The sequence below is a fragment of the Pelmatolapia mariae genome, linkage group LG7 (assembly GCF_036321145.2).
Source record: "Pelmatolapia mariae isolate MD_Pm_ZW linkage group LG7, Pm_UMD_F_2, whole genome shotgun sequence".
Classification (NCBI taxonomy): Eukaryota; Metazoa; Chordata; class Actinopteri; order Cichliformes; family Cichlidae; genus Pelmatolapia; species Pelmatolapia mariae.
The window spans coordinates 35600130-35672218 of record NC_086233.1 but is presented as its reverse complement, the minus strand read 5'-3'; the positions used below and the strand labels follow the sequence as shown (position 1 = coordinate 35672218).

General features: G+C 38.6%; 2 protein-coding genes and 1 long non-coding RNA gene across 3 annotated transcripts; 1 reads left to right on the top strand and 2 right to left on the bottom strand.

Annotated features, from left to right (window-relative positions):
* The first annotated feature begins 11547 nt into the window (after positions 1-11547).
* On the top strand, positions 11548-18642 carry spp1 (secreted phosphoprotein 1). The gene is made up of 8 exons (XM_063480873.1): positions 11548-11648; positions 15108-15179; positions 15304-15342; positions 15420-15494; positions 16367-16429; positions 16528-16650; positions 16903-17250; positions 17410-18642. The coding sequence occupies exons 2-8, from the start codon at positions 15126-15128 to the stop codon at positions 17824-17826; spliced, it is 1119 nt and encodes a 372-aa protein (XP_063336943.1). The 5' UTR covers positions 11548-11648; positions 15108-15125; the 3' UTR covers positions 17827-18642.
* A 5994-nt stretch (positions 18643-24636) lies between these two features.
* Positions 24637-27355, bottom strand: LOC135933465 (uncharacterized). Its single transcript, XR_010573761.1, has 3 exons — positions 27268-27355; positions 26963-27039; positions 24637-25640 (listed from the first exon to the last, which is right to left on the bottom strand). It is a non-coding gene; the product is annotated as an uncharacterized LOC135933465 (long non-coding RNA).
* Positions 27356-47162: 19807 nt separating this feature from the next.
* Positions 47163-60789, bottom strand: parm1 (prostate androgen-regulated mucin-like protein 1). Its single transcript, XM_063480871.1, has 4 exons — positions 60685-60789; positions 54487-55254; positions 48096-48174; positions 47163-47691 (listed from the first exon to the last, which is right to left on the bottom strand). The coding sequence occupies exons 1-4, from the start codon at positions 60716-60718 to the stop codon at positions 47601-47603; spliced, it is 972 nt and encodes a 323-aa protein (XP_063336941.1). The 5' UTR covers positions 60719-60789; the 3' UTR covers positions 47163-47600.
* Between the last annotated feature and the right edge of the window lie 11300 nt (positions 60790-72089).

Genomic DNA, 72089 nt, shown 5'->3' with positions numbered 1-72089 from the left:
GGTTTGAATTTTTGGCAACAGCAGAGTCACAACAAGGCTTCTGCACCTTTATTTCAGCATGCTGGATTTGAAGAAGACTCATTTAAATAGTAGCTCTCATTCAACCCCATTAACCTTATTACTTATATTTTTGCTTCTCCTTGATTTTGTTTTTATTGTCTAAGAGCTCTGCTGGTGCACCATTTTCTAATTGCATCAGATCCTCTAATATGACCGTGGTCACAGCTAAATTTATCCCATGATTGAAAGCATAATTTGAAAGGAAAACAAACAACGACAACAAACGGCGTCCTGTATTTTTGTTAGTGCCACTATCTTCAAAATATACATCAGAGTATGTCTCACTACCACGTTGTAAACCCATCCCTCACACTCATCTCAATCCAATCCACCCTGTCTGCACACTCTTTTTCACCTCGTGTGTGCACACCATTCATTGCTTTGCTTAAATACCTCCCTCTACTCCTGGTAGTCACTCCTGTAGTAACTACAGCTCTGCACCCCACCCTTGTTCTTGAAATCAGTACCAGCGCATTTTATCTCCACTGCTCTGGTATCCTTTCACTCTCGAGGACTTTGCTAAACAATCTGGTATTTATATTAGAAATCTAAGAAGCTTAAAGCGTGTAAATATCATTGATGGTAAGCTGAGGGTATACTATGAAGTAGATTTGACTTAGCCAGGATTTCTTTATGTAAGCTGGCAGGACAAAAACTAAAAACCTCAGTCAGAGACAATGGGCGTGATATTGGTGGCTATGAACTTTCCCTGTTAACTCAAGATCTGTGAATGCTCATATAAAATGGGGCATTTCACACATCATTTCACTCTTATTTTGCACAAAATTTACCAATTGAGTTCTGCGTGCTTCAGCTACAGACATTATCAAAGTAAAAGATGATAAACATCTCTAAAGTATCAAGAATAGACTTTATAACCGCAAAACTGAATTTCCTTGAACTTAGCCAGAGCCAAACAAGAAAACTAGGGCTAATCTTTAATTTTAATTTTAGAGCTTATGTGGGCTCTGCCGCTAAATTTGCCCTCTTGACTGGACCTCTTGATCACTTGAACCATAATGCTAAATTGCAGACATTTATCTTTCTGAGTGACTGACAATTTGATGCATGCTTTTATATACACTGTGCAAGTTCAACTTCTGGAATCTGCTAGCTGGTCTACCTGGAAATGCTTTAAATGAACTACAACTGGTTCAGAACTCTCCTGTCAGACTTCTTACAGGACCAGAAGTAGAGATTACATTGCACCTGTTTAAAAGTTCTTCAACTAGCTGCCTATAAGTTTCTGTACTGATTTTTAAAATATTTGCACTTACTTTTAAAGCACTTCATGGTCTTGCTTCAATATACATGTCTCAGAAGCTGACAGTGAATGAACCAATGCCCACAGGGACATCAGACACATGCAGTATATAACCAAAAGTACTCATTCAGCTGTTCCAGTCACTTAAAGGCCACAGGTTTATAAATCAAGCACCTAGGTAAGCAAACTGCTTCAACTTAATGTGGCCTTCAGATTAGCTCAAGAATAGTACATAGAGAGCTTAATGGGTTTCCATTGCCAAGGAGCTGCATCCAGGCCTTAGATCACCAAAGGCAATGCAAAGCGTCGGATGCAGTGGTGTAAAGCACACCACCACTGAACTCTAGAGCAGTGGAGATGGGTTATCTGTAGTGATGAATCATGCCCTTACTATCTAACTATCCAGTGGACGAGTCTGGGTTTGGTAGTGTCGGGGTCCTGGCTCTCTAGACCCAGTGTTTTGAGTTTCTTGTGCCTCAGTGTTTTTGTATTATAAATTTATGTTCTAAAGTTTTCTTTGTTGCCCTAGTTTATTCAGAGCCTAGTGTGCTAGTTTGAGTTTATTGTATTCTGTTTAGCTCCCTGTGTATTTAATAGGGTTCCCTCGTGTAGTTGCCCTCTGTCTCCTTTTGTGTAATTGTGTTTATATTGTGATGCTAGTTCTGGTGCCTTGTGTTCTGTGTTTTCCTCACCCCGTCATGTGCTGCTCCTTGTTCTCTCTCTCCCTACAGGCTGCCTCTGTGTACGTCCTGTGTTGCGTTGAAGGTTCGTGTCTGGTGTCAGCATTTTCAGTTTCCGTGCCTTTCCTGTCCTGTCACGTGTAATTACCCTCAGCTGTGTTCCCCGTGTGCTTCCACTTTCTTCATTGCCTTCTGTGTACTTATGTCAGAGTCCCCATCTGTTCCGTGTCGCGTCGTCCCTCATACTGTGTGTTTCCCAGTGTCTCCTTGTGTGCATTAGTTCTATTAGAGTTTCCCAGTTTAGTTTAGTTTTGTATGCTTTTTCCCCTGCCAGCCAATAAAGCTGTGGTTTTTTGAGTTTATTCCTTGTGTCAGTGAGTTTGTGTTTGGGTCCAATCCATGCCTGCACACAGCCGTAACATGACAGGTAGTTGCCAGGAGAATGGTACTCGTCTGACTGCACTGCACCAAGTGTACAGTTTGGTGGACAGTGTTAGTTTCAACGACAGGAATTCATAATGCTTCAGCATACTAAGACATTTTGGACAATTTCATACTTCCAACTTTGTGGGAAGAATTTGGGGATGCCCCCTTCCTACTCCAACAACTCCGACTGCAATACTAGGTCCATAAAGGCATAGATTATCGAGTTTGGTGTGAAATAACTTGACTGGCCTGCACAGAGTCCTGACCTTAACCAGACAGAACACCTTTGGGATGAATTAGAGCAGAGACTGCAAGCCAGGCCTTCTCATCCAACATCAGTGTCTGACCTCACAAATGCACTTATGGACCAATGGTCAAAAATTCCCATAAACACTCTTAAACATTATGGAAAACCTTCACAGAAGAGTTGAAGCTGTTAGACCTGCAAAGGGTGGGCCAATAATTATATTAAACACTATGGAATAAAAATGGGATCTGACTCAAGTTCATATTAATGTGAAGGCAGATGAGCGAATACTAATGTAGTGTACATCTGTTAACTGTGAAACTGTTAAAGGATGCCATTAGTAAAAAAATAAATAAATAAAAATCAGTGAAATTGTGTCACTTTAAGGTGATTTTAAACTTAAACTCCAAACATAACACTATGCAGTCCAGAATGTAGCCACAAGAAATGGGAGTCACCTCTTTAAACAACATACCTTGCTAAGTCATTAGTCTAGCTTTGTAGTGGACTGCTCTGGAAACATATTATATAATACACACACACACACATACTCACAAAACCCACAAACACACACAAAGAAATTTCATGAAAGCATGTCACTGCGCCCAGGAAGTGAGACGCTACAGCCAAACCAGATACAGGAAGTGAAAAGCCACCCAGTCACTGTGGAAACTGGAGGTGGAAGCTAAGAATACTCCAGACTGGTGTGTGTGTGTGTGTGTGTGTGTGTGTGTGTGTGTGTGTGTGTGTGTGTGTGTGTGTGTGTGTGAGAAACTCAACTGTGGTCAGCGTGACAAAATAAAACCAGGAAGTGATAAAAGCTCTGAAATGAACAATTTTATATTTTGTTTTCAGAAACATGTTTTAATCCAAGCTGTTTGTTCCAGTGTTCCTCTTATTGGTTATTTTCTATTTTATTTGGAACATTAAACCAATTTTTGCACAAAAATCAATAAAAATGTCCCAGGTGAGGAGTTCCTTGGCTTCTGTTCTTATCCTGCTCAGTTCTGTAGACTGCGAGAAGTGACTGTTTTCACTTAGGAGCTTTCCACTAGATTAACTGTATTATTCCTACTGAGCTTTGTGTTTGTGTTGCATAGACACAACAGTTATTTGTTATAGGTGGTGGATAAGCAGCTCCAGCCACATAAAGCCAGAGCCCGGTCTCTTTCACAATGTATTTTCTTCCTGCCACAACAACTGCGGCTTCTCCAGACTTTGTTTATGGAAGATGCAAATTTCAGACAGAAAAATGTCCAAACTGTGGCCGCTTTCACTATCATTTAAGCTGAGTCAATAACAGCAATGAATTAGGTTTAACGTGATTGTTGTTTCACTAAATTGTGTGAATGAAACGATCTGGCTTGATTCTGACTGCCAGCTGCTGTACTTTAAACAGCTCCTTTAGTTTTATGTGAAAACTGACGGAGCTGGTTCAGGTCTCGATGCTTTTGGCTGTTTTGGGTTTTTTTTTTTAACTTTCATGGCACTAAAATTGGGAGGCCATTTTAACTAAAACAAATTACAGTAAATGTAATTTTACCCTATAGAATCATGCAATATCATCCAAAATTGAGAGCATATCCCTCTTAAACCAAAGACCTGTTTTGAGCACTTACACTGGAAGATGTCTGAAAAGCTGGGTTTCAAGGCTGCAACAGAAGAACATCTGTCTCATAGACACGTCTGGTTGCCACCCTGCTATGCCTACCCCTAGTCGAAAAGGTTATCATCCATTCTACACAGATGATGATCAAAGAAAAAGTAGCCCAGAATGTCACACCTCAAGTGGTTGTGTGAATAAGTGCATGAAGAACAAAATAAAAACCCAGTGGAGTCTTCACCCCAGTAACCTTTTACCTTATTTTACCTTTCTAACATGTGGTTAACTTTGTGGAAGGGTGTATTTTAAAGGTCTGGGAAAACCATTAACCTTTTCTAAACCTAACCATTAGGTTTTTGGTGCCTAGACATTACCAAATTTATAAAAAAATAAATAAACAGGGAGTCAAAACAAAATGTAAGCCAAGAAGGTGAAATGTGAGAAAACATTGGGCGAAAGCAATGATCAGGAAGAACTCTAGAGGTCAAAAAGCAACCAACAGGCTCTTGCTAGATGAGAGCTGTAACTGTCCAGTTGGCAAGCATATTGGCCATCTGTCATGGTCCCTGTGTCAGCTACATGTGCTTTTGTTCACTCTTTCTCTTTCTCTCACCTCTCTGCCTGGGCGGAGCTCACTGCGGGTTCCCGCCCTTGGCCCACACACCTGTTGCCCATTATGTGCTTGCCATTTAAGGCCGGGATGCAGACAGTCTCATCGCTGGATGATTGTGCGAGACACATTAGTGAGCCTCTAGCCTCAGTAAAGTTTTCATGTGTAAATCTGTGATTCAGCTTGACCAATCTTTCTTGTGAATAGTTTTCCTGGACCCGTAACCTACCCACTGTGTGGACGTGTGTGGAGAAGAGAGCGTGTGTGAGAGAGCTTCCCCTTCCCGGATTTTCCCCCCTGGACCCTAGGAACTCCGAATTTCCCCCACTGTATATATTCTGCACCTGGTGATTGTGTAAACAAAACTCTGTTTTTTGGAACTGAATTCTGCTCTGCGCTTGAGTCCCCGCCATCGCTTGTGACACCATCTCTTTGCAGAGGGAAGAGTGAGTTCTCCAAAACTAGGTCTAAAAAATGAACCCAATGTGGGTACCTTATTTTTATCAAAGGGGGGTCTGTCAGTTCTCTAGACCTAGCAATGTTTAAACACCATAGCATACCTGAGTATTGTTGGTAACCACATCCATCCTTTATGACCTCAGTGTGCCCACCTTCTAGTGACTGCTTCCGGCATGATAATGCACCTTGCCACAAAGCTTGAATCATCTCAAACCTATTTCTTGAATGTGACAATGACTTAATTGCACTCAAATGACCTCCACAGTCACCAGATGTCAATTTAACAGAATACCTTTGGAATTTGGTGGTACCGGACATCCATTCAACACAATTGACAAATTTGCAGCCATTGTATGACTTTATCCTGTCAGTATAAAAAAATAAAACTGGTGATAATTTGCTATCATATGAGTGTGTTATGTCCTCATCAATCTACTAGGTGACATCAGTGGCTTTATCTTTTATACACATCTAATTATTCATAATCTATTCCATGATAACTGTCTTGCCACATCTTACATGTTTAGTATAGCAGTCTTACCCAGTGAGGAATAATATTCTTTTCTGAAATGGTGCAATAAGAGAGTTTCTTAGATTTAAGATTAGATTAGAAGTAGGCTTAATGGTTTGTGAGAAAATATCAAAAATATCCGACCAAAGGGATTTAATTTTAGCACACTTGGGGAAAACCATGGCATTTTCAGTAAGAAATCTGCATAGGTTTTGTGCAATTTTGTGTACTTTGTGTGTTTTCTTAATGTGACTTGTGCTGATACATTTAGAGCAGCTGTTGCAAACTGAACTCGCAGAATAGATGAGCTGCAGCAAAAAAATGTCAGTATGAAGTTTGTCTTCAAATTCCTCCTGTGCCTGCACCACTTGTGAGGACATCTGTCATATACAGACATATATGCCTTCACAACATCGACACACACACACACACGCGCGCGCGCACGCACGCACGCACGCACGCACGCACACACAGAGTCTGGGAAAGTCCTTATGATAGCGGGTTTCACACTCTTCTCATTTATGCTTTGTTCCACAGTCTGACAGAGTGTTCCAACACATTTATAGCCTGGGGAGTGTGTGTGTACAATTGTTTCTGTGTGTGTGTGTTTGAATGACTTTGAGTGTATGTGAAAATGCAAATGGAAATAAAACTCCAGATGAAGTGGTTGCTGTTCTAACAGCAGCCAGACCACATCGGCTCTCTCCCAGGACTCATTAACACTCTTAAATATATATTTTTAATGATAAGACAATTTGATAGACTGGTGTTCTGTTAAAGCTTTAGCAGCAATTTGTATTACCACACAAATATTCTGAGGTTGCTATTAAAAGGAATATTTCCACACAGAGGCCCCTCACATGCATTTTACAACTAGCCATGAGGTGAAAATCACCAATGACCTCAGCTTTGCATACAACTGTGACTGTCTACATGAGAATATTTGGGAAGGTGTCAAAATGAACCAATGCACATGATATACACTATATTGCCAAAAGTATTTGCTTGTCTTCCTTCACACATGTGAACTTGAGGGACATCCCATTCTTAATCCATATTAAAATTATTATGGCATTTATTTATTTATTGGACACCACTCAGGCAGTCAGAAATTTAAGGAGAACATGCGGCTAAACCTGTCACTCCTGCTCTGATTTAGGAGGGGCCCAGAAAGTCCATCTTTGTTACACACCGACTCAATATTACATTTAGTGAACTCTGATTGACGTATGCGAATTATAATTTACCCTTAGCCAGCAGTTTAAAATTTCCTTCAATAGAACCCAAAAGTGCAAAGCAGGACACTGGCTTTGAAGAGAGGATGCACTAGTTTCTCGCTTCATTTTGTTTCTTGCCAACCTTCTTATCTTAGTTCTTGCTATTATTTTATATGCTTGCTGTGTTTTATATTTTCTGAGAAACAGCAATAAATGCTGTAACAGTGAACAAGCTGTGTTATTTGTGGTCATGTTGGGGGCCAGCTGAATCAGTTTTTATTGGTGGAGCACAGAAGACTGTCAGTATAAATCATTTAGTTAAGTATACACACATACATTTGAGGAATGCAACAATGCAATATGAGTGCCGACAGATATGAATAGTCAGACAGAACAAAACAGAGGTTGAATGCGTGCAAATGGTACACTGAGACAGATGATTAAGACATGCTCATGCACAATCAGAGCACAAACGATACAAACACATATAAACAGGTTATAAAATCTTTGGTCCTTTCTTTGGGACAATTTTATTGAACCATGAAACAACACTTTTGTGTTTTTCCAAATAAACATTTCACACCACCAAAATTTGTTTTTGTTCCCAGTGTTGGAAACTGTAGGAGGCCTTATGGGGGGACTCAGCGTCCCAGACCAGTCCATCCTCCACTCTTCATCTTTGATGTTTTTTACTGCTTTATTTTCTGCTCATAAGTGGTATAATCTGCACTCCCAACACCTACTTAATGATCTCTATTGACATTTAGCATTATTTTTCATTCACATAATTAATAACCAATATATATGCTGTATATATTGGTTACAGTATTGAAGATACGTAGAAATAACGGACTGGAAGATAAAGTGATGAAGAGATTTAAAAAGCTTTGCATTAAAAATTAGCAATAAAACATAAAGAAAAGACAGTAAATTATCTCAGACACATAAACATCTCTGCTCCAGGATAAAAACGTGTGCTAACACATTTCTCCCAGGCACGTCTGAAGCTGTTTTATTCCCCTCCTTTCCAAATATGTATCTTTCTCTCACACACAAGCACACAGTTACATGTCTTGATTTTGTAAATCTATGCCTTATATTTGGTTATCAATCAATATGTCAAAGCTAAAAGTAACACTGACCTTTGTTTCTTGTATGTAAACAAGCAGATGAAAAGAAAACATAAAATATGGAGAATGATCTGTTATTTTCAGAGGTAAAAATTAATAGAAAATGCTCTTGATGGACTTGTGACCTGACTGGGGAATAACCTGCCTCTAAACCTGTGACAGCCCTCCTGCGACCTGTGAGCAGTTAAGAAAAGTGCAAATGACTGGGCATCATGTGAGATGTCTGCTGCATACTCCTCCCAGCTAGTTTCCTTGCCTAAACCATTAATTTATCAATTTTCTTAACCTGGTGTCTCATTCAGGCTCATGGAGGCAGGAACTGGGACTGAGATAGACTGTGGGAGGAAGCCAAAGTGTCCAGAACCAAAAAGCTTTATTGATAACCACTGAAGTTTCTAAAATTGTGCCTACATTTTTAAAGATTATTTGAAAATTGCTTAAGGTTAACCAGTGAGATTGTAGGTTAACAAGAAGGACAAATCTGATGAGCTGTATCTAAAAACAAACAAACCCCTTAACCCCTCAGTAGAGGGTAAAAAAACCTTTAATTTGAGCGGTAATTTAATTGTAAAATTGTGACTCTGAGGACTCATAACTCATCAGACTCTGAGAATGTGTCTGTACCTTCAGTCTGATGAGACATTGTGTTTTTGTAATCAGTGTCAGAGTGTATGTGCTTCAATGGAGGGACGATTGATGTGAACAGATAAACTGAAACAACCATGTACCTACATAATTGCACATTTTTTAAAAATAAATGTGTCTAGGTCATCAATCAGAAAATATCTCGTTTGTGTGTACCCCCTTGATGTGCCACTCTTGTGTTTATGTGTTCTGTGCATGTACCCTATGTACTCTAACGGTAATGCCATATTGTCAAATATCAACACATACAGACTCAGACATCTTCCTGTAATTGCAGGGGGAGCCTTAGAGAAACTTTACCACACAGTCAAATCAGGGTTGATGATTCTGTCATCTCAGTGAGACTAAAATATAAATTATAACAGTATTCAAAGAATGTCTGTCTGGATACAACCAGTTAATTTATACTGTATACATTGTGCAGTCTTTACCTTACAAATATATAAAGTGCTCTGAGATAACTGTTGCCATGAATGAGCCCTAAACGTAAATAGAGCATACAAAACCCAGGTTTTACTTATATACAACATAGAGAACATAAGTCTTTGTATTGTAACCCCCGTAACGTCACCCTTTGGTCTGTGTTTTGCTTTCTAACTTTCAGTTTTAGAGCCAGAAGTAACAAAACTGAGATGATGAGGTGGTGTGCTAAGTTTTCAGCTAATGCTAGCCAGCTACCTTAGCAAGCTGCATTTAAATGCAATATGATTGCATTGCACAGACAGAGTTATACCTGTAATGAGTTCCAATAAAAATACACACAAAATACTGTAATTCCACTGCACCAGTGCCAACAACACAGGTTAAGAAGTTTAAATCAGTAACCTGAATAAGCTGAAGTGAAGGCTTTCACAAAGCTACCAGCTACAACTCACTATATCAGCACCAATCTGACTGCCAGTTCAGCATATAATATTCAATTCATTTGAATTTTGTTTGTTTAACCCAGTATATATAAAAAATTTTTTTTACTTAAAAGTATAAACTTATACTCTGTTATACACAAACAGAAAGCACCGAAAAAGAAAATAGACTTGGAACTAATAGAAGCAAAAGGCCGATATGATATTGATTTTTGCAGCGGATGATCTAATTGGGAAATTTGGGATGTAAAAACACAATTATTCAGAAATCTAAAATGCTACAAAGCTATTTAGGAATTTATATAGAAGTAACACAATTGGAATACAAAGTAGATCTGCTAAAACTGGCATGGTCTCCTCTCTGTTATTTACATTAGTCTCCAAGCACACAGGCCTAGAGACCATTCAGTGGACCATTCAAATACTCCCCAGTTAATCACTAAGCAGCAGTAAAACTGTGAAGATGTAAAACATATCAGAAAACAAGACCGTTTGGCTTGAAAGGAAAAGTTGCATCTTTTGAAACCTTTATTTTAAAGGTAACCTACTCTCTGGTTTGTGTTTGTAGACATTAATGTCTTCTAAGCAACAACGGCAATCACAAGATTTGGTGACCGCTTTGTGGCATATTTAATCTGGTGCCTACCAGCAACCTACAGGAAGCACTTGCCAATTGGTTATTCATTAATAATATTATGTCCTAATGAGCAGAGTTCACCAAAGGGTTGCTGACCAGTCTTTAGGCCTGTGTGACTGAATAGGTTGCACTCTACTAGGATAGTCTTTTGTAGGAAATCCAATAAAAAGAGCATTGCATTAACCTAGTCTACTTGAAATAAAAGCAAACATTATTTAAGCTCTGTGCGTACTGACCACCTTTTGGATTCAGAATCAAGTGGCTACTAGAGAAGCTTTGTGAATTCAAGTTTTGTACTTCCTAAAAAGTTTCATCCTCATATTGTAAATTCAGACACAAGTTTTGCAAAGCCTACAAGCTACTAAGACCTTAGAACTCCTAAGATGGTAAACATGAGATACTGTATATTTTGTCATAGATTGTTCTGACACTGTAAATTGTGCACAAAAGTGGAGCTTATGAAACATCACAAACATATGAAAATCCCATGGTTCCAGCTTTTAAAATATTTTAAATACAACTTTGTTGTTGTTACTGTTATTGGAAATATAAATTATTTATATTTAATGATAACAATGTTAAAAATTTTCCTTTATGCATTATGCCACTAAATGTTCTCCCTTTTGCTCTAGGCAGTTATCAGTCAGGTCTAGTTCTAACACAGAAATGTCTGCATACACAAAGAAGGAAAAAACTAGCACCTTTTGTTTGACAGTTTAAGACAAATCAGTCTGGTGTCACAGACAAATTGTTAATTATTCACAGAGACCTCAGTCAGATGATTTTGTTCCGTCTGTAAGGAAGCTGAATCACTGTCATGCCACCTACCACTATATGCTGCTGTTTTTAACCCAGAGCTTGTTACTACATGTCCTTAAATTAACTACACACATAGTGAGCTTGTGTGTGTGTGTGAAAGAGAGAGGCAAAAAATTCATATGCTTCTGTCTGGGTTTCAAATGTCTGCATGCCTTTATCCACGTATTTGTCTTGTGTTCTGTGTGTGTGTCTGTGTGTATTTGCCCCCGACACCACCACAGCACACCACCAACCACAGGAAGAGTGGGAGAGAGAGGAGAGGTGGACACCATGGAGCGGTTAACCTCATGACATCACAAGCACCAAGATGATTGGCTGCTGCCAGAGGCTGGAAGGTTTATAAGCCAGCCGGTAGCCCTACTTTCAGCAGCATCATCACGGTGAAGCAAACCCAGGAGATAAACTAAAGACAAATCACGTCTCTGTGTTTCTGCTGCAGCCGCTGAACCCCTGAAGCTTCCCTCAACTACAGACAAGGTCAGAATGAATTCATGACAAATTAACATTATATTTAATATATGAAGTTCTTGTCTGGTGTCTGCATTCCTAATGTCATGGTTAGAGGTGGGAAACTAGCTTAATGTTTATACAAGCTCCTGAAAATGTGCTTTTTTTAGCTTGAAGAATCTATCATTACAATGTGGAAATCTGATTATCAGGTCCTTGACTATATCTGCTGCATTCTCTAGTGCATGTCCAAAAGAATGTACACAGTCCTTTCCTGACTTTAGTGTCCCCACATTCTTAATGATACAGCACTTAGCTATACTTTTGAAAACAGTGTGCTACCTGCTGCATTTTGCAGAAGACTTTCCTAGCTTTAAAATGTCAAAAAGACTCATAAAGAAACATTTTTCCTAGTCTGATATTTAAAAACTGACCGACTGGTACAGAACCCAGTCCTTTATGAGAAAGTTCTCTACACGTCATCATCTAACACCAGTGTTGTACATAACAAATAAATGTTACAATGAGAGCAAATCGTCGTAGCAAAGCCAGAAATCATGTGGAAAGTTTTAAGCAAAAAGCATAGAGCAGTTAGAGCAGCAAATTAAAGCTTGTTTTTGTTTTTAAACTATCACACTTGATGAACCGTGTAGGTGTCCACATACTTTTGCATATGTATAGGATCTCTTTTAAAGAAATTTGTTTGTAAATGACATTTTTTTTTTAAATTTTACGATTTTTAATTTCACTATTTTCCCCATAATTAAGCACTAAATGTTAAAGTTTTTGAATAGTTTTAAATGGTAAATGTCTTTTGTTTAGCAAATAAAAAACAAAAATAATAAATTTGTAATGTAATGGTGTAAATAGCCCTTTCTTTGGAAGAAACAGAGATTTCTAACAATATCCATTTTAGCTTAGCTTTTTTTATTCATATTGAAATGACCTTGTCAGGAATTTAAATCAGTGCAGAGCAAACTGATAATAAACCCACAAGAGAGTTTGGTTATCCACTGTGCAGTTTATTGCAGTAACTTATGAGAGTTTGAATTACTGTCTGTGATTGGTTCGAGTCTGTGCAGCTGTTTGATTGGTTTGTCACCAGGGATAGGAAGAGGAAGCTGTGGGCACCAGGAAACTAACCCAGTGTTGACTAGCGACATTGACAACACGCATACCCACAACAATGCACTGCCAGCTTAAACTTTTGCTGTTAAATATATTTTTGTCAGATATAAATTTAAAAACAAAATCCAAATAATTGCACATTTGTCTCTGTTTCCTCTCAATCTTCTGTTTTTCTTAAACATAAATTGATTAATCACTAAACATATTTTAGTCTGGTTCGATCTTCAAAGAATAACCTGTGTAACTAGATTCAAGATCTTTTACTTCGAACAATGAAAACTGTTTACCACAGGCAGTTTTGAATGATGGATGGACAAATTGAGACCTGAAAAAAGTCCTTAGCAATACAGACTGGGGCAATTAAGAGAATCCTTTCAGCCCTCTTGCACTGATAATCTTCTTCACTCTGAATATTTCTTCATTCCAACTTCCTTGCTGCTATGAATCCTAGGTAAACATTTTCAAGTAAAAAGAGGATAGCTTATCTAAAATTCACAGCTGCTTCCTGGTATACTTTCACATGGTTTTTAGGGTGCTTAAGAAAATTACAAGCATTGTAAGTTAATGCAATATTAGACGGACAAGTGTTTTATTAAACCCAGTTTGTCTCTGAGATGCTAAAAGTTCAACAAAAGAGTGACTTGTTTGAAAAAAGTACCGGTCACCGGTAACCTGCACCAATCCAAAGAAAAATGGTACGGTTTCAGAGCTCACACAGCATGTAACTCCCTATAAAACCAGAGTGTGTGTTGTTTTTTTAAATTGTTGGTTTTAATTTAATAAATAAGATAGATGAAACATGTAAGTTGCCTTTAAAATTGCTGGCTGATTGGTTACCATTAACTCTGCTTCGACTCTTTAAGCTAAACTAACTCTTAGCATCACTTGAGTGTACAGTTCTAAGAGCAGTATCAAACCTAACCACAACAGCAATAAAGCTAAACCCAACACCTAACCTAACCTTAACCCGAAAACCAATTCTGAAATCCTAAAAAAAGCTATTTGTAAAAGTGAAGTAAAAATCAAACTGTCCTCACTTTAAAGGTCTAAAGCAGTGGTCCTCACCAAGAAAAACAAGAACAATACACACACTTAAAGTTACTTCCATTGCACATGTGCATATGTGGTTGCTTTTCATGCAAAATCAGCACTTATTTCCCAAGCAGCCCAAGTTAGACCCAGAAAGGACAGAACAAAAATGCCCATGCTTTCAAGGTCTGAAACATAATCCTCACACAGTGCGATATACAAAAATACACGAATACACAGCTACAATTACTGCCACCATACATATGAGGTTGTTTTAACTTAGTCCTGAAATCAGTCCAGACAGTAAAGAACAAAAATGTCTTTATTATACTTTATTCTCTAGGTTTAAGGCTAAAACTTGTTCTCATAAAGAATGAAAAAATACATGCTCGCATACAGCGACAGAGGCATCTGACATTATGCAGTTGCGCTGTGGCTTTCCATTTATAACTTAGTGAATTACACACTATAGGAAAAGTCCATCATTAAAGATAAGCACTTAGACTGTTCCTCCCACAGCAAGCACCAACATTAAAGCTTGTTAAAGAACATGACGAGAAAAGAGAAGAAGGAACTAAAAGACATGAATTGAAAGTCAAATCTACTTTGTTTAATGACAACAAAGACAAACCAACAATGAAATAAACCCACTAACAAAATGATTCACATTGTTGCATTGGCTGTGCTTTATTTTTTGGCTCAGCCCCATGTACACCAACCACCCTGCTACTGAAAAGTGTTTATTGGGCCTTGACTAAAAATAGTCCTCTACAAAAACACAAAAAGCATCACAGAATAATTCATAGTATTGCAAACTAGACTCAGGCAGTAGAAAATCAAACAAAGTCATTTTTCTCAAACATTCTCAAACAAAATGAATCTCCTTCTCAATGGTACCTGTTATTTTTCTCCTGTCTTTTTTTGGGGGCCCCAAATTAGTTATGAACCGCCTGCTCATAGTTTGAAAAACCATGCTTCATAGTGATGCGATTTTCCTGCTGTGATGACAGAGAAAATGTTTTACTGTATTGAACTGAGTCGTCAAAGGCACATAGCTCTCTTTAGCTCTGTAATTAAGGCGTTAATGACTCCCTGGGACATACCAAGGACGGTTAACAGTCATGTGACTGTACAGCCTCCGCTTTTAGGAAGGAATCTGGGTGAGAGGCTGACATGTCATTGTGTTTTCTGTGAAGTTATGGCTTTCAGACGAGTATTTTGGTGCCGAGCGCTGTGTATCATGATTATGTTTTATTGTTTTATTGTGCTGTGCAATGATGTTTTATTGTGTGACTTCAAGCTGCGTTTTTTCTGGCTTTCTCCTCCAACCAGGCATCAAACTGTGACACAATGAAAGTGGCTGTTGTGTTTGTTCTGCTCTTTGCCACAGTTCTCTGCCGGCCGGTGAGACACTTTTGTCAAATCAAAACTACACCCAGATTAAAAATAGATAAATAAACTGAGAACATAACATGTTTTATCATGCCATTTTGTCATAAATTTCACTCTGGTGCCTTTGTTTTTCTAGGCGAGAAAACTTTCCAGTTCAGAGAGCTCTGAGGAAGTGGTAAGTATTCCAAAAGAGGCCGGTGGGAGGTGGTGAGAGAAAGAGTGAGACATCCATGGTGTTTTTCTCCTCCACAGGTGAGACGACCAAAACCTCCAGCACTCAGAAAACAGGCGCCTGTGGTTCTTAAGGCTCGTCCCCCACCTGTGCAGGTAAAATATTCATTTTTTGTGTCCATTTATCATTTTGTCAGTTTGCTCTCCTCTCATTCTTTCTTCTCTCTTATCTTCCCTCCAGTATCTTCTCCTTATTTTGTCCTTGCAGTAATGGTTCTCCTCTAATTCTCTGCTGTCTGCGCTGTCAGCCACTTTCACCTACTCACTTAAATCTCATAAGGCACATATGTGATATCTGATAACAAAGCCTATTCAAAGTACTGTTTTATAGGAATTCAACAATATTTTACTACATGTTTTATTGTTACATCGTAAAAGTATAGTAAAAGTGTGCAAGTATAATCAGGCAAATGTCAGAGTAATGCAGAAAAGAGATCAGCTAATTATTAAAGTTTAATAACTGCACAAACACAATTACCAGAAGGCCAAATAGGTAGATTTAAAATGCTTTTTTTTGATTGGCTAAAAGTCAAATCCTCAAAAATTGTTCAAAGTAATATGAACAATGTAAATTATAAAAGGGAAGGTACAATATCTTGGACACACCAGTATGTTAACAGGGGCAAAGCATCATATTTTTAGATGCACTTCATCTGTGGCTATATGCTACTGGTAGCTGGAGTTTAGTGAGCAGAGAAAAGCAGGAGAACTAGGATTTTTAACCTTGTAGTTCAACAGCTCATAAAAACAAAAACATCCTTCTTCAATCATTTTATTCTGATTTTAGCTGTGAAGTAGAGATGCAACCTTTAAATAATCTCCTCTAGCTGGGTTCAGCTTAAAGTACGAATTTTATAAAAGCAATGAAAGAAAACTAAAGGACGATTTAAAAGATTGTTTCTCCCAAAGAAAGGACTCTTTACTCTTTGATGATTAATCACATTCATTGCATCTCTCCCATCTTGCAGAATGTTGTAGCAGCCGCGGCTGCTGGTTCAGATGAGAGCGCAGAGACTTCAGAAGAGGAGGAGGTGAGAGATGAGCAGCAGAGGTCAAAACAGTGATCATTTATGTTACAATGCATTTATTGTTAAACTCTTATAACATTGTTTTTTAATGGTTGTTGCAGCATCAGCAGCAGGTGGCAGCCGAGGCTCTACCTGAAGTCAAATCTGTCGTCACAGACACAACTTCAGATTCGCCCTCTGTTAACAGTGAAGACGACGATGATGATGATGAAGCAGAGGAGAGTGTGAGTAAAAACGTCCTGTGAAAACCTTTTCATTACTTCTTTAAATAACAAGAATTTATTATTTCAAACAATTAGTCTCATGTGTGTCACATTTCTCAAGCTTAAGTTTAGATATTTCTGTCAATAAAAATTTTAAATATAAAACCGATGAAGATATGAGTCATGGACAATTTAAACTAAACTACTGGAAAATCAGTAGGAATTTTTGCCATTGCTATCTCTGACAGCTCAACTCCTATATCTTGTCTACAGGAAACAGAGGAGGAAGAGGAGGAGGAGGATGAATCCAGCGACAGCTCAGAGTCTGGTGAGTCCTCCACGCCTGCTCCTTCTACAGTAGCCCCCGTGGTTGTCACAGAGACACCGGCCCCTGAGCCGACTGATGAGCCCATTGTGGCCACCGTCGTCACCGATACAGCCCGCGGTGACAACCTGGGAGGCTACCCCAGCGAGTACAAGTCCATCGTTTATGTGGAGGAAAAATCCTACCACAAGGCTCCCGGGCCCTACAAGTCCTATGAGTTTGTGGACACAGGAAAGAAGACAGCCTATTCAATGACCGACGGCAATGAGGTGGAGAAGCTGCCAAAGGTGTATAAGGTACAGTTAGCTTTATCAATTTCTGAAAGACTGAACCAGAAATGGTCCTTAAAGTTAGCAGAATCCCTAACCCTCATTTTAGATCACTGCATTAAAAATTTAAAATATAATGTTGATAAATATGCAAACTAACCCTCACATCTCTCCTTTGACCTCTAGACTATTTATGTCAACCCTGAACTCCTGGAGGAAGACACCAGCACCCCTGAGGTGGAAAGCCAGGGTCTGGATGCTTCCTCTGGCACATCTCAGGACCCGGACCCCCGCCAGGCCGATCTGGCAGAGGAAGAGGAGAGCACCAGCACCAGTGACCCCACCACCAGCGAGAGTGAAAGCAGCAGCACCCCAGAGGAAGAAGAGGAGGAGGAGGAAGAGGAGAGCGCCAGCACCACCAGTGATAGCACCAGCCAGGAGGCCGAAGACGAGGAGAGCCAGAGCAGCGAGGAGGCTACAGCCACACCTGGAGCTGCTGACGCTGACTCCGATGAGAGTGACAGCGCTGAGAGTGACTCTGATGAGGAAGGGGCAGCACCTGACACCACCACTGACATCCCGGCAGTTATCACTGCCAAATAAGCCCATCTAGGAAATAGAGCGGGCGGTGGTGTCCGAATCACATAATGTGTGCACACTGCATCCATGTGCAAAGAGCCCCCTCCCGAGCCCTTTTCCCCTGCAGGGTCCAATAGGGATGACCAAGGCTGAATTATTATTGACTCATGTTTTCAGCTGATATTTCCATGAAAATCTGTGCATCATCTAAAAAAGCACATGTGTGTTGCTCTCTAGGGTTTTGGCTAAATAAACCATTAACGCCTTTATCCTGTGGTCCTTGTAAATCTCATCTTTGATCCAGTAGGGGAAAAGAAGTTAATTGAACTTTAAAAATGACGACTGCTACCTGTAACAGGAGGTTGACCGACCTCATGATCTTTGCCCCTTCCCCTTCTCCCTTCTCTTTCAGCAGGGTACAAGGTCAAAACTGATAAAGAACAAAAACGCTGACAAAGTTGAGTCCTCTTGTCTACACTAGCACAAAACTGCCATTTACTATTAATTAATAACTGCAATACGCAAACATACAAAGTTCTTATGCTTAATAAATAAATGCAAATGCACATTTTATATTTAAATACATTTGTAATACTTGTAATCATTTTGAAAATAATCAAATTTAAAACTGACATTAAGTCACACATTTGCTGCCAGTGTGGCTTAGCTTTTTTGCTCGCTAACATTACATTTTGCTGGTGTAGATAAAAGGATCCAGGCAAAGAACAAAAAAAATATCTTCTATTACAGGGTTCAATCAGATATAGATACAGTACACACATACAGACAACACAGCCCTGTTTATTTGCACAGTTGCTACCTACACTACATGTTGTTTGTCCCATGTTGTTTACTGTAATGTACCATAATGTACCATTTCTAAAATATTAATAAAGTTCTTTTTCATAAAAAAAACTATCTTGGTTGTGTAAGCATAAACACTATTCTGAAGTTTACCGCATAGTCCTGTGAAAAAGTTTACACAAGACTCTATGTGGTGAAAAACTAACTACACGCCACGTGATTCAGTAGCTCGCAGAACTAGCATTAGCAGCAATAACTTCAAGTAATGATTTTATATATGACTTGATCAGTATCTCACATCATTTCCCCCCCCACACTTGATCCAGTTTATTTAGGGTTGCAGGCATTCATTTATGCACAGCTCTGTTGAGGTCCTGTGGCTATAAAACAAACCCAAATCATCACACTTCCACCGCCATGCTTGACAGCTGGTATGAGGCCTTTGTTTTGATATGCTGCGTTTGTTTTTCACCAAATGTGGTGCTGTGGATTCTGGCTGTGGATATGGATTTGCAAAACATCTCTGCTTCACCAAAGGACATTGTTCTAGAAGTTCAATTTGATTCAGTTCAATTCAATAATATTAAATAATGGTAAATCACATACAAGGTCATCTCAGGGCACTTTATATTATTATATTGTAAGGTACTGGCCCCACAACAATACAGAGGCAACCCCAACAATCAGAAGATCCCTATGACCAAACAATTTGAAGTCTTTTACACATGATTGTTATGTTTTCTAATTACAGTAAGCAAGGCAACAGTGATATAGAGAAATACAAAATTATTAAAGTGGACAAAAGTAGAGATCGTAAACAACTGAAAGGTTTGGTAGAATTGTGTCCAGCCATTTAAAAAAAAGTTTAAAGGGAACAATCTTAAAAATTAATGTCACTCATGTCTGTGTGGTAACTTTGATGCTGGAGCCTAACAAGTACTGAAAAAGTACTGAAAATTGAATGCAAAACTACACAAACCACAATCTTTAATACTACTCAACTTTTATCTTTAATCAAATGTTAATGGGTTATATAAAATTTTAATGGGTAATATAAAAATATATATTAAAAAATAGGTTATATAATTTTCTCCTCATGAAGTATTTATGATTCAAGAGAGAAATTATAATTTCTCTCTTGAATCATAAATACTGGGATAAATAAATAAATACTTACTATAGCCTGGCCCAGAATGAACCCTGGCGCAATGTATAGGCTGAAATGTAAATGACTGTTTGCCCAGACTTCACCTTCCATTCTGTTTATGTTCTACTGTCTGTCAAATGCGTAATATACACATTTAAACACATGTGCAGACACATAAATGCAGACTTTAGACAGATTGCAGGGTATAATCAGTTCTCCTAGACTGCAGCAGTGAAGATCCTCAGGCAAAAAGACAAGAAAATTAAAAATAAAGTAAAGTGTGATGCTGTGCTTCTCAAGACTGTGAGCTGCATGATGTTGAGAAATGTACAGTGCAATACTGAAATCAGACATTATACATTATTATGCATTTGATATGTCATGCCCTGAGCATATGCAGGACTGAAAACAAAGAAATGTGCTCTTTAAAAAGAACCCCGATTACAAAGATATTTGTAGTTTAAATTTCATGTAACCTTAATTACTAGACTTGTGCTTACTTTTGGTCTCATTAATTTTGTATAGATTAGAATATTAATTTATTTTGTCTATTAAGTTGTGCAGGATTACTTTATGTCTTTGCAGAATTTGGTATTTTAAATTTCCATTCATACCTGCTTATGCTGGTACTGTTTCAGTGTTACATCATCTGAGTAGTACGTTGGGAAGAAGTGAGTCTTGACTATAGGAGATGCTTTCAAGCAAAACAGTACTTTGCCATTAATCCACAGCCCAAACAGTGGAAAACCCTTCCAAACAGGTTCAAATTAACAAGAACATCGGCAATTTCACTATTCTCTTAATAAAAAAAATCAGATTAATTCTTTAATTTATAAAAAAAGTGCCATAGCATCCATCCAACATGTTCACATGCTCAAACATGGCTAATAATAACTGGGCTTGTAGGTAATAGAATAGAATAGAATAGAATAGAATAGAATAGAATACTATTGTGACTATACAGTTGTACAATGAGATTATGAGCACTATATACATATGAACAGGATTAACAGAAAAAAATATATAAAATGTACAAATATACAATCCATTGTTTAAAAAAATGTAAATATGGAAATAAATAGTGTTTTGTATATACAGTTCGGGTTATTGCACATAGAATTTAGTATTGCACAGTGGTGATTTATGGAGGAAAAAGGGAGAATGGGGGTGGGACTGTGTTATCGGTGCGTGTATGAGTTAAGGGTGGTTATGGCCTTTGGGAAGAAACTGTTCTTGAGTCTGTGGGTCTTTGTGCTGATGCACCTGCAGTGCTTCCCTCAGGGAAGCAGGCTGAACAAGTTGAAACCAGGGTGGGAACTGTCTTTCATGATGTTTGCTGCTCTGCTGAGGCAGCAGGAGGAATAAATGTCAATCAGGGAGGGGAGAGGGCAGCCAATGATCTTCTGTGCTGCCTTGACTGCACTCTGAAGCCTTGCTCCGTCCGCCTTAGTGCCTCTACCGTATCATATGCAGTATGTTAGCAGGCTCTCAATGGATGAGTGGTAGAAGGTCAACAGCAGGCTGGAGTCCAGTTTGTACTTCCTGAGGACCCTCAGAAAGTGCAGCCGCTGCTGGGCCTTCTTGACGACCCCTGAGATGTTGTCTGTCCAGGAGATGTCAGCGGAGATGAGGACACCAAGGAACCGGAGGGTGTACACCAGGGGTGGGCAATCTCAGTCCACGAGGGCCGGTGTCCCTGCAGGTTTTAGATCTCACCTTGGGTCAACACACCTGAATCACATGATTAGTTCATTACCAGGCCTCTGGAGAACTTCAGGACATGTTGAGGAGCTAATTTAGCCATTTAAATCAGCTGTGTTGGTTCGAGGACACATCAAAAACCTGCAGGGACACCGGCCCTCGTGGATTGAGATTGCCCACCCCTGGTGTAGACCCTCTCCACACACTCCCCGTTGATGTATAGTGGGGCTAAGTCAGTGCTGTGCCTCCTGAAGTCGACAATGACCTCTTTGGTTTCCTTAGTGTTCAGTGCCAGGTTGTTTTCTGAACACCATGCTGCCAACTTCAGGACTTCCTATCTGTAGTCTGCCTTGTCTCCATTTGAGATGAGTCTGACTACCGTGGTGTCATCAGCAAACTTGATGATGAGGTTGTTGTTGTGAGTTGGACTGCAGTTGTGGGTATAGAGAGAATACAATACCTGGAAATACCTGGAAAACACGTAATGTCTGCAAATTTTGAACAAAAATAAGTTTGAGTTAGGAAACAAACAAACTAACAAACAAACAAACTAACTACGAATTTTAAACAAGAAATTCGAACAATTTTTGTTAGCATTTAGTCTTTGGACCAATTTTCTGCTTAAAATTTAGTTAATTGAATTTATTGATTTATGTGTTAAATGCAACACATCTGGGAACTATGGATGAGTAGAAAGTAGGAAGCCCCTCAAGGAGATGAAGGCTGGAAGCTAAAATTAGGAAAGGATGAACTGAGGTGCAGAAGGCAACATGATGTCCATAACTGAGGCTCTAGAAAGTGTCACTAGGCTGAGGACATATACCAGAGAGGTATGTGGGAATATGTTTGTGTGTTTGTGTAGGAATATGTTAAAACTAATTCAGACAGTATTTGAGCTAGCACAGAAGCTTGAATGGGCTTGCTCGATTTTATCTATCAGATTTTTAACAATCCTTTGCCCCATGTCTTCCACAGACAACCAGGCGTTCTCAGTTGCAGATATAAAAATCTGTAATTTCCTTTTTTTTCTTTTTAGCCCTTTTAGATTCCGATTAGTTTCAGTTTATTGTGTCATTTATATTATTTGCTATTAGAATTTTGAATTTATTGCCCTACTTCTTATTAAATCATTACAATCACCACTTTTTTATTGTTAATTTTGTGTTTCAAATCATATTTATTGTTTCTTTGATCCTTTTACTTGCAGATTTGACTCTGCACAACATCCTAACGGTTGACTTCTGCCAAAAACTGAATTCCTCAGCTAACAGAAGCTGTAATAATTAACCATTCCCACTAGATGGAGCTAGATAGGTTGTTGTTATAGCTCAATGCCGAGCTTCTTATCCACCCAGCTAAGACAACCCTATTTTGGTTCTTGACGAGTAATCCAGGCATCACACAAAGAGACAGAGAGGCATTAGTAGGCTATAGTTTTCTTTCTTTCCTTTTTGCTTTATATCCTAAAATCTCTAGATTAACATAAAAAAACAGAATCCATTAATCTGTTTTTGTTCTCTATAAATTTAAAAATTCAATTTGTCAAATTGTGTCTGTTCTTTGAATTTTTGTGGTGATAAATTCTCATTTATTGCACATTCCTAAGAATAAAGGGATAAACTACAAATAAAAGCATTTTGTAAAAAGTATTTACTTATTTACACAACTCTTATTCTATGAGTCACAATTAGTGTGCAGTTGGACCTTCACTTCTGATTTCATAACAAAGCCTTTCAAGATGGTGATAACGAGACTTCGTTAACTAATGCATGATGTCCATAGAGCCTCAGCCCCTTTTTATACAATTACAATTAATAAAAGAATGCTTTCAGACATATAAATGATTGTTTATTGGGCCCAAATGTATTCTGCAGAAGGACGACGACCCCAAACACACAACCAAAGTCATTAAGAACCATCTTCAGGACAAAGAAGAACTGGAAGTGATGGTTCGGCCCCCACAGAGCCCTGATATTAACATCATCGAGTGTGTCTGGAATTACATGAAGAGACAGAACGATGTGAGGATGCCTACATCCACAGAAGATCTGTGGTTAGTGCTCCAAGAAGAATTGTTGCTGTTTTAAAGGCAAAGGGTGGTCACACCAAATATTGATTTGATGTAGATTTCTCTTTTGTTCATTCACTGCATTTTGTTGATTGATGAAAAATAAATGATTAACACTTCCATTTTTGAAAGCATTCTTTATTTATAGCATTTTTTCTCACCTGCCTAAAATATTTAATTTAAGAATTAAATGATTATATAAATATGACTATATTTTTTTTTTATTCTGTATGGCTTTTTTTTTTCTTTATTAGAAAAAAAATCAACAGCAAAATAATCAGGCATATTAGGTCCAAACAAGTCCAAAGCAGTATAAAACAGAAACAATCAGCAATATTTAGGTGTTCTTTTGCCTCTCTGTTCTACATTTAATCCGTGAACATGTACATTTATAGCGTGCAATTATAGAGTCCCACTGTGGTAAGGACTCACCAGCATGTACAGACAACAGACAAGAGCTGACGCGACACACCCTCCCCAGTCTATAAACACACTGCTGTGGGATACATATTCTGGATACCTCATGAAGAGTAATAACCTTTTGTTGTTGTTTTGTAAAATTTAATCAGTAACCATCGCTGGCCTTGGATGTTTTTTTCTGCTTGGCCACATATATTTAGACGTTCAACATATCAGCAGATCTTTCCAGAAAACCTGAAGTTAACTTTATATTAACAAATTGTAAGAATTGTCCTCAAAGCTGCAATAAACATGCAAACAGAGTATTTTCATTTAATATAATTAAATATTTAAGTGCTTTTGTTTATATGAAATATGCTATGAAGCAATAGCTAGCTAATAGTTTACCTAAAAACTGCAGGTCATCCACTCCATTTCATAGGACTAAACAGCAGTGAAAGATTAAGAATTCGTCTAAATGTACATTTAGTAGCACACACACACACACACACACACACACACACACACACATATATGTGTGTATATATATATATATATATATGTATGTATATATATATATATATATATATATATATATATATATATATATATATATATATATATATATATATACATATATATATATATATATATATATATATATGAAGACACATTTTCTTTACTGACAGTTCACAGTACTAGTAAGCATGAGTGAAATCATCCATTTGAACCAGACTTCACACACTTTGCTTTTTGTAACTCTGCAATGTCTCTAATGTTAATTTAAAATTGGCTTTAAGAAAGTATTGCCTTATCATTATCCCATCACATTCTCTGCCCTGTTATTTTGACTTCTAAATTTGAAATGTAAGATGTCCCTTAATTCTGCTGATTGCATGCTAAAAAGGGGGAGTTAAAAGGTAACACAACCTCTGTTACTTCTTTAAGGGGAAAAAAATGGATTCAAAATAATTCAGCATCCTATTGGAACTTCTCATTCTGTACACGTTTTAAAGAATCTGATTTTATTGTATATGTCCAATGTTTCTCAGTGTAAACCAACGTTTTATTGCTGTCTTTCCAAGTTACTGCAACATGCAAAGCAGAGTTCTGATTGTGATGATCCGATACCCATCAAACCAGTGCATAAGCACTTCTTTTTTAAAGCCATTTTTAAATACAAGCAAAAGAATTTATAAAAAAGCAAACTGGGAAAAAATATGAAGACTTTATTTTTTCTAAATTGGATAGAAAGTGTCCACAGGTGGCTCACTAAAGTCAAACATTTGTTCAACAATATGGCTCTTGTTGTCTGACTGTTGCTCAGTTGTCTCCTCTGTTGTCAGTAATGGGAGCTGCTGTTGGAATCAGCACCGTAAAGCACTGATCGCATGTTGGTGTGGCATTGACAGATGGGGTTGGCGTTGCTGGAAGGGGCGTCGTCTTCATCACAATCGGTTGGTCAGTACCCATTGTGCTTACTTCAGGAGGGACTGTACTCCCCTCTTCAACAGTTGTCATCGCAGTAGAGGTCGTGACTGGCGTGGTCACTTCGGGATCGATAATCTCCTCAGAGGACAACCCCCCCTCCTCAGATGATTGACTTTCTGAAGACTCGCTGGAGCTCATGGAGTTGAAAGCATCCCCAGTGAATCTGTGGTGGTAATGTTGCATTTTGTGGTCGGGAATATCGGCATCATGATGCCTTCTGAAAGCCATCTGTGGTGGAAAAACCAAATAATAGAGACAATACCCTCAGATTCTGTTAAATAAGCACACTGTTTTTTTTTTCATTTAAGTACTTGTTTAAAAAAAATCTGTGTTTGTCTGGCAGAAAAATATAATTTTAATGACGGTGTTTAAAAGGTTTAAAAACACTTTTAATGTAGCCCCACAATTCGCCAAAACATAAATTTTATGTCCCTTAAAGTTACAGAGAAATGTTTTAAAATGATCCCGAAACAACCGTTAATCAGCACAGACTTCTTACACGCTACTGTCACATTTGGAAGAAAACATCATTCAATGTGAAAATATCCCAACAAAGAGCAAATGTATGAATAGAATTTTTCATTTAGGACAGGCTATAAATGAAAAAGATGGAAAATTACCTTACTGTGATATAAGTTGAGGATAAATGGCACGAGGAGGAAGTATCATAAAATAAATTGAAAATTTCAAACAAATATTTCAAAAAAATGTTTTTTATTCATAAAAAAGGGAGATTGAAACTGGTTGAAATCCAGTAAACAATCTAAATGCTCAAATAGACTAAAATTCTTTGCACATAATCATATTTGTTTTATATAAACATTTGCGTGCTGTTGGATGTGTGGTTTGGGAGTATGTAGGCTGTAATTGTTTGGATGACAGAGCGCACTAATCCCAAAGTGTCATCCCAAATCATAGCGTGTATAAAAAGATGGACATATCTGCTGTGACGTCGCCCACTGGTTTGTGAAACCCCGCCTTTAAGCCTTGTGGCTGAGCATCTTGGTGTTTTGAAACAGGATGGGATGAGGGTTTATCTGCTCATAAAACCAAGGGATACACATCCGTATGATAGCTATGCTGAAAATTACAGAGTAGATCAGCACAAATTAATTTACTGAGCAAACTTCATGTTTTGTGTTTAACCTAGTGGTTCAAACCTTAAAATCACCAGCAAAGTACATCTGACTTCTGTTTGAAACCAATGGAGTCACTCCCCACTGTTCATTTGAAGGACTGCAGAGTGATGTCATGTTTCAGACCAAGACCTATGCCAGTAGACACTATGCATCCCAAAGTGTTGGCTAGTTTAATCAACTAATTACTCAAGTTGAGGGTCACACATCCCAAGGGGCACAGCTTACTGTAACGCTGACAAATTGGTAGAAATCTATGAAATGCGGTGGAGTTCAAGTAAAAAGTGGAATAAAATGGAGAAACTCGAGTAAAATATACGTATCTCAAGTATCTCAAGCTGAGAGAGATGGGAAGAAAACAGCATAAGTGAGGAAGATAAGAGAAGTTTGCGGTTCTTTTGCGGGTTAACTTACTGGCTTAGCAGATGTTGTTGTAAGAAGGGCGATGACGAGGGCGGTTTTCAGAAGTTCCATTTCTGATTGATTGCTGTCTGCGAAGGAGGGAAACCACAGAAAAAAACAGTCACACAATCCAGAAACAAGACACTCTGACAGGGTGGGCATGACGGATGTACACCGAAATGTGTTATAAATGAAATTAAAATTTAATTAACAGTTGTTCATAGAAGCAGTTATCATCAAATTTTATAAAGTATGAATTAAAAAACAAAATACAATCTGTTAAAATAATAATAAGAAGAATAAAAGAAAAAACTCACCACTTTCTGGTCTGTAGTTTATAAATTCTTTTAAATCCTCTGTAAAATCAATCCAACTCTGTGCTGCTGTTTGTTGTTTATCAGTGTGCAAAGGTGTGTGACTTCAGTGGAGACAGTGGCTCATATATACTGCCTGGCAGAGAGCTGGGCTGGGCATGGCTGTGACGAGGACCTGAGAGAAGGATTGAGTAATACTGTTTTTTCCAGGGCCAGAGTGAAAGGGAGGGACAGGACAGAAGGTTTTTAGCACACATTATACCTCACCAAAATGCTACAAAATTAGCACTGAGATTATTTATCGTGTCTGCTGAGTTATGAGCTTTACTGGCAGATGCTTGCATTGTTTTGATGATCAGAATTAAGGACGGGCTCTGAGTCTGTGTAAATACCTTCTTGTAAATGAATAATTACACCTCAATGAGTTTAACGGGATATACAAATGGGAGCTCAGCGTGAGGGGTTGAAATTGGATTTTGCTCCAATTTCAACCCCTCACGCTGAACTCTGTCTTTTTATTTATCATTAAATCATTAAGTCTGTTAAATCTAATTTCATGCAAACACTAAGACCTTTACAGAGTGTTGGAGCTTAGACAGTTTAGGCCAACATTTTGCTGTGATCTTTAATCTGTGATCTTTAAAAGTGTTAGCAGGTGTCATAAAGGGGGTATGTCAGGCACGAGGGGGTGGTGAAAGGTTAAGTAAGTAACAGGATGTGGAGCAACAGTTTTCTGACCGTCGCCGCTTATTGTGGTTTCGTTGTAACATAAAAGGAATGTAAACGGAGCTCCCACCAGAGGCATTTGTTTTGTATTTTTCGGTTTGTATGGAGAATAATTGTTTTCCTTTTTTACATTCACCTCGTTTTTGCTACCGAAAGGCATACAAGCGATTCAAGAAGAGCACGAGTCAGAAACTTTACGTCCTGCAGAAGCGGCAAAGAAGGACCGAAGGTTGCCGCTACACAGAGCATTGCTTTTGTTATTCAGGGACGGTCAAACTCAGCTGTAGTTAGCATCTCTGTCAATTCAGTTCAATTCATTTTTATTTATTTGGCACAAAATCAAACAACAGTTGCTTTATATTGTAAGGTAAAGTCACCCCAACAACCATATTACCCCCTATGACCACAGTTCATTTAAAACGTGCAGTCATCATGAGAAAACAAGTAAAACACCAAAATAAATAAATGCAAATCAAAAAAGTCAGATTTATTTCTGTGCATCCTCTTGTATGCCTCCCATTAACAGTGCATATAAAAGATGGAGAAAGCCACTGTGACAGCACTCGGTGGTTTGTGGGTCATGTTTTGAAGCCTTGGATTGATAATTTTGGTTTCCTTATTTTTTCCTTTGCTTGAACACAACAATCCAGGGTTAGCTCTCTGAGTAACTGAGGACACACTTACTGGCAACTTATATATTTTTTAAAAATTAATTTAACAATTTAAATTTACATTTTTTATTCTTTATTTTTGATATTTTTTTGTCTTTTATTTTAGTAAATTTTTTAGATTAATTTATTTTCTTTTTTTGTGGGCATTTGTGTCCAGGCAATGTGGACCATTCACAGATTTTTCACTTATCTGTTGTTTGTTCTATATAATATCTGATTTTTCATTGGATGTGATTGATCATGAGACTGTTATAGGTGATTTAGGAGGACGCTGCTTAGTGTTTAATTATCTGATGCAAAAAACATCACTAGATGTGATAAATAAGTAATATGGAGTTCTGCAGAATGCGAAAACATTATTTCATGGAAAAACTGTTTATTAAATTCACACATTGGTTCAACGTTCCCTCTAAGCTGCGCTCGTGTGCAATTGCGCACTGCTGGCACAGTCTCTGCGCACAGAAAATCTGCGTTGCGCACAGAAAAAAAAATCTAACCTGAATTGAAATTAAAATTCAAACTTTAACAATTCTGTTTTGCAGTGTTAGTCAGTAAGTGACTGGCTGCTCCCGTATGGGATTAGAACGATGCCACCTTATCCCATAGTCCAGCCAATAATGCGATTCACATTCGTTGTTTATATTTACTGCGGGAAGAAATGGTAAAAATGGCGTTTTATAAGGAAAACGCTCGAAAGCACTCTCCGCCTGTGAGCAAAAACAAAACCAAAAAAACCCCACCCTTTCCTATTGGTGGAAAAATGTACTATGTCAACCAATCAAAAAATGATATGGCAACATGGCATTTAGTTATTTAGGAAGGGGGAAGTTTTAGGAGTGACGGCGGTGTTTTGAGATGTGAGAGATTTGCGACGTTTAGCGCAAATCTTGTGTAGTTAGTGTGTAGTGTAGTCAATAGTTTTTTTGTGTGTGTCAGAACAATGAGGTGACTGCTGAATGTTACAGGTGTTACAGGAGTGATACATCTCCTGTTGTCAGGCCTGCAGGTATCGGGCTGTTGTTCTCCTTTATCTCATAGTGGACAGAAATTATTTTTTGGAGTGGCACAAATAATTTGTGTGGCATCAAATTTGATGCAGAACAGCTGATTGTTCTGTAAATAGTTTGAAAGGTTTATTTAAAAAAACGCCTTGGCTGCATTTTTAGGTAAACAGCTGCAAAAAACGTTGTTGTTTGCATAACTCAGTTACTTTTTTGAAGAAGTAACTATATAATTAATTGCCCAACATTGGTCATTATATACTGTATTTTGCAGACAGAGAGTTACAGGACTCTCTCCCAGACCACAGACTCATAATACAAGTCAGAGCTTTATATTAAAAAAGAAAAGAAAGTTGTGTTTTCAAAATTGGAGTTCAAGTTATTTTTACTTCCAATAGTGTTAACATACTACACAGGTCATGAACAACATTTTTTTTTTTAAATTTTCATTGTAAGTGGGCTAAAGCAGTTAATTAAAAGTAGTCTAACATGAATGTAAATGCTGTAATTTGATTATTTTAATAAGTCATGTAACTTGGATGCTGGGGTGACCACAGTGCACACGTCTGCTGTTGCTCACAGTGGTCCACGGGACCGCTCAGGGAGTTTGTGTGTTCGCTCAGACACATGAAAAATTAGAGGGAACATTGCATTGGTTGAGCAGCAGGGTCTTTGTCTCGTGGACTAAATAGACTTCTTACTGTAGCCACTCCCCCTGTTGGCTATTATAAAGAATGCAGATTATAATTCTTTTACGTTTTCATCTGTTCATACTAGAACAGATGCTCCTGTGCTCTTAACATGGACTTGTACTTGCCGTCATTCAGCTGACACAGAAACACTGACACTGAAAATTTCATTTTGAAGGATTTTCAGAAGTGGACAAAATGCTATTAAGACTATCATTTGGGTTTGTTATCATTATTAATGACTGGAGGAAATGTTCCAATGTATTAACAACATACAATATTAAAGGCTTGAGAAATGTAAAAGCAGTCTTCATGAAAACTCTGACTGCAGAAAGAGGATTTCAAAACAATGGCGGTAGAAGTTTTGACTAATGTTGTGGTAAAGGTTGGACTTAAACTTGACGCAGCGAGAGCAGATGACAAAAGTCAGGTTGACATGGTGAAAAGTGACCCAACACAGAGACAGACTGTTGAGCAGTCAGTGGAATGTTACAGTCGAGACAGAGTGGAGCTGTGCTTTGATCACACCTCTATGTGTGTGTGTGTGTGTGTGCGTGTGTGTGACACTACTGTGTTACTTCATCACCCTTTCCAAATTTTCTCTTCCTGTCTCTTCTCCTTGCAGAAATCACGCAGAGAGCTGCAGATGACACATGAACAAGAAGAATTGAAGAAATCTTCACGTCAGACATTTTAGTAATTCTGAAATATTTCATACCTTATACATAACCTCTTTTACACTTACAGAGCAAGTCTGGCAAAGAGTTTACACATTAACCACAAATATATAGAAAACAATTAGTGAAACCTCCAACCCAGTGAAAATTGCAACAGACATTGCAGTCTACTTCTTCTTCTAATGTGCTGAAGAAAAAGTTGTCAAAGTGTAACATTCACTGACTTCGTGTACACAGCAAAACATAATATTGGCATTACTCACCTGTCTGAGCTGTTAAAACATGTTAATCGTGTAATGATGACGATAATAACGTTTCTACCTAGTTAGTCAGCTCTTTGCAAATTAAATTCAGTTTTTTTTTTCTTTTTTTTACATTCAGCTATCCAGTTATGTACGCATGAGCAAGTAGTGTTTGGCAGTGTTATTACATTTTCGTTATTTTCTATTCGGTATTAATTAGTTCTAATTAGTTTTCCAGATTAGATTTTTCATGTTTCAGAAAAGTCTAGTTTTGGTTTAGATTTTAGATAACTAAAAGTTTTTTTAATATCTTATTTTAGCTTTTAGTTTAGTTTTAGATAATCATAATAACCCTGATGTTTAGCCTGTTCAAGAGTAATCTACAACTCCAACAGAATGCATCTGGTTATTTGGTTCAAGGCAGTCCAGATTACTCCATTCAGAAGCTAAAGAACTGGCTGCAGTGAGGCCGAGTGGTTAACCAGACCACACAGTTTATAAAAGGTGGATTTGCAGTTATGTGACAAACAGTTTTCACATGATTCTATGTGGTTGGGTGAAAATTTTGTACAGCCCAGGATTCAGTAGCTTGCAGAACCACTTTTACCAGCAACAACTTGAAATAATTGTTTTCTGTATGACTTTATGAGTCTGTCACATCACTGTTCACTGAGGTTTGTAGGGATTTGTTTATGAACACCTATGTTATGGTTTCGCCACAGGTGTTGCGATGGACTGTGATTGATGCAACATCTTTTTGTTCTTCTTCTTTTCTGTTTCAGCTGTTCTGTTGTAAATTTGTCCGGTTGCATAAACTCAGTCCACCTTCAGCTGTTGGACGGATGGTCTCACATTTGACTCTGTATACAGAAGAGTTCATGGCTGAGTGAATGACTGTAAGGTGCTCAGGTCCTGTGGCTGTAAAACAAGCTCAAATCCTCAAGCGTGATCCCCATACTTAACCGTAGCTATGAGGTATTTGTGTTGAAACACACAAAAAATGAGACCTCTTACAGATGAAATGAGAGAAACTGCAGTTTTTGGTATTTCTGTTTAAACCATAACTTTGGCAAGAAAACATTAAACTTCTTCACTTTGTCTTTTAGCTTGTGTAACTACTAAAGGAATATTCAAAATCATTAAATTTTTCTTTGTAACTGTTGCTTGCTCAGCCCATGTAAGCATTTTGTGACATTTTACAATGTTAAAGGGTCTTAGGGCTTAAAGTAAGAGTCATTATCCTTGTCATGAAATGATGCATGAATTCATACCTGTTTAAATGTTACCACATAGACACAAGCCAGTTAGCAAACCACTAACTAATGGGCGTTATGTGGTCTTTTAGAGCTTACTCATTTTGATTTCCTGACATCAATACAGTTAAATTATTCATCAGGGCATAATCATTACCACAGACAGACAGACACTGCGTACCTTCAGGGTCATGAGACACTAACCAACTACCTAAATACTCACTCATGGACAAATTTAGTGTATTTGTCCGAGTCAGGCAGAGAAAATAACACATTCACATCCTTCTTCTGGCCAATGATTAGTGCTATTCACCCACAGAATGCATTATTAGGTACAGGAAGCTCTCAATAAAGTTTTATAATTAGACACTTTTTGGGGGAAAGTAAACAGCTTTCCTATATTAGTAAAGTTAAGCATTTGTTTATTTAAACTGTAAAAGTATTCGCTGAAAAAAACTCCCCAAAGACTGTCTCTGCTTTCATAAATGGAGTTTTTACTTGGTCAGTATGTAAAGTAAAATGATGGTAGTGTTGTGGCCTTTTGTTGTTGTTGCTCATATTCTCCTTGCTCAAGGTCGGTGTTACACAATTTCCAATGTTACATGAAATCCCGTATGAGGTACAGAAAACCTGGTGACAAAATTTCGCAATGAGAAATTTGCTGAGCAAAAGTCTTGAGTCACTCCACTCTTCTCTATATTTTGCTACCGAGGAGCCAGACTTTTGTCTTATTTTTAAAGTGGTCTTGAGCAATATTCCTCCAGCCTTTCTAATGATTTTTCAAAGATTATCTTTAAATCTTTTCTGCTTTTTTCTTGTTGAACCACTTAACACAGACCTATGAATCATTCAAGCATAAAAAAGACACCTTATTCAAGGGATGACCCATTGTTGTGTCTACACAGAAGAAACAACTTCACCAAGAGATACTCTGAAGTTGTATCTTTAGGCACTTTACTAGCACCGTGACATGAAAGCAGACAACTTGCTTCCATTTAATCCATTTAAAATTGCAAAGACAACACAACGATTTGATTGTCCCGGGAAGCCTGGAAAACTGTACCTGAGGACTACTTAGGAAATTACAAGAAAGCTTTTCTAAGATAGTTCAGGTTGTGTTGAAGAATAAAGGTAGTCACATCAAATACTGAATTTCAAGCTCTTTAGAACTGTATGGGATTTATTTTTGCCTTATATACTGTGCATGGATGTTTGCAGAAGTTTCAGTAACTGGTTGCACCTAGTTCACATTTTCTTAGCAAAATATAAAGAAATGAAGGGTGACAAAATTTTTTTTTTTTTTACAGTACTGTAATTTGAGTAGTAATTTGTAGAGGGGAAACATACGAGGTTGAAGGACTGTAGCTTGAGGTGTAAGCACTTTTAGTATTTTGTGTTAATCCTGTAGCACAGACAGTTTGATTGCGTTTTCGCTCAAGTGTGCAGTAGTGATGCGCGAATCATGAACGAATCGTTCAATACTCGAGAATCACTTTACTGACTCGTGAATCATGATTCACAAGCCCAACTGACTCACTGACTCATCCCTGTTGCTGTTAGCAAACTAATTTCATTAGTAGAAATATATCTAGCTTATAATTAAAATTGTGTGGAAAAAAACAACAGCCAGTTTCTTAACAAAAACATTTCTGCTCTGAACTAGAAGAAAAAACCCTGAGTAGAAAGCTGACATCAAGACAATAGCTCCTCAGTTCACAGTAGCATCGCTCTGCTAACATGCTAACAGCACATTTGAGTTACTCACCCCCTCCCGTCCTGTGCTGAATCGTAGCGTATGCGAATCACTCAGGACTCACTCACCCCCTCCCTCCTGTGCTGAATCATAGCATGAACGAATCACTCAGGACTCACTCACCCCCTCCCTTCCTGTGCTGAATCGTAGCATAAACGAATCACTCACTCACTCACCCCCTCCCTCCTGGCTCACAGCTTCTTCTTCTTCTTGGTTGGCAACCAATGTTAAGGAGTATTACCGCCCCTGGCACACAGCTCAGTGGACATTTAGATGAGAAAATATATATTTGACACATTTTAGGAAAGTAGGTCTCTATTGTAGCAGCTGTAGTGACATTCGATATGTATTCATGTACAGAGTGTTATTATATTTCCTTTGTTGTTTTGGAAAAACCTTAAAAAAATTATTTATACTTTCATATTTCTCTTTTTTGTAAAGAACATTCAATGTTCTTGTTTTTGCACCTACTATTTTTCACTGTCTGTTGTTAACTCGAGCAAGCATAAGTAGTCATTATTAAATACAATGATGCCACTTTGGAAGCCCCGAGTGGTGGGAAAGGGGCAAGACATCCTCAGAGATGTATCACGCCCTGTTCATGTTGCATCTATGTTATCACCATCAGGACAGAAGTACAAGATCGTAAGCACTTTCACAAATGTCTTGCACATGGTTGGTTTTTTTTTATGCCTTGTAGTTTAACTCTGTTGAACACATCCAGGTGAGATATGATATTGATGTCAATTGCAAATAGTTGTAGTCCAGTGCTTTCTGCGGGACAACAAGCAATACAATAATATAATATTATTCTAGGTTTTTTTCTGCGTTTTCCCAAGACCCCAATTTTTATTCCTGAAAAATGTATAGTGTAGCCTTTGCACAATTTTGTCTTAAAGCATGTTGAATGTAGAAACAACAGTTTAGAGTATTGATTCTGACAACTGCTTTATGGTATTTTTTGATGATCGAACTTTATTTAAAATGAATAAAATCAATATTTGATTGAAAATTCTACTACCAATATCCAGCAGTAATGCATCTATGACAAATTATGACATGTAGAATCTCGTGTTTTAACTTTGCTTATTTCTAAGGTTGTTTTTTCATCTTTGCTAACTTTTTAAAATAAAATAGATGTAATAGTCCATGTCAGTCTGGGTTGTAAGATGTGAATAGAAATGCCATTACAAATCCTTTAGTTGGCTGATAACAGGGTACAAATCTGGGTCATAGATAACGATCAGTAGGGATCTGTTATTGTTTATTTTTATAACATAAATAAAAAGGTTTCCTGGGAAACTGTGCTTTATTGTTAAAGATAGAACTGTCGTTTTGAAAATAAGTGGTAAGGAGTTGCTCTGTCCATCTATTAAACATTAAACACCAGAATGCCAGACCAACCTTTACAGCAAATGGGAGTGTGCTTTTCTAATGATGTTGTGACTAAAAAAACATAATGATTCACAGATAATTAGTTTCGTTCAGTCATCACGCTGGGAGGCATTTTAGCAACACAGTCAAGATCCCGCTCACCAAACATGACAATGGAAAATCACAAACATTCCATAAGAGAATGTCATTGTTTACATTATGGAGGGAAAACTGTGGGAAACTGGAAGAAAGGGCTCTGCTGTCTGGATTTTATTCATGTGTTTGGGACCAGGGTGCTCATTCTTCCCACCTTACCTCTCAAACACAAATTCTTGTGACTAACACTCACTGGCCTGGCTGTAGGTTCAGCTAACACGTTAAACAGGTGCAGGGCTAAATGGAGCAACTCCAACCTGAGGCCCTATGTTAGGTATACTGTGGTAGTACCTGCTTGCTTAGAACTGCCTTATTTCTTCATGGCATAGACCAGGGGTGGGCAATCTCAGTCCATGAGGGCCGGTGTCCCTGCAGGTTTTAGATGTGTCCTCGAACCAACACAGCTGATTTAAATGGCTAAATTAGCTCCTCAACATGTCCTGAAGTTCTCCAGAGGCCTGGTAACGAACTAATCATGTGATTCAGGTGTGTTGACTCAAGGTGAGATCTAAAACCTGCAGGGGTGGGCCCTCGTGGACTGAGATTGCCCACCCCTGGCATAGACTCAACAAGGTACTGGACCATTCCTCAGAGGTTTTAGCATCAACACAATTGCTGCAATTTTGTCAGCTGTACATCCAAATCTGTTCCACCACATCCCAAAGGTGCTCTTTTGTGACTGTGGAGACCATTTAAGTCCAGTGAACTCACTGTCATGTTTCAGGAAACCGCTTTGAGATGAATTGAGCTTTCATGTTTCTTGCATCAAATTGTGACCCTACCATCCAAACATTACAGGAGAAATCAAGACTCATAAAACCAGGCATTGTTTTTCCTTTTTTCTTGTCCAGTTTTGGTGACATGTGAACTGGACCCTAGGTTTCGTGTACTCAGCGACAGAAGTGACACCTGGTGTGGTCTCCTGCTACTGTTAAGATGCTTTTCTGCATACCTTAGCTAGAGGTTGTGTCTCCACTGCAGATCACCTTCAAGCCATCGGATGCACTCAACCGCTGTTGAAAAGGACCAGTGTGGCCATCCAGTCTTCTCCAGATTATCGGTTTACTCAGTGTGGTATATATGGCAGTCCAGCTAAATTTTTTTACTGTGCATTAACAAATCTTCTCCTTGTTTCCAGTTTTTACCCAGCCCACCTTGGATTTAGTCTCATGTGCACCCACCCACCTCAGACGCCACTAATCTCCTGTCACCTTGGCTCACCATTCACCTGTGGTTCACCTGCTGTTTTCTGGAACTGCCCCTCGTTCGCCTGCTTGCGCACCCACTGTCAGGGTCCTCTTAAATCAAGGTTTCTTCCACTACCTCCTCCCCTGCCGGTGTATCAATAATTGATAATAAGCTAAATTGCTGGTGATCAAGTTGCACTGTGGGCAAAGTAGTAAGGCTTCACAAAGAAAGATAATACTTGGACTACAACAGATGATATATCACATTCTGCTCTGATCTGTTCTGATCCTTTTTGCTTAAGTCCTCTGAAATTTTGGACATTGTTTAATTGCTTTAGCACCTTTTAATACGCCAAAAAAACAAAGCAAGTGATATGTGAGCCAGCTGAAGCTTCCAGGTTCTATTGTGCACATGGGTTTAAGTCATAGTTTAGGCCATGATTATAATTTATGAATCCATGAACCTGCTCGGGTCCAAGTTACATACATTTTGTCATCAGATCACGAGTGCAAGAGTTTGACATTCGGTTACCTGCTTGTCCACAGACTCTTACAAAATGCTCCCCAGGCGGTGAACCTGAAGCAGACTTCAAATGAGTATAGCAGGACTCTTTCCTCGACCATAGTGACTCCAGATGTCATGTTACAGCAGGGTATAATTAGCACTTTGCTGGGACATGGTTAATGTGAACTTAATGTAGCACAGGTGAACTTCTGAACTTCTATTAGATGAAATACTAATCAAGACTTTCAGGTAAGGACCACCTAGGATTGGGGGCCAAATGATCATACTGCTCATGATGTAAGGTGAAAACTTTTTCAATCCTTTGAACATTTTTTGTTAAAAAGACAATATTCTTGGGATTGGGTGTGAAGGATAGCCTGTCATTATCTGTCAAACTGTGGATTCAAAAGGAATTGTTTGTACAAAATTCAAATAGTACAGAGAAGTTCTTGTATATACATATCTGTAAGAAACAGTCATGTCCTCCTGTGTAGCTATGCATTTGATCACCAAATTATAATTTCATCTATCGTAGGCACCACAATGACTAGAGCTGGCTGTCAGTTCAGATTAAGGAATGATTTAAGGGAAATATTAAACATGTCAGTGTCAGCACCACCCTTCTGTTTGGACCAATAAGCTGGATGTTTGATCAGCACTCACATGTTTGGATGTGTTGTTTTAGAAGACTGCAAAACAGAAGGTCTTGAATCTAACTAGAACTTGGAGGATGAAAAAACTATGCAGTCGGGACTTGTTGATAAAATTAAAAAACGAGGGAAGCGTGTATGAAATATGTCTTAATGGAATGTTCTCATTAAGTGTCATTAGTGGTTTGATTGTTTTTGAACCTGATGCTCTTCTGATCTGTCAGTCTATGTGTGTTTAATACTTTATAACACCTTAAAAGATCAACCAAGACATAAAATGTAATGCCTGAGAGGAGCTGTTAAACACAGCAGTGGATGTCTGGTCAGAAGAATAATAACGGATATTTCCTGAAAGAGATTCTAAAGATAAAGACTCAGCTTTCCAAAACTAATGCTCATTCCAGATAAAAATAAATCTTGCTGACTCATTCAAGCAGGTTTCCATGACAATCCAAACCTTCTCCTGATTATTTAACTGCTCAGTCCATGAAACATTCAGTATCTTAAAAAGAAAATAAGAAATCCCCATTAAAAATGTAACCGGATGTTGTTGTTGTTGTTTTTTCAAATAAATGCATATATATATTTATGAGGTGTAAATTATTTGACTGCACTATGATGAAACACATTAGAGATAATGCTGAGACTTCTATCAGAAATGCAATTTATTTAAAAAAAAAAAAACCCTGAAAATTCACAGATCAGGATCATATCTACGGCTTTAAAAAAATCTTGAGCCTTAGAAGGGCAGTTCAGCTCGACACACAGAACAATTGTGAGACTTATCTTCTCATCAGGTCCCTGTCCGAGCTGCCATCTTTGGCTGGAAGCCTCTTACATTTGATTCTGAAAATCTTGGAGTTATATTCTGAAAACACAGTTATAAAACAACCACTGGACTTAAATCTTTAAACTGAGACCCTGATATGATTCAGAAATGCTCCCTGGACCTGATTGGCTACTTTAACATTTGTATTTCCTTAGCCATGAAGACGTCTGTACACCATTGGGCATTACTTGAGCTGGCTCCTACAGTTTGAACTGATATGGGTCGAGACCACAGTGGTTCTTTACTGACGTTTGTTTTAGGTGTTTGTGGTGTCCAACAGTCCTCAAGCTTAAGAGCTTAAGCACAGTCATAATCTTTCAGAGTGCGGCTGCACTTCAACATGTTTAGAATGATTACATGATTTTTAAGGAAAGAAGCTTATGATGATGATGATTATTATTATTAGTTATTTTCTACTCAATGCTGGTAATTCATTTTTAACTGTTTATTGCAATCTCTTAAATAGTATTTAAAGCATTGCTTTAATTTAAGTAATCATTTCGGCTTGACAAATTACTCTCTCTGCATGTTTTACATGCCCCTAGTGTAACAGAATGTCCTAATCTTTCGTGTATACTCTAAAACAGGAAATGTTAGGCCTGCTTATAAAGAAAGATATTTAGCAGTTTTCAATCTGTTCCACTCCATCCTTTGTTTTTTCCATTTTACAAAATCTTATGACTGCTGACATCTAGTGGTAATAAAAAAAATTCATGTGCAACTATTATTTGTGACTAGAACTCCAAGAGTTTTGGCTCTGACTTAGATTAGAGTCACCATTTGCACTATAATCGTACTAGAAAACAGACCCAATGTTTGTTTTCCTACCTGATATTCAACTCACCTGATGGTTTTATATGATGTTATCATGAGCTATAACCCATTATTAATTCAAAAACACTTACTCTATTCTAATTTACCCTAAGATACTGTGCAGGACCCTCATGCTCCCAGGCCTCTGGCAGAGGCCCACAGGGACGAGAGGGGAATTAAAATATATTTATATATGTACACACACACACACACACACACACACACACACACACACACACACACACACACACACGTACAATCTACATTCAAAGACAAACAAGTAAGCTCATCTCATACAGATGTCACTGAAATTTGATATTAGAAGAAAAGAATATTAAAAATCACCTTATATATTGCCGAGTATTTGTTAGTGTATAATGGGGTGGGAATGCACGCTTGTGTCTGCGTTCGTCTGTGTCTATATGTCAGCTTGGGTCTTAGACTCCACCTCTCTGGGAACATCTCAGGCTCTCCGAGGTATGGAGACCTATCTCCCCTCACCACACTCCCTGCCAGTGGCTGATGCCCTCAGACGTTGGTGTGTTGGTGGTTCTTGGTGTCTGGGGCTGGGCGCTCATGTATGTACCGACTCACTCCTGGTGGCCGATTGGCGGGGCCTGGCGCCTGTGGCCCAGCTGGGCCCCTTCCGGGGGATGGGGTGCCCTCAGGCCTCTGGGCCTGAGGCCCGGTCCTCTCTGGCACAGCTGGCTGCCGGCAGAGCCCGCGGGCACGTCACTGCAACCCCCTCTGGCCTCTGCTCCGCGGCTGCTGGGTGACCTCTCGTTTGGGGCTCTCCTCAGGTCTTCCCAGGAGGGTGGCACGGTTGCCCCCCTGGTGGTCCTCCTTGGGTCCTCGTATTCTGGGGCCTCTTGATGTCTGGGGCCTGGATCTCCTCCATACCTGCTTCATGCCCTGGGGGACGGGGCTATGGCTCCCCACACTCCCTAGCAGATCGTTACATGGAGAAACCTTTTGAATACAAGCGTGCTGATCCACACAGGTGTGCACACAGGTGTACACACGGGTGTTCACAGACACAAACTACACATTTCTTGACTGCTACCTCAAAGCACATTGTGCGCTGTCGATTTTGCGTACTGCACAATAACATGTAATATTTAGTGTCTACTGTTATCTACTGTTAGCTGGTTTATTGTGATGGTGTTGTATTTATTATGTTGCTCTTTCTTGTTTGTTTTCTCTTCTGTTTTTTCTTATCTCCATACAGGTGATCCAGGTGTTGTGTTTCTTTTTCCTTTTTCTTTTCTTCCCCCCTTTCTCACCATCTCTTCTCCCCTCTATTTTTCTTTCTCTCCCTCTCTTTCTTTCATTCTTTCTCCCTGTCCTATCCCCCAGTCATGTCTGTCCCGTCTGTAACAACCGAAAATAAAATAAATTATAATTTAAAAAAAAAAAAAATCACCTTATAAAAGGACACTTAAATTAAAAATACTACATCAACATCCATATTATTCCCACACTTTCCATATAATAACTCAGTTACATTATTTCTTTTATATTATCAATTGCATTACAGCTTCATGTCCTGCACTTTACTCCCAACATCACGTTATAAGAATATGAGTATGCATTTTTACATTCACGTAACATACTCTCTGTCCAACAGATGCCATTGTTATACATTATGCGGTGCAACATTACAAATGTTTAAACTGAAATTAATGAGCCATGAGTCCATAAATTAGTGTCACTAATGTAAACAGTAGATTTCATGCCCGAGGGAACTCATGAATATCTGCAACAAATTTTATGGGAATACATGAAATTGTTAATATGTGGCAGACCACCAACAAATATTTCACGACTTTCCATTCACTAGTTACGCTGAAAACACATCACCACATGGCTCACTGTAGTATGTGTGACTGATGCCGCAGTTTAAGAGGTGAAGATGTGAAATGGGTGTCATATGCTCAGTGAGGCATCTGCGTTGAAGTGACACATTATTTTTTTAAACTAAAATTTATACAAGTAATCCCATTGAGACTCTAGATGAAACACAAAAACCTCACAGTATCTCATGAAGAAATATTTTATAAGATAAGATAAGATGACCTTTATTAGTCCCACATGTGTACCACTGTTTACTCTGCAGGGAAAGGTGTTTTTTTTTTAATATATATTGTTTTATTGCAATATCCTTCTAGTGTATTGTTGAATTTCTGGGTTCCAATTTGGACAAAATGCAGCACTATAAATGTACCAATAATGAAGCTTATGTATAAGTTCATTGAGGAAGATCAGTAGTCACACATCTCTCTGCTCCACAGTTCTTTAGTGGCTAATCTAAGCTTTACTTCAATTTCACTTTCCCACACAGTCAAGCTCATTGCTGACATCACTGCTCTAGTCCAATCATCTTTCTGCCCTCCTTCTTCAGGCCAATCAACCTCAACTCTGCGTACTCAAAATCTCACTGCTCATCTGTCATTCTCCCTTGTGCAACCCACCTCTCCCCCATCTCCACCTCTTCCTTTTTACTCAGGCTCCGTTCAAGCCTCCATCTTCTTCTCCACCACCAGCGTCTAGACGTCTCCAAGGGGATCCTGCCCTAATCCCTGTCACTGCTGGGACTGTGATGGGGTCTAATCTCCAAAGAGTTCTGTATATCAATAAATCATGCTCAATTCCTTTTAATGATCTCTCCTTATTGAACACCCTTATTCACATTAAGTGAAACGAGCTGAAGTTAAAAAAAAAAGTACTGAAATAAGATAAAACTACATAAATAAATAAAGTATTTGGTCATTTTCCAATGTCCACTCGAATTATTTCTTACATTTGCTTTTGTTAGAGCATATTGTGCAAATCTCTGACAGTTTTTTGTTTCTATTACTTTTTCTGCATAAAATAGCGTGATTTATGCACGTGCATAATTTCCATCCCAACTTGCAAAATACTGCAGTGTTCCTTCAGGTGCCACTATGTGGGAGTTTAGAAGACTCATTCAACTGCTGATTAGTTTGGCATGTTATTTTGGAACATATACATATACAACATGTTGTGTATTTTGATATTCAGCTGCCTGATTCGTACGGTGTTGGCTTTAACCACAGCTGTGACATTTAGAGAATTTCACTAACATTACTTTGAGGTCAAACAGTTCTGTGTTACACACTGTGTGTCCTGTGAGGGGGTGGAACAAACCACCTCTATTAAGTGAATATAGTAGTTAAAAACAAAAATGTTTACATTAACTTAGTTGTTCAGCTGGATAAATGTGTATTTTGCAGGCTTTATAAGCTGAAATTCAGAGGGCACAGAGCATTCTCAGTTTGCATGTTCGACAGTCACTCACATTGTCCAGTTTTAAAACTAATCTTTTTATTTATGTGCTATTTTTTGGGTGGTTTTTTTTTTTTACTGTTTTTATTCATTATGTGTATAGTTTTATGTACAGCCTAGTAGGAGTGATTTTTTAAGTACTTTACAAATAAAGTTGATATTGATATTATTTGAGTTAGAGACCTTCTGGTTGAGTTTAATTTGATATTTCTAGTAATTCTGTCATGTTCCTGGGTTTTGCCCCAGTGCTTTGTGTTGAATATTTTGGCTTCTTCTAAACCCTTCATTTGTCTGTATTCGTTGTTGTGTCGTCCAGCACATTCCTGCTGTGTAACCCTCAGCTTTACGTTTCCTTGTTCTGCTCTGACCAGGCTCTGTGCTTATTTTTGTCCTCTCTGTAAGTTGCCAGTACTTCAAGTTAAAGTGCTTTCACATCCTGTCTCCTCCTGCACTTTGGAAATTGGAAGTTAAAACTACTGAAACCAGATGCCGTGACGCATCAGTGGGCAAAAGTGTCCCAGTTAGGTCAAAAATGAAACCTCCTCCTGTTCAAAGTCCAAAACATTCCTACGGTGGTACGTGACAATACTATAGAAAAAAAAAGAAAATATAAATGATTATATTTTCTTTTTTTTCTTTTCTTTTTTTCAAATGATTTTTTTATGAAAACACTAACAATTTAAGGGGCAATAAAATCAGTTTTCATAGAAAAACACAGATTCGCTGCATAGCTTTGTAAATGGAGTTTAGTCAAAACATATGAACATTTAACATCAAACCAAAGCCAGATTAGAAAAATCCCCAAAGGTATTTTCCACTTCTGCCTTTTTAAATGTCGACAGTTAACCAAATGTTGTAGGTTAAACCTGGGTGTTAATCATTGTCTGGCTCTAGTTTGTCCTGGATAACTGAAATAAACTGATTTACACACAGACAGGTTGTCTTTGTGAGGGTTTTCATTTGCCTTTGCAAATGGGGTCAAACAACTATAGGGCACATCTGCACTCATGGCCACATATTATAGTCAGGACATTCCATGCAAAAGATAACTTGCGCACTACATTTGAGTATATCTTGTGTTAAAAGATTATATGGAGACAAAACATGATAATACTGATACTTCCATTCAGCAAAGTCAGCTTTACACAGAGAATCTTAAAATCATACAAAGTTAAAACTTTGCATGATTTGCTCCTTTTCTAGCATCACCACAGTTTAGTTTTCATGAGTGAAACACAGTTTTATACACCCACCTGTTTTTCAGACACCAAACTGGGCTCATGGTCCTGAAGTTAAAACTGCTGAAACCAGATGCAGTGAAGCTTCAGTTGGCAAAAGTGCTCCAGTTAGGTCGAAAATGAAACCTCCTCCTGTTTTTCCTCTTAAATGAAACTAAAGTTCAAACCGTGGTTTTCTGTTCTTAGTTGTTAGTGCATCTCTTATGAGTGAGTGGGCGAATGCAGCTTTTTGGTGGTTTTGAAGTTAAAATGTACTGTTTTTCTCAAAAATGATGCCTGCAGGTTCATGTTCCTCATGCTTCCCATTCTGGATTTGGTCCTTTTAAGGACTCAAGTATGTCAGAAATAATAAACAGGTTTTTCTGTCCAAAGCTCAATATTCTTACAGGATTTTTTTAGATTCCGATCTTTAAATTTCGCCCATTTAATTCTTATTTGTCAAACTTTGTAATGCAGAATTTAATCGGAGGGAAAGACGTAATCTGTTTCAGTTTATCCATAGCCTCCCTGTTATTGTTCATTTTGCAGCTTATCAGCCTGTGGTTTCCAAACTGTTGCAATGAAGCGTGAGAGAGCAAAGGGTTACTTCCTGTTGTCAGAGCCTGAGACTTTCTATTTTTAATGAAGGCAGTAAATGAACCTAAACCATCTTAATATTCAGGACAAATCAACAGCTCAGTATTTGCTGTGTACTGACACTGAACTGCTCAAATTACATGTCTGAATGATTAGTGTGAGTGATAGGCTGTGGCTCATATTCAAATGGTAAGTTTAAGTCGTTGTAGTTCTTACTTCTTATCCAGATGTTTCTGATTTCTAATGTAAATAATGGTAATTATAAAGGACACACACATATACACACTGCCTGGAGTATTTAGAGCCTGATAATAACAGTGCCGCGCAGGACTCTGCTCCCTCTATTATTACTGCTGCTGCCCAGCAATGATGACAGAGAGGTGGTATAATAAAATACATTTCAAATGCTGTACTTCAGTTTTTTTCTTTTTCCTCTATCTTTACAATTTAAAATATCTATATAAGCTTTACTTTCATATACTTTCTAGAACCTCATACATAAATATATCACTTCAAAATATAAATATCCATATATATGATAATACACATATGATCAGGTTGGTGTTGTTATGATCACAACGATGGAGGAGGATGATAATAATAATGATGATTAAAGTTATTGAAATTATTATTCATTTGAATTCATTTTTCTTTATCACACACATATGTAGCCAATCCAGTTACAAATTACACATCACACACATTCAACTAACCTGTCTTTTGTTTATTTTGCATACACTGTTTTCCCTTCTCTCGTCCTGTTCTATTGTTAGTTTCACACTTAAAGAAAAAAAGTAAAAAAAATACTTCATGTACTCAAGCATTCCATTTTATGTTGCTTTATTTATTGGCTTGGGAAGAAATATTCCTTCATCTGCAACTACTTGTAACTTTGCAGCTTTAGATTAGAATTGTTTAAAGTCAAATCTGAATGATTTCCCTGCAAAATGCTCCATTACTCGAATTTGTGAATCACAGGCCTTCTTTCCACCAGATTTCCTCCAGTCTTTCCTCCAGACAGCCCTGTACAGGATTTCGGGAAAATGGGTGTTATGTAGCAAAGGAAACAGAATAGTCGCAAGTACTCTAATTTGAGCAAAGAGGCAATCTCTGGGGCTAAAAAATGCGGTCAGTGCTGTGATGCCAAAAACTGCAGTTCCTCTAGTGGCCATTTGAATCAATCCCCACAGACTCCTCTCTTAAAATAACTAGATTTACAGCAGAAATAAACAGAATTTGACCTTTTCAGAGCTTCTGTGGAAATTATTAAAGAAGAAGATGGACTAATGAAATGACACAGACAAGCTGTGTGTGGGTGTGGGAGGAGGATTTCATGGGAAACCATGAGAGAAAGAGGAAGAATGGAAGCAGTTTGGATGGGATGGCAGTGATGGCAGGACTATTATTAAAGCTTCCACTAATAAATGCTCTGCAGTCTACTGGGCAAAGAGATGAAGACATCACACCAAACGTCAGCATTTGTGTGCGTGTACTACACATGCTGTGTTGTCGTGCCATTTTATTGGTTTCAGATAATTACAGCCATCATGCTTTTGTGTTTAGATAGCTGCAGTACTTCTTCTTTATACTCCACAGCTGAAAAGTCTGAACCATTAAAGTGCGCTGGGTTTAGTTTCTACATTTTCCACAACATCACTCAGATTGCTGTTGCCATAATGGCGATAACACTGACTTTAACCACCTTTATTCACCAATTTATTCACAAACACATTTATCGAGCTCATTAAAATGTACAAACAATCAAAACAGCAGCCTGACTGACGACAGAAATATCCCAGAAATATGAAAACAAACCACATCTCAACACAGAATCTAGTAATTAAAATGTCACTCAAAAATGGCAGACGCAGCTGATCAGGTTTGAGAGAGAGGTAACACCTTATTATGTGTTTTACTGAGGGCACACAAGATGTTTAATACAATAAAAAAATGCATCTTTTAGCTTTTTGAATAAAATTAAAGATTTAAACCTTGTACCCTCCTTTCAAAGGCTGGTCACTCTCTTCCTTTACATCATTCAGTTTGACACTTTTACACACACAATAAGAAAAACTAATAAAGCTAAAACATTTTATCTAAATGTCTCTATTACGTCACTTAACATGGACACCTGGAATTGTTAAAACATGTCTCCATCTTAGATTTGCGATATATCTCACTTTTCTATAAATCAAAATTATTATGAAAATTGTATAAAGATCAAAAACTTTTCTCATCACATTATTGGCACATTGGAAAGTTTTCTCTGCTGGCTCTTTATTATTTGCTACCGTCCGTGTTTTTTCAGTGTCTCTTGTAATGTTACACTTGAGCTGATCTTCACTGACAAAAGTCATAACACCTGTCCAAACACACTAGATAACCTGTGACTTTCCACTCTTAGAAATGTGATCAGATATGAGAGTTCATGAAGCTAAAGCTCTTTGAAAAGGTACCTGAGTAAATGCTAGTAGCTGCTATTATTTGAAATACATACTTTTTTGTCACATTGGAAATATAATAGCAGTTCGAGAAATTCAGTGCATTCGAGCACTGGCGTGACACTGGCTCGATGTCTAGCTAACACTTGAAAAATCTGACCATCGTGAAGTCATCACTCACATACTGTTAGCACATTCTGATCAGACTGGCTCTGCCTGCAGGACTTTGGATTTCCCTGGGATCAGAGGTCAAGCATCATAGGGGTCATACATTGGGTTGTTGAAGTTTCCTGTCATGCCGTAATCTTGGCTGTCCAGGAGACGACCGTAGTTTGTCCGTCTGAAACGGAAAATACAAAGACAAAACAGAGTGAGAGAAGCAGTGTTTCAAAACACCAAACACTTCAGTGAGGGGTTGACCTTTCCCAGTCTTACAGTAATCAGAAATTTCTAAGGGCAGTTATTTTTCTACTTAGTGTGACCTGAATATAATGACTGAGTTCATTTTGCAACCACAGACACACTTCTAGGTTAGGTTTACTATTTAGATTTGGAAGCCATCTTTGATACCATCAATGAAAAAAAAAAAATTAGAGCACGACTGACAAAGAATCAATCCCCTGGGAACTATCCTTTTGGTGACACATATGGGGGCTGCTTGGAGAAATGAAATCATCTGACTGGTACAATCAAATTTGGCTATGAACTATGAGCATTCAGCTTCTATAACACAAGTTGACTCACCTGATCTTGTAGTAGTACAGCCCTCCCAACACAACGAGAACCAATACAATGAATAAAGAAACGATGGCTGCAATACTTCCTGGAGAAAAGAACAAAGAAATAGACAATAAGTCTAAAGGTTCCTCTTATAGTCTGTGGTTTGAGTCCAGGAGTTTGACTTGCCTTCAGGTTTTTATTGTTTCCTGTTTGGTTTCACTTGGGTTTGTCATTTCCTGCTTTGATCATTCTTGTACAGTGATGTTATTGAGTCTCTTTTTTTCTTTTTTTAATGGTGTTTAACTGGGTTTATATATATATATATATATATATTGTGTTTCTTATTTTATTATCTTAGTACACTCCTGACTGTTTTTAGTTGTGCCTCACTCTGTCCTTAAACCTCAACCCATTTGTGTTTCCTTGAAATTCTTTTTTGTTCGTCTCTTTCTGTCATTTCCTGTTTTACTTTGAAGGTTAGTTTCTTTTATGTTCTGTGTTAGTTTTTCTTCCTGTCTGCCCTTCCCTGATGTGCATTCACTTTTTGTCACCTGTATCTCTTTCCTCACCTATTTGTCACTCCTAGTCAATTCTCTGTGTATAAATAGTCCTGTCTTCCCTTTGTTGAAGTGCCTGTGTACTTTAGTGTGTGTTCCAAAGTACTAAGTGATTAGTTGTGGACTTCTGTCACATTTTCCTTTGTGAAGTTTGTGGCGGATTTGGGTCCAACACTGTAATCCACAAAAGTCAGTTTCATAAGTCCTCATGTTTTTAAATCAGTACATGTGACATTATGGTTTTTGGTTGTTTTTTATTCTATTTTGTGAAACATGCTTTTAAATTAAACTGAAGTAGACTAACTGTTATTTAAAGGCTGCATGAAAATTCTCTGCAGGTTAGTGCAGGATAAACCGGTTAGTTTGCTCTACTGTGATGGGTTTAAAGCAGGGGTCTCGAACTCCAGGCCTCGAGGGCCGGTGTCCTGCAGGTTTTAGATCTCACCCTGGGTCAACACACCTGAATCAAATGATTAGTTTATTACCAGGCCTCTGGAGAACTTCAAGACATGTTGAGGAGGTAATTTAGCCATTTGAATCAGCTGTGTTGGATCAAGGACACATCTAAAACCTCCAGGACACCGGCCCTCGAGGCCTGGAGTTCGAGACCCCTGGTTTAAAGTAAAGAACAGTGTGTGACCCAATTAAACCCCTGATTATACACATTTGCCTGTTTAGAGGCAAAGTCACCCTCTACAATGTAGGCAACAGAATATATAGATTTTTTTTTTTTTTAATTTTCCTTCTTTTTCTTTAGATTCAAATTGAGTATAGTTAGAATTTTTATATTGTTTTCTCATCTACTGATATTATTTATTCATTATGTTAAATCTAGCAGAAGGTTCAGTTAGCATTGCACAAAAATAAAAAAAAAACGCCCCCCAGAGCTACTTTTAACTTTCTTGCTTGGAGTAAATTACAGAGCCTGTACTTTTTAACTTTTACCTGAGAAAAGAAGTTACATCAGTACTTCAACTATTACTGGAGTATTTTTAAATGTAGTAGTGGTACTTCTACTTGTACATTTGCTAACTGGTTAGTTCTAGGTGTGTTTCCTCCTGTTTCCCATCCACTCGTTATCTTCAGTCTTCCTCTGCTTGTTGTCGCATCGTCCCCATTTGCTGTGTGCGTCCTTGTGTATCATGGTTGGGTTGTAAACTCAAAGTTGTAAATGTTCTTTTTTTCCCCTTCTACTTTATAGTTCCTAGTAACTAGTTCGTGAGTTCCTTCTTTAGTTCACTCCTTTTTGATTTGAGTCCTGCATTGGGTTCTACCTCTGCCTGCCACACAGCCTACATGACAGTTTATTAGTTTACTTTTTATTTTGGTTGAAAGAGTTCAATGGAGTGGTTAGTAATCACTCTACATGTGTACTGTTCTTGAGTCAAACCAAACCCTGCCTGGCCTGACCTTTTCAATAGGCCAGGACAAAGTAGGATTAACCATGCTCACACATAATATGCACTAATCACACTAAATTTGAAAAAAAAAAAATGGTGGTTAGAGTTATGTTTGCTGTTCAAATTTTTTCAGCTAGGTATAAATTACTTAATGTGACTACAGCCTAAATATATAGGCTGTTTGTGCATGTGTTTGGTCATAAACTAAACAACTGGACAACTGTTTTAAAAATAGCAATCAACAAAAGGTTAAAGGACTCTGTAAATTACAGTTGAAATCAACCCGATTGATGTATCAGGACAGCACTAACCAAAGAACCATACTGCCAACAAGCTAAAATCAATCAGTCTAAAGTGTATCAAAAAATTTATTGAATGATTCTTCATTTAGGATTCATAAAATGTGTTTTTCCCATCAACTAAACACACCTGATGTTTAAGTATGTCAGTGGCCTCAGCCGACTGTACCACTCTGACTATGCAGAGGTAAGCTAAAAGTCTCGAGAGGTGGTGGTCATTTTTTGGCACAGTGTACTATGAACTTAAGATAATTCTTTTCTTCCCAATATCTAAAGTAACTGATCTTTGAGCTTTAGTTTTGATAAGTAATCTCCATGTGAGAAATTGGATGAAATCAGACCACCTCAAGGATCTTATGTTTCTATTTGTTGGCCCGGAGGCACAGCCTAGAAAAATGTTCAGGTATAATCAATAAACACTTCCTTGAAAAACAAGGCTGCTCTTAATGCTCTTACAAGCCTTAATTTCAACATTAAATGACCTGCTTATTGCTGACTATGCACCTTAGTTTATCAGAAAGCTGTCTGATCTTTGAACTGAGTCTTTAAACGCTTGATAGGCGGCATGCTTTGGAAATAGACACTGAAAATGCATTCTGTTATTTTCCAAAGAATGGATTGTGACTGAGCAGTGTAGGTTTTTTGACACCACAAATCACCATTTGGAACTGATCATGACCTGCATATTTTCATTTATTTATTTTTTAAATACATACTTTTTGTTTGGGACTTATTGCTGTTGAAAAATGAGTAACTGCTCATAAATAATCACCATACTTTCCAAGCCTTCTGAACCAGATGATTCATATGAAATGAGCCATAGGAAATGACATGAAATGACACACATTATCAGGTGCACTAGCCACTGATAACAGGAAATAAGCAGTAGGTTCCCATTTGTGGAAAACTACTTTTCTTTACTGTAAATGACTTAAAGTTATTTTGGCTTTAATGAGATTAGATGGTCCAAATGCCCATGAAGTGACGTAAAGAATGTTTTAATATATATATATATATATATATATATATATATTTGCAGACCCTGAGATAAACTTTTCACACTAGCCTGAATGTCAGAGTTTTAGTGTGAGTGACTTTTACTTTTATCTGACAGTGATAATGACTGAATATTGTACACTTAGTGAATAAGCAGAGAAAGAACTAACATTTATTTAGCTGGTAAGGACTTTACTATGAAGTAAACAAGGAAGCGTGAAAGGAAACTGTTCACATATTAACCACAGACTAAACCACGCTGAAAAGAGGTCAGTCACAGACGGGCAACAGAAGGGCTGGGGTAGTGCATGAGTATTGCATGCTTTCACTTTGCTCATTTAACGAAAGAACTATGAGTACCTGTGCCATTGTGTTTGTAAATCATATGTTCAGCACATTCGCCCATATTTACATTTGGGTGTTACAGACAGACAGATGGTTTACATCAGATTCAGGTCAGAAACCAGTCATTTTGTTAGAGAACATGCCCTTTACTGGCAGTATATTGTAAATATTCTTTGATTAAAACCAAAAGTTAATGAGTTACTGGCATACCAGAGGTGTATCTTAAGGAGTACAATAAAGATAAGAAAATAATTTATCATTTCAATGAAACCGCAGGGAACACACAGTGGGTGTCTTGACAGAGCATCTGCAATAAACACAGAGTTGTCTAGAAAGGGCAGGTACTTGGGTAACAAGTTTTGGTGCAGTGTAATGTGGTGCTATCTGAACAGGTGCTACACTGACTGATCAAAAATGTGGCAGTGTCTCAGGTAAATGTTGCAGCATCCAAACTACAGTTTAGTGTTTTCAAAAAAAAAAAGAAAAGAAAGAAATAATAAATTATATATGATAAGCGTTGAGTATACTAATACAAAATATACTTCCTTACTTTACATGATATGTCTGATTAATTACCAGCTACTTATTTTTGTAGACACTTGAATAAGAACAAGTTTTGCAAGAAACAAAAAAAAACAACAACTATACTATAAATATATATTTCAGCAGTGTGTAAGTAATTTTAGGTGCATAGTTTCAGGTATTTTACAGGAAAGGAGACATAAATTACATTGTAAGTAGTTTTAAGTGCTATTTGTATGGTAATTTTGAGGAAATTAAGGAAACAAACAATATTTTCCATCTGTCATCCGTCACATAGCAGACAGGTCTGGCCCGGATCTGGTGTCAAGCCGGCACTGCTGGCTGACTTCTGGCATGGTAAGTGGTATGTCATCCAGATAGGGGCCAGGCCTGGCATAGATGTCACTGTTTATGTGATGGCATGCCACATCTGGCCCAATTGTGGTTTGGTTTATGTGGCCCAGGCTCATAGAAAACAGGTCTTCCCCGGATCCGGCATCAAGCTGGCATTTCTGACTGACTGGTGTCATGGCCAGATGTGGGCCAGGTCTGGCAATGATGGCACTATTTATGTTCCTATTTTCCTGTTTTAGTTAGAAGACCAAAATGCCATGTTGCAATACATGGCATTTCCTTTGTGAAGAACAGAGTTTTGTCATGTTACTTTTGCACTATTATGTTCCGGCACATGTTGTTATTACATGGCTTGGGGTACAAATTAGGCTGACATCTGGGGCCAGAGCTGAAACTGTTCTGGGCCAGCACAGGGCCAGCAGTGTGTCTGCAACTGGCCTTGTGCTGGCCCATGTGTGGGCCACCTCTGGCAAACCAGATCTAGGCCACCAAAGGGCCATCATTCTTTGCGGTATGTGGGCCATGTGTAAGCATATTGTGTGGGCCAGATCCAGGCCATACCAATTTTGCTATGTGGGCCTTTGCTGTATTTTTGGAGGGGCGCAGGCCTTAATCTTGCCATTTTATTTGCTTATTTTTTTTTACATCTTTATTTAATATTCATTATTTTATGTGCACAATAGATATTCTGTTATCCAGTTTTTAAATTACATTATAATTTTTCCTTGCTTTCCCCCTTATTAGAGTGTAGCTACCTGTATTTTTAGTTAAATATAATTACATAACATAATACATTGAAATTCCATTTAATTATACGAGCATTGAGCCCTTGCTCTTGGGTCATTTTTATAAAGTGCTACCTTTAATCCTACTGAGTTTGACATTTTAGGAGTTATGAGTTTGGGTATACCATTTTTAACACTGGCCACTTATTAGGTAGACCTGTTCAACTGCTCATTAACACAAATCATCTAATTAATCATATGGTGGCAGCTCAATGCATTTCAATATGTAGACATGGTCAAGACAATCTGCAGAAGTTCAAACTGAGCGTAAGAAGCGCGAAGAAAGAGGATTTTAGTGAGTTTGAATGTAGCATAGTTGTTGGTGGCAGATGGGCTGATCTGAGAATTTCAGAAACTGCTGATCTCTTGGGATTTCCCACACAACCATCTGTTCAAAGGTTTACAGAGAATGGTCCAAAAATTGGCCCAGTGAGCAGTAACTGTAGGTGAAAATGCCTTGTTAATCCCAGAGGTCAGAGGAAAATGGCCAGACTGCATCAAGTGAAAAGAAAGGCAACAGTAACTAAACTCAACTAACCATTCACTACAACCACAGTATGCAGAATCTCTCAGTGCAAAACCTTAAAGCAGACGGGCTACAGCAGAAGAAGACTATACTGAGTGCCAATCCTATCAGCGAAGAACTGAGGCTACAATTCACTTGGACTCACCAAAAATGCTGTTCTGATGAGTTTGTTTTGATTTCTGCTGCAAACATTTGGGTGGTAGCAATAAAGTTGGCATAAACAACACAATTTTAATTGTTCTGATAATCATCTGAGTTCTATTTTACTCACTAGCAGTTTGTCATCTTTCATGGTGTCAAGAGGATAAAGTATACATTTTTTAGATCAGATTTGTATTTGTAACTAATAAGTAATAATGTCATGCTTGTATGCTAAACTATGATAAAAAAAAAATCTACATGATACTGTCTAGTCAAGCTCTGGTTATTGTTACCATTTTTGCATTCAAGCTTTTGATATTAATTATCCTAGATGACATTTTATCAAAGTCTTGATGTGGTTCTTCTTGTCAGTGAAGATACACTGGTTTCTGACTTACTGTCATGTAGCAGAATTGTTGTGGGATCGATCGGAAAAGAAAGGAAATGCATGAAACAGGAAGAATAACTGTATCTGAGCAATTCTCCATACCTGAGCTTAGACCTTTGGGCTTGTGTTCATCCTGCCCCAGAGTGGTACCCCTGGTGGTGGCTCTTGGGGGGGTGGTGATTCCAGGAGTGGTGATCGTTGTGGTGGTGGTTTGGGTGATGTCAGTGGTGCTGTTTGTTTCAGTGGCGTTTGTGGGAGTAATGCCTGTGCTGGTGCTTTGGGCGAAGTCAGTGGTGCTGTATGTTTGGGTGGCACTTGTGGGAGTAATGGCTGTGGTGGTGCTTTGGGCGATGTCAGTGGTGCTGTTTGTTTCAGTGGCGTTTGTGGGAGTAATGCCTGTGATGGTGCTTTGGGCGATGTCAGTGGTGCTGTATGTTTGGGTGGTGTTTGTGGGAGTAATGCCTGTGTTGGTGCTCTGGGTGATGTCAGTGGTGCTGTTTGTTTGGGTGGCGTTTGTGGGAGTAATGCCTGTGTTGGTGCTTTGGGTGATGTCAGTGGTGCCGTATGTTTGGGTGGCGCTTGTGGGAGTAATGCCTGTGTTGGTGCTCTGGGTGATGTCAGTGGTGCTGTTTGTTTGGGTGGCGCTTGTGGGAGTAATGCCTGTGTTGGTGCTTTGGGTGATGTCAGTGGTGCCGTATGTTTGGGTGGCGCTTGTGGGAGTAATGCCTGTGTTAGTTCTTTGGGTGATGTCAGTGGTGCTGGTGTTCTCAGTGACACCAGCAGCTGATGTCTCGGTAAGGCTTGCAGAAGTTGAAGGTGGGGTTACGGAGGTTGCCATCTGTTTTGTTACTGCACAGAATAACAACAGACCTGCAATTCAAGACAGGAGATTTTTGTAAGGTTGTGAGAATGTGGTATATCACATTCCTCCTGCTTCCGAATGTAGACTTTGGAATTTTCCTGTCCTTTCTTTTCTGCCTTAAAATGATGGTAAACTAGTATTTCGGAGCTTTAGAAATCAATAGTAATGTGGACCCCTTCCATATGTGCCAGGTAGGATTGAGAATGTTTTAGCTGATAAGTAGAATGTCACACTGAAAGTTCTTGGTGTTAAATTAATTTCCAAATAGAAATTAGAGTTAGGTAGAAATGTGCAATGTGCGTGCTTCCTGGAAATTCCTCTGCTTTTGGAATTCATGCAATCTGTTTTAGGTTGTATATAGTTTTATAGATTATTGATTTTATTTTATTTATTTATTTAATTTAAGTGGGGGGCCGGCAAAATCCAATCACCACCTCCTCGCGGTGTCGGCTGGAAACAAGATCCTTTGGAACTTGGCTAACGGTGATGGTCTTTGACGACAGGCGGTGCGACACATCGGTTAAAGTATAAAGTTTGTCGCATCTTATAGACATGCCAGCCAGAAACTTCTACCAAAAGAAGCCAGCTCATCTACGATTCGGAACAATCAACATTGGAACTCTGACTGGACGCAGCCGAGAGCTGGCCCAGGTACTCAAGAAGTGGAACATCGACGTAGCCTGTGTTCAAGAAAGCAAATGGACCGGAAGCAAAGCGGCGGAGATTGGAGAGGGATATAAGCTCTTCTACTGCGGAGAGAGAGCCACTAAGAATGGAGTGGCCATCGCACTCAGCAAACACCTGCTCCAATCCCCGTATAAGATTGAGCGAACATCTGATCGATTAATGTCTATCAGAATCGAACTAGGAACAGCTGACGTTAATGTTGTGACCTGCCATGCACCACAGACTGGCTTCAGCGATGAAACGAAAAATGAATTTTGGGACAAGTTGGACAGGATCATACAGACCATTGCCCCAGATGAACACATTCTAATCGGAGGCGATCTGAACGGCCACGTGGGATCGAACAGGGGCGGCTACCCACAGTGCCATGGGGGACAAGGCCTCGGCGTGAGGAACGACGACGGAATACGTATCCTCGATTTTGCAGCGGCGCACGATCTGGCTGTTACCAACACATTCTTTAAGAAGTGGCCATCGCACCTAGCCACCTACACCAGCGGCGGACATGCAACTGAGATCGACTATTAGATGGTTCGGCGACGAGACCTCAAACAGGTCACGGACACCAAAGTAATTCCATATGAATCCGTGGCCCCCCAGCACCGTCTACTCGTCATGGATATGAAGATTGTCAAGCCAAAGCTGCCCAGATGCCGGACAGGACCAAAACGATTCAAATGGTGGAAGGCGAAGGAGCACAAGGAGAAACTGACAACTATGCTCCTCTCACTTGCAGTAAACACTGACCAACCTGCTGAGAAGATGTGGACTGAAGCGGGGGAGCGCATCCACAACACTGCGGAGGACACCGTTGGTTCAACAAAACCGGGCAGAAAATACATTGAGAAACAGGTCTGGTGGTGGAATGAGGAGGTAGAAAAAGCAATAAAAGCGAAGAAGCTGGCCCATAAGACTTGGTGGCGATCGCGAGCGCATGAAGATCTCACCCGATACCCCTCGCTGAAATCGGCAGCAAAGAGGGAAGTGGCCTCTGCGAAAAGACAACACTACCAAGATCTTTATGGCCAGCTCCAAACCCCAGAGGGGGCCAATAACATCTACCGACTTGCCAAAGCCCACCACCGCGCGAAGCAGGATTTTGATACGAACCATGTTGTCCAAATCAAGGGAGCCGACGGGCAGGTTCTGCGAGACCCCCGAGACATCCTTCAGCACTGGTCAGATTACTTCGCTGGAATCAGCCATGAAGAATTTACACATCCGTCTATCCCTCCCGCGGACCCAGTCGCAGGGCCTGTCACACCAATCACCACTGCCGAAGTCCAAAACGTGTTGAAGAAAACGAAAAACGGAAAAGCCACAGGACCGGACGACATCCCAGCTGAAATCTGGAAGATGATGGGCGACCGCGGTACAACATATCTTGCGGCACTCTTCAACCATATCAAGGTCGAAGACAAAGCCCCCCGAGCTTGGACATCGAGCATCACAGTGCCCATCTGGAAGGGCAAGGGAGACGTCACAGAGTGCACCAACTATCGACCAATTCGTCTACTCTGCCATGCAATGAAGATCTTCGAACGTGTCCTGGAAAATCGGATCCGTCAACTGGTCACAATCACCCCGAATCAATGCGGCTTTGTTAAGGGCTGTGGAACTATCGATGCCATACACGCGGCCCGTTTGCTGTTCACCCTCTGTATGGACACCGCGACGGCTGATCTGCAATCACCACATCCATGGAGTCTCCTGTATGCAGATGATCTGTGCCTATCAGAAACAGAAAACTGCCTAGCCCTGCAAACCCGAACACAAGCATGGAAAGACCGGCTCTCCAAACACGGCATGCACCTGAACATCAAGAAGACTGAGTACCTTGAATGCGGCCCCCAGACCAACAGTACCATCACTATCGACGGAAGTTGCCCAATTCAAGTACCTCGGGTCCCTTGTCACCTCGGACTGCGAAACTTTACCAGATGCCGGACTCCGTGTCAACACAGCGTGGATGAAGTGGCATCAGGTGAGTGGAGTCTTATGTGACAAGAGAATGCCAATCTATCTTAAGGCGAAAGTCTATAAGTCGATTGTGTGCCCAGTGGCATTCTACGGGTCAGAGTGCTGGCCAGCGACGACCAAACACGAACAAGCTCTTCACACCATGGAGATGAAGATGCTGAGGTGGCCTCTGGGTCTCACACGACTTGACCGAGCGAGGAACGAAGATGTCAGGAAACAATGGGGAGTGACACCGATCACAGACAAGATGCGAGAGGCGAGGCTCCGATGGTATGGCCATGTTGTCCGTAGCGATAAAAATTCCATCGCAAAGACAGCCCAGCAATTAGATCTGGATGGAAACAGGCCACAAGGAAGACCAAAAAAGCGCTGGATGGACTGAATCAAGGATGATATGAAGGCTGCGAATGTTACACCAGAAGACGCCCTTGATAGGAAGAAGTGGAGGAAGGCATGCAAGATAGCGGACCCTGCGTCGCGGGATATAAACCACTAGGAAGAAGAAGAAGATTTAATTTAAGTGGGCTTTTATCTTACAAATCAACAAAACATTAGACTAATTCTACTATATAAGGCACACACATGCACTAAACATCCATTTAGAATAAGAAATGTTCAACAAAGATAATTTCCTCTTCTCTGACTGATATTTAGTTAAAAGAAAATACAGTGTGCAGCTTTATTTGGAGTTTATTGAACTCATGCCAATTAAACACAAACCCAGGCTCATACTAACAGTACTGGTACCACCAACCCTGGCTGTATAGTGGGGTTGCATCAGGAAGGGGACCTGGTGTAACATCAGTGACAAATCTAATGTGTAGCTTCATCTTTGGTGACCTCTTGGAAAATTAGGGAGAAGCTGAAGGCATCTATTACTGTTAAAATGCGTAGCAACATTTTTTGTCACTGCTGAAAGTTTTGATCTTTTTTATGAAACAGTTTGGGTGTTTTTGGCAAATACAACACTGAGCTGTTTTCAAGGACTAAAGATGCTGAGTCTGCATGCAATAAACTATATAAATTATACAATAAATCCATAAACTACATATAAAAGATGAATTTAGGCCTCCAGGTCTGAAGCTAAAGGGGGAAAGACCTTACATTCTTTCTAATGTCCTGTAGGCTAAAACTGGTTGCAAAAATGTCAGACTACACTTTTTTTTTTTAATTTAAGGTAGGCCTAATGTCACTTAGGTATGAACAGTATCTCACTTGCTTAGTCGGATTGAAGCCAATCAATTTTACACAACTCCAGCTTTTGTATATATAGTCCCGGTCAAACGTTTAAGATCACTTGAAAAATGGCATAAAATCATATTTTGCACGGTTGGATCTCAACAAGGTTCCATATAGAGCTACAACATGCAACAAGAAGAAATGGTAGTGAGACAAAATATTTTTCTGAGCATGCAATTTATTGAAAACAACGCTTAAACTGAAACAGTCTGTTTTAAAGCTGATCAAAAGTTTAGGACCACACCTCCAAAAAAAAAAAAATGTTAACCCCCCAAAATAGAAATCAAAGTTCATGAACTCAGTAATGACTAGCTCCACCGTTATTGTTGATCACTTCAAAAATTTGTTGCGGCATGTTCGATGCAAGCGTTTCCATGAGGTGAGTGGGAACATTTCTCCAACTGGTGAAGACGGAACTCTTGAACTGTTGTCCTTTTTGTAAACTTCTCTTGCCATCCATACCCAAAGGTTCTCAATTGGATTTAGGTCAGGGGAACATGCGTTGTTTTCAATAAATTGCACTGTTTTGTCTCACTCCCATTTCTTCTTGTTGCATGTTGAAACTCTACTTGGAACCTTGTTAAGATCCAACTATGCAAAATATGATTTTTTGCCATTTTTCAAGTGATCTTAAACTTTTGACCGGGACTGTATATTTCATACCTCTTCTGCCACTACCATTGTGTAATCAGAATGTAATTGGTCATGGTTAGTCATGATAATTTATCTGGCGGAACCATGAAAAACAACTCCCCCATCTTTTGATTTGAAATTTAACATGAATAAAAGACCAGAAAGGCTGAACGTTTACAGTCTGTGTAGTACATATTTCATCACAGACAGTCTTGCCATCCGTGTTTCTGTCAACGTAAAGGAAGTCAGAGCAGGGATCTAGTATGACGAATGAATTATTTCTTTCCTCCTTCTACTGTAGTTGTTTGATCACAATTTTAAAAGTTTAATTTAGAAAAGAGAATCTAATTAAAATAAATAAACTATCTACTTTACCAATAGTGGGAGAAAGAAACATTAAAGTGATGATGCAGTACTTTGTGATAAAGATCCAACCCAAAGGTTTCAAAATAGTGTCAAGTCAAAAAAAGAAAAACAACCAACACATTTCCTGTCTGAGAGCTTTAGCGCCACATGTCATCATCACTCAGTTTAGACCGGTAGAAATGTGTCATTTACTTCCTTAACAAATCAAACATTAAAAAAGCATTGTGTTGTGCAACTTCTAGCAGGTCTGAGTTTAACCTTCTTACACTGAAAGTTCACTTCTAACAAGCTATTTGAACCAGTGAAAAGAGGCAGTTTTTAAAGACACTGCAAAGGCTGATTTCACCAAAGCAGCTTCAGTTCAAATAATTTACAGATCAGCTACTAAAGGAGTAATTTCTGCACTTATAATCTAAAAAATAATAACAATAAACATGGTAGTTCACATGGCTCTTCAGTCACTTACTCAAGACCTTAACTTTAAAAACAGATCTAGGTAAATCAGAAAGGAGCCGGTTTTGATGTTTACTTACATGTTATCAGAGTTTGACGACTGACCCTCGTCATAGTTTTCCTTTAGCTGTATGTCTTCACAAACACTTGTGTGGCTGTAGCTTTGTGCTCTCTGCTCCCTGTAGAAAGCTGTAGTGTGTACGGCTGCCTGTGACTGTAGGTGACTAATTATAAAAGCCTGGGGGGGCGAGGCTTCGTGATGTCACTTTCAAAACCTCATAAAATAGCACAATCACGTTATGAGGCTGTGTTCATCAAGATATGAACAAGCAAAGACAGGAAGTCTGACTAGAAATTAACAAATTCATCTGTAGTTGATTTTTTATAATGACTTCATCTTCATTTTTGATCTAAGATATGCCTGTAATAATTCAGAGATGAAGTTTTGTCACTTTAATATATTACAAAATAAGCTTTAGCTGTAATTTTGTGTTTTGAATATCTGTGTCATTTATTCTATCTTATTTGGGGCTAGTTTATATGTAAATAATTAATCAAACCTTAAACCATTGATAATTGTAATTATTATTTTGTACCAGCAGAGAGCAGCACAAACATTTAGAACATGGCTCAGGCCTACTCAACCAGCAGATAAGCTTACAATATACAACAGAGTTGATGTATATACTAGTTTAATCTAGGAGAGACCATGATACAATAAATAGTTTTAAAGTGTTTTTGTGGATAATTGACTCCATTTACATATAGGGGATTTTCCCATACTTCAGTGAAGAAGTATGGCCACCCTGCCTAGACCTCTTGCCCCTCCTTCACCCCTCCTCCATCTAAAACGTTCTACATCTAGAAAGAGATAAAGATATCACAGTCTGAAGAACATAAATTTATAGTTTTGTACTAACAAGGTGAGTCTCAAAGAGTTGTTTGCTGAGAATTTGGCATGCCTTGGCATAATGTGCAACGTGGGTCTAAAGAAGTGGCAGGTCTAAAAAAAACCAAAACTATCTACTATCTATGAAAGCTGCATCTGGCCCTTCAGGTGATACATCTACAGTTCTGTATCAATGGAAGGAAGGCACCATCAAGAAGATAGAAAATAAAATATTGAGGTATGTCAGATTAAACAAGAACTGGACTGAAAATCCAGTGGCCACAAGTCACTTTCAAGCTAGAAATGTACAAACTCCCCCCCACCCCCACCCCTTGTAAACTGTTATTTCACGTAGTTATTTATTGATTTTTACATTTCAATAAATCACTGCTCGTTTCCTATTTTCCCAGCAAAATGTAAAGAAATGAAGGGTGACTCAATACGTTTTTTTTTTTTTATAGTACTGCATTGCTCTACACAAAAGAGGTAAAATTGTACAACTGTTAATTATCCTGTTGTCCTGTAATTTTATACTGCCCAGGTATGCTGTCAGCCTTTTGTCTTTTTTATTAGTATCCACACTAGCATCATTCTTGCAAGTATGTCTAGGATTGCATACTACTGTTTGCATAATACCGTCTGTCTTACTGAATTCCACACTTCAATATCCCAGCATCTGTCTAAAAGGTCACCATAAGGTGAGCCATCTGTGATGTTCAATACAAAGGCCTGTAGAATTTTAGATGACCAACACATTAGATTTAGATATAATCTGTCAGAGAACTAGTATGATTGAGAACTTCCCCTATGGTTTCATAATATGTGCATGTGAGATAGTCAAGAAAAGAAATGTTTACATTTCAAGTCCAAGTCTCCTACTGAATTTATTAACAAGTTTTCTAATGCTTTTTATCTTGTTTTATTTAATATAAACAAGACCTTAAAAATAATTTGTGATCACTGTAGTCCTCTCTGGATTTTTATTAACACTGTTAATGTGCAGTGCATCTTTAATCTCAGTTTTTAAAACCTCATGGTCTAACTACAGCCCACGGGCTCATGGCTTGCCAGGTACTAAATATTTATGATGTTTGGAATAATCAAGATTTGTATTCAATAATATTTGTATGGGTAGGTGAAGCTGAGAATCAGGATTTTTTCATAGCTAGTCATCCAAACCATGCAACAGGATATTACTGACTAACCTCATGCTGGGAACGGATCATCTCAGGTGTTCTCTTAACTGAACTTTGGTCCATTTTCAGCTTCTTTTCCCTGCTATATGATTGCATTTGTCTCTGTCCATTGGGGACTGTCAAATTAACTTTTTTTGACAGGAAAAAAGCTAACATTCATCCTCCATATCCTGCTAATGTGTTTGTTTCATCTTTACCTTAGCTCTGTAGCTAGCCATCAGGTAGCACACCATTATATGCTAGCTACCCCAACGTCTGTAACCATAGTAACATCGCTGCTGTTTAGTTTTCTGCCTTCATTTACGTCTGAAATGATAGAGCTGCATGTTTTAATTTTTAGTGTTTTAACAATCCCTCAGTCAGAGGGTATAGATTACAGCGAGCAAGCTGAAAACTTTCCATTGCAAGCTAACTCCATTAAATTTCATAAATCCTCTTTTTTGTTACTTTATTGTAACATGTGGGAGATCAGACAAACTGAACATTTTATTGAAGTTGAAAGAATCTGGGCCATTTTTAACTCTCAGCGATACCACAGTCTTTGAATTTGGGAATCAAAGAAGAGTTGGACCTGGAAATGACTAATGACGTTCGTTTTAAGAGGCGGATAGTGTTAGTTAAAACTTTTAAAGATTTCAGGGACATCACAGAACTATATATATTTACACTAAATATTTCACCAGTATTTTTATTTTGTGCAAGCAGCAAAAGAGAATGTTTAGCACCAATCTCCTGATAAGATTGCACTTTGAGCTAATTAGTATAGGCTAGTAGGCTAATATGTTAAGCTTAGAGTCTTGGTCTTATCTGTATTGTAGTAGCATTCCTGGTAGTTCAGGTGATGCAGGTCTTGTGGTTTGGGTGCTGGTGGTGTCGACTGTGATTCCGCTGCCAATGATTGGAATAGTGGTTCAAGTGATAAACGTGGTGTTGATGGTTTGGATGGTGCTTGTGGTGTCATTTTTCTTTTTGGTATGGCTGGAACTGGTAATATTGCTCTGTAGAATAGTCTTAACTGTAGGGATGGGTATCGTTTAGGTTTTATCCGATACCGGTGCCAAACCGGTACTTTTGAAACGGTGCCGGTGCTTAAACGGTGCTCAAACCGGTGCTTAAAGAATGGAGAACACAAAATTGGTCCAAAAACCTCTCATGTTTAGCTGTTTTTTTTGTAAAAAGATAACAATGTTAGCCTTTTCTGCAGCTATAGGGCATATATGGTATTACTCTTGGCTGGAAGCAGTGCTTAAACAATGGAAAAAACACAAAATTGGTCCAAAAACCTCTCATATTTAACTGTTTTCCACTTTTTCTTTGGTCATTTTAGCCTTTTTGGCCAGGGTGAAGGGAGTATCTGCCATCAAACAAGAAGACAGCCGCATGTAACTACGACGGTGTTTGCTAGTTCACCTTACATGCATTAATTTAATAACGTGGTTAGCCTACTCAACGTAAATTACACACGAACAACATTAAGCTACTCACGCAGAGAAGAACGGCTGCTGCTGCCATCATCATCCTCATCATTTCTGCTACACTGGCAGGGCTAGGGGCCAGGACTCTACTCTTCGAGTTTTTGGGGGATGTTGCTAACTCCAGGTCCGATAACAGGCACCACACCCGCAGTAGATGTGCTCGGTGTGAGGTCTCGCAGCAAGCTATCAAATACGGTGCATTTCTCGGCTTTAAAAAAACGCTATGTGTCGCCAGGTGTTTCATCGGATTCGAGGTGTTACCTCCTTTGACAGTATCACAGTATCAGCTTAAAGCACTTGTTGCAGGCAGCCGAGTTTGCATCTTTTGCTGCGAAGTACAGCCAGACTTTTGACCGCTTGGCCTTGGGCATTTTTAATCTGTAGCTCTGCTCTAAAAGAACGTACGTACCTGGGCCCGCCTACTATCCTCGGAAACGTAAAATGATTGGCTAGAATTGGCTCAGGAAAAAAAAAAAAGCACCGAAATAAAGCACCGAAATGTGCGCTGCTTTTCGGTCTGGTTACTACCGTTTATGTACCCATCTCTACTTAACTGTATTTCTTGTAGTTGGATTACTTATATATCCCAGGTGTTATGGGACGAGGTCATTGTGCTGTTTAGTTACTACTTGGCCTCATTTATTTGCCAATAATATTGAGCAAAAAACCCAATATCAGCAGCGAGGACAGGTATACCCACTTGGCGTCCTTCAACCTCTGGCTGACTAGGTAGTGTCCCGAAAATAATAAATGATTTATTGATAATTTGAAAATTTTCTGTGGAGAATATCGTCTTGTTGCAGCTCTCATTTCTACAACTTTAGCCAAATTTATCAAACTCGCAAACCATGACTATCCAGAGCTGAGACCAGGAAGCAGAAATGCAATCTTTTAGGGAAATTATGCATCAGCTGCAGACTCCCCGTCTACCTGCAGTGAGCGTCTGTTATCAGATATAGACAGTGTCAAAAATGTGTGGCACAACCAGTTAACATTTTACATGCTGGTGTTTGTCCATCAGCCAGCCTTGGAGAAGAGTGAAGTTGTAACACACTAAGTGTGAAACCAAGCGTTATAAACAATGAAAAATGTCTGCATCAGCCACTGTCTGTGCTTTTCATGGTCTATTTTTAATCTTTGATGTTTTTATGCACTTTTCCAAAATCTGCTCAACTCTGCAGTCTTCTTTGTTCCAGCCCAATAGCTTTCAACTGAAGCACAGCATCATCCACATCAAACAGGATTTTTGGAGGAAGTATGTTTACATTGCTTGAAAAGCCCTTTCTGTAGACCCTCTGTTGGCAAATACCTCCATAAACTGACTCACACCTCTCTGTAGCTCCCTTCTGTCATCCAACCAGAACCACATCTCTAAATCTGTATAAAGATTCACAAGTATGGAAGAATCAGTCAAATCTGAAATGTTAAATAAATCAAATCAAATATCAGCTATTTAACATTATGTCTCCCTCATGTAAGTCCCTGTGTAAATTATTTAATAATTGATTAGCATGTTGGTTTATACTACCCTAAAGAAACCATTTATATGTTTCTACCTTCCTTTAGTTTGGCATATCTAGTCAGTAATATACTACCTAGTAATATGATATTATAGGACATTTATATTTATGTTTTTTATTTTAGAAAAAATATCTGAGGCATAAAACCAGATATAGGCTGTACACATTGTTCCCCACATGTACTTTTATTTCAGCATTTCAAGGTGATAAGTGAAGGGTGGAGGAGAGTAAATGAATGACAGGTTTAGAACTGTAACATCAGAACATTGTGGACACTTAGCAAAAACTGTTTGGACAGGTTTTGAGTCACGTTCCAGTCATTGAGAACTAAAGATATAAGATATAAGACAAAGAGCTTGCCATGAGCCTTTGAGAGCTAACTAATATATTAGTTACTATTAGTTTGATGTAGACACAGTGTAAGAAAAATGTAATTCCATGAATAGTAAATCGAGTGAGTGCTCAGGCAAATTAGAGACCCATCAGATGTTCCCAGTAACTCAAATTAAGACCGAGCCAGCTGTGTAAACGAGTTAACATTAATGCAAATGTTAGCTGCAGTTTTTTTTTGCATAAAATAGTAGCACACAGGTTACATGTTATCACTAACATGCAATTTGGCATGAAATAACAATTTTCTTAAGTGGGTACTACACTAGCTGCAGTACCACAGTAGCTGTACTAGAATAGCTGAAATGTAGTCCGATATCAAGTTAAAAATAAAATTAGCAACCATAAATGTAGCTCACTAAGGGTTTGTTAAATTATATACATGATGTGAAATTTTTTGTGTGGAGTTTAAAAGTATTCAGATATAATTAAAATCAAATACAATCATAAACATAGAATATTTTCACATTAAAAGTGCCACTAAGGCGGTATCTGATTAGATGTGCAGTTATTTAAATCAGTGTTTTGGTTTAATCTCTCTTGAACCAGCTTGCTCAGGTTCACGGGTTTGGCTGTGCGATTCTCTGGAAAAGGTTTCTGTTTCCCTGAAGATGGTTCAAAAACTTGAACTGAAACTGTTGATTGACTGCCTGTGTCTATACCAGCGTGCCAATTTCATTTTTTAGTAGTGTTGGTGAAACAAGATAATGCAGATCCAGCGTTACTTGTTCATTTAAAAGGATGATAATTTGAACTAGTAACTGATTATACTGACCATGAAGAAAATGATCCTTAAAAGATCTGTATGATTTTATACTTACAAATACTTACAAATAATACCATCCTTTTTTCTACTGTGTAATTGTATTTTGGTGGGTTTTTTTTTTAGATTTTAAAGCTTATAATTAAATCATTGTTTAGCATAGTGTGTCATGGGTTTCCAGCATTTTCTTCATTTGCATTCATGTTGATATATCAAAGGGGATCAGTTGCATCATAGCACAAAATATTCTCCCAACATTATTTCCACCAGTTATAAAGACTCTTCGTAGTAAAGATCATTCATTGTCACAGTTCTCCTCTTGTCCTGAGCATTTAAAATTTTTTCTTTGGTTTTTTTATGATTTACATTTAGACTGGGCACCAACTCAAACACACCAAGATGAACATTCTAATGCGGTGATGAAAAACTTCACTTTTATGTTTTCAAAGTGTGCTGGCTTATCCTCGTCACAGTGAGCCAGTACATCTCCCTAGACTGTAGACATCTTGTGCTGTGCGCAGCGCTGTGGATAGATGTGTGTGCCTGGAGTGTGACTGTAGGTGACTGATAAGATTAGTACGGGTGAGGCCACAGAGAAAGAGAACTGGCTGGCAAGTTTAACAGCACTTTTGCAAAGTGAAGATAGTGAAGTCAAAACTAAAACACAAAGACAGAAGATGAGAACAACTCTGTACGAGTACTTGCCTTATTCCTAATTTTTTCGTGTGTTATTTTTTTATATATTTGTCACATTTACACATTTCAGATCATCTAACAAATTTTTATATTTGTCAAAAGTAACATAAGTAAATACAAAATGCTGTTTTTTAAAATGATGAGTTCATTTATGAAGAGAAAAAAGATATCTAAATGTACCTGGCCTTAAGTCGTGTACTTGACCACATTTTTTGGAAAGCTTCAAAGATCAGTTTCAGTATTCACACCCAGGTCTCATTACTGCCACATGCCTTGAATAAATAAACCACCTAAATACAACCTGTCTGACAAAGTGAAGTAGACTAAGAGAGGTCAAAAAGCAACACATCAAAACAGGATCTAAAGAAGCAGTTGAAAAACAACATCTATCAGTCTGGGAAGAGTTACAAGTCCATTTCCAAGGATTTATGACTCCTGTGAACCACAGTGAAAGTCATGATCCACAAAAGGCAAAAACTTGGAACAGTGGTGAACTTTCTCAGGAGTGGCTGGCCACCCAAAACTTCTACAACTGTGCATCAATGACTAATCCATTAGGTCACAACAAAACCCAGAACAACATCTACAGAACTTAAGGCTTATCTTGTCTCAGATAATGGTTAGACTTCATGAGTCAACAAGAAGAAAGAGACTGGGCTAAAACAGCACCCATGGGAGAGCTCCAAAGCAAAAACCACGCTGACCAAAAAGAACACAAAGGCTCGTCTCACATTTTTCAAAGCAACATCTTAATGATCCCCAAAACTTTGGGGAAATATTCTGTGGACTTACAAGACAAAAGCTGAACTATGTGGAAGTTTTGATTCCCATTACATTTGGCATAAAACTAACACAGTATTTCATAACATGAACATCATAAGAATATTCAAAAATAGCTGTGGTAGTAACATAGTGTGGGGCTGCTTTGCTGCTTCAGGGCCTGGATGCCTTGCTGTAATTGATATATTCTGCTCTCTAATAAAAAATCCTGAAGGAGAATGTCCAACCATCAGTTCAAACTCAGTGCAGTGGTTGAAAGGACATCAGTTTCAGCTTCCCTTAAAGGGGAGAAATCACTCCACTGTAGTTCTGAAAGGAAGAAAGAAATGAATTAAGCTTGTTAGGTGAAGTCAGAGTGGCTTTAATGTTGTAAATTACACATTCAAGCAACAGATTAAGCGACAGACTCCTGGTTTGATTTTGGAAGGAGATACAAATCCTTCGTTGTTGTGTAAGGGAGAGCATTTGATGTAAAAATTTGCCAAATCAAACGTGGAGCTACCTCCTGTGGTGACCCCGAGGAAATAAAGGAGCAGCTGAAAGTAGCTTTTTAGGTAAATTCAGAGTGCATGTATAATCAGCTGTGTGTTGGCTTTACACAAAGGCAGTCAGCTACTCTGTTATGGAAGAAGTAACAGAGAAGGGTTGTTCAGCTTTTGGCATCGCATAAATGATGAAGATCTTACTGCCATGAATGTGAACTGAAAATAAAATGGACAGAGAAGAATAAGTAGGTCCTTGAATAATTTCTTTCTATCCAGGCCATTTTTAAAGTTTGGCATGAGCTGATCAAACCATGTGGAGCTGGATAGCACTGTCCCAGTTCAAATTTCTGGGAGTGAACATCACTAAGGTCCTTTCTTCGACTTCCACTGTCACCAGTAACATGACACAACAACCCCTTTGAGAAGTCTGAGGAGAATCAGACATCAACTTCTACCAAATGCACAGGGGAGAGTGTGCTGACAGCACCTGATGGCATGTTTTTTTTTTATCAGAACTGCAGAGAACATCATAGGCACACAGCTTTTCTAGATGTCAGAGATGGGCCTCTAGTATTATTGGAGACTGCACCCCTCTTTGAACTGCTGCCCCGTGGCACACATTGCAAGACTTAAAGGATGTTGAACAGCTTCTTTTCCCACAGTACTTTGAAGATGCACCACACCTTAAATACCTCTTTGTATTCTCATTAGTACCTAATTTTGAATCTTTGCAAGCAGAGAACTCACCCTCTCGTGGCCTTTACAGAGAAGATACATTTAAACCTCACTGCCAGGTATGGCAGTGAGGTTTACAAAAAAAAAAGAAAAAAGAAAATAACTGCAGATTTCACATTTTGCAGCGCTATGCAGTGGGCTGCAGGCGAACCTTTGGCGAGCTGGGCTGCATGTGTCACACCTTTGCTTTAATGACTCAAAATAAAACTGAAATTTGTCTGCAACCCGAAAAGTGAGAAGTGAAAGTGGAAGCGACACTCAAGCATAAACACAAGTAATTTAAGTAATTTGAAAAAAGTAATCTGGGACCTAAAGCTCTGAATCTGTTATTTTGAGAAGGGGCTTAACAGGAAATGTAATTTCTACATTTTTCTTGCATGTATTCTGAGCAGTAACACATTGCCTAATCATATGTTGCAGACATTCTGTGACTTCTATTATGTGCAGTATTAGTAGTAGTAGTAGCAAAAATCACTATAATAGCACCACCCACACATTGGTGTGATGTTTAAGTGTGCAAACACTAGGACTTGGAGTTTGGTTGCCTTTTGCCTATTTCAGTTTCAGAAGATTGTTAACAGAATTTTAAGGATTTGTGCTTATCCATGCAGATACTTATTTGCCAAGTTCATAGATTACACTTTCAAGCTGTTTTTAAAATATATTGGCAGTTAAATCATAAGCCAGTAGAGAGCAGTATAGTTATTTATAACAAAGCCTGTGTTTTTTTTAATTCTTAAAAAAATCATAGTAGATTCTGGATTATCACAAAGGAAAACATGATCATTGTGATCATATGCCCCTATCCATGCTGCAGCCTCATTATCACACAGAAACACACAGAATCTAATAAACAATGAACTATAATTGGGCAACCTAGGAGCTTAAGATAACTAAATGAACTTAAACATAAACCATAAACCATCAAAACATATGAAAACTCAAAATGCTGGGTCAAATGACACAGGATCATGAAAAAACCAGATTCCTGGGGCTTCAGGGTATGTTTACAAATGGTATAATGTCCAGTATTTACACTATGGAATTAATTAAGTTTTTTGATAAATCGTCTTTTCTTTTTTTTAATTTTAATAATGTATTATAGATACCCACAGGTGTACTGTAATTTGTGTATGTATACACTTACAAATTATATACATATATACAGACAGACAGACAGACAGACAGATAGATAGATAGATAGAGAGAGCGCGCGCAATTGTGGCTCCAGCAGATCCCAGGAACAACATCTGAGATCTCTGTCCAGAAGAACGCAGTCCTAGGAACTGGACAGATTCTGCGCAGGACCCTCAAGCTCCGAAGCCACCAGCAGAGGACCTGAGCTTGAAGGATAAAGATCTCCTGCAGGAAAGAGAGGGGAATTTTTTTTTATATATAATATCTCTAAGGACGTGTGTGGGAATCATTTTATAATAGACACACAGAATAATATCTGCACATGTTATTCACACTAAATAATAATTTTGCAGCACATCTCCCCAGTTTTTCATGCACTCATGTGCTACGGGCCACCATGACTTTTGAGTCTGAGCGCTGTTAACTGCTAACATGCAATCATGACAACACAGGCTGAAGCAGCCAGGAAATTGAATCTAATAATTTGTGTTCAGTTTTTATGAGGTGCATGAGGTTTTGACATAGTCCAGAAACTCAAATTATTCAATCATGGATACAAATTGTAGAAACAAACTGCCAGACAGAGCAACACCAGACCACTGTACACCACTGTGTGCATTTGCAAATATGCAAAGGTATGCTTGGCTCAGAGTGATGCAAAATTGATCATTAGAGGCTGGACTCTTTACAGACATCCACGTCCCCTCTAGTTTATTGTGACTGCTTCAGCTTGTCTGCATAGTCTTGTCTGCACGTGCACCCTTCAAATTGATTAGAATGTGGCATTAAAGGAGCTACTCCTACATGTCTGCAACATTCTGTGTTCACAGTGGCTAGAGAGTATAAGGCCAGGGTTATCCTCAATCTCATGGACGGACATCATGAACAAGAAGCTGTTCCATTTTTAGTGTTTCTAAAAGATATATAGATACAGCACCAGCTTTATTCTCCCAGCATAATAAAAATGAAAATTCTGTTTTTGGTGTGCCACCCCAATATTTTTAGTGGCACCCATATGGCCACTCCTGTGTAGAGATGGCACAATACCACTTTTTAATGTCCGATACCGATTCCGATATCATAAATTTGGATATCTGCCGATACCGATATGAATCCGATATAGTGCATTTTATAATCAATAAAACTGTTTTTTTTATAAATATCTTGCTGCATTTTGTATAAGTTCATACTCAAGTTTTAAAAAAACAAGAGACTGAAGCTATTCTGTTATACCTGTATGCAAAAAATACACTGCACCCAAAACATTTTATAGTTCAGCAACACTGATCAATCTAATAAATTTAAACCTACACCATCCTCCCTATTCTGGTATTTTAAAGAGTACTTAGTGGAAATATTAAGCAACCTAACTAATAGGGTTGCCAACTCCCAGCAAAAATATTAGGGAACCACCCCCCG

Coding starts and splice junctions, on each gene's coding strand:
- spp1 (XM_063480873.1), top strand. CDS start 15,126: ATGAAAGTGGCTGTTGTGTTTGTTCTGCTCTTTGCCACAGTTCTCTGC. Junction 16,651..16,902: donor ATGATGAAGCAGAGGAGAGT/GTGAGTAAAAAC, acceptor TCTTGTCTACAG/GAAACAGAGGAGGAAGAGGA. Junction 17,251..17,409: donor AGCTGCCAAAGGTGTATAAG/GTACAGTTAGCT, acceptor TTTGACCTCTAG/ACTATTTATGTCAACCCTGA.
- parm1 (XM_063480871.1), bottom strand. CDS start 60,718: ATGACGAGGGTCAGTCGTCAAACTCTGATAACAT. Junction 55,255..60,684: donor TCGTCAAACTCTGATAACAT/GTAAGTAAACAT, acceptor CTTGAATTGCAG/GTCTGTTGTTATTCTGTGCA. Junction 47,692..48,095: donor CTGTACTACTACAAGATCAG/GTGAGTCAACTT, acceptor TTTCCGTTTCAG/ACGGACAAACTACGGTCGTC.